This window comes from Zingiber officinale, chromosome 4A (genome assembly GCF_018446385.1).
Source record: "Zingiber officinale cultivar Zhangliang chromosome 4A, Zo_v1.1, whole genome shotgun sequence".
Classification (NCBI taxonomy): domain Eukaryota; kingdom Viridiplantae; phylum Streptophyta; class Magnoliopsida; order Zingiberales; family Zingiberaceae; genus Zingiber; species Zingiber officinale.
Genome location: NC_055992.1, coordinates 108,553,766 through 108,625,217, shown reverse-complemented (window position 1 = coordinate 108,625,217; position 71,452 = coordinate 108,553,766). Strand labels below are relative to the sequence as shown.

At 41.5% G+C, this 71,452-nt stretch overlaps 3 protein-coding genes and 3 long non-coding RNA genes across 7 annotated transcripts in view; 2 read left to right on the top strand and 4 right to left on the bottom strand.

Moving 5' to 3' along the window:
* Positions 1-21,600: 21,600 nt before the first annotated feature.
* LOC121970526 lies at positions 21,601-46,335 on the bottom strand. Its single transcript, XR_006108946.1, has 3 exons — positions 46,160-46,335; positions 22,221-22,328; positions 21,601-22,120 (listed from the first exon to the last, which is right to left on the bottom strand). It is a non-coding gene; the product is annotated as an uncharacterized LOC121970526 (long non-coding RNA).
* Positions 46,336-57,715: 11,380 nt separating this feature from the next.
* LOC121970524 lies at positions 57,716-59,243 on the top strand. The gene is made up of 3 exons (XM_042521298.1): positions 57,716-58,529; positions 58,613-58,765; positions 58,852-59,243. The coding sequence occupies exons 1-3, from the start codon at positions 57,780-57,782 to the stop codon at positions 59,119-59,121; spliced, it is 1,173 nt and encodes a 390-aa protein (XP_042377232.1). The 5' UTR covers positions 57,716-57,779; the 3' UTR covers positions 59,122-59,243.
* Positions 59,244-59,338: 95 nt separating this feature from the next.
* On the bottom strand, positions 59,339-61,684 carry LOC121970525. Its single transcript, XR_006108945.1, has 3 exons — positions 61,443-61,684; positions 59,733-61,079; positions 59,339-59,651 (listed from the first exon to the last, which is right to left on the bottom strand). It is a non-coding gene; the product is annotated as an uncharacterized LOC121970525 (long non-coding RNA).
* A 593-nt stretch (positions 61,685-62,277) lies between these two features.
* LOC121973541 (YTH domain-containing protein ECT1-like) lies at positions 62,278-65,339 on the top strand. The gene is made up of 5 exons (XM_042524950.1): positions 62,278-62,720; positions 63,696-64,640; positions 64,744-64,922; positions 64,990-65,130; positions 65,209-65,339. Exons 3-5 carry the CDS (start codon positions 64,746-64,748, stop codon positions 65,293-65,295), a joined length of 405 nt encoding a protein of 134 aa, XP_042380884.1. The 5' UTR covers positions 62,278-62,720; positions 63,696-64,640; positions 64,744-64,745; the 3' UTR covers positions 65,296-65,339.
* Positions 64,721-65,587, bottom strand: LOC121973542. Its single transcript, XR_006109652.1, has 2 exons — positions 65,231-65,587; positions 64,721-65,092 (listed from the first exon to the last, which is right to left on the bottom strand). It is a non-coding gene; the product is annotated as an uncharacterized LOC121973542 (long non-coding RNA).
* A 349-nt stretch (positions 65,588-65,936) lies between these two features.
* LOC121970523 (protein RRP6-like 2) overlaps positions 65,937-71,452 on the bottom strand; it is a 9,511-nt gene continuing 3,995 nt past the window's right edge. For both annotated transcript variants that reach the window (XM_042521296.1, XM_042521297.1), the window contains 12 exons: positions 70,754-70,912; positions 70,595-70,678; positions 70,118-70,197; positions 69,976-70,026; positions 69,750-69,849; positions 69,513-69,595; positions 69,324-69,369; positions 68,073-68,160; positions 67,822-67,991; positions 67,396-67,737; positions 67,205-67,321; positions 65,937-66,753 (listed from right to left, as the gene is read on the bottom strand). In XM_042521296.1, coding sequence (XP_042377230.1) covers positions 66,151-66,753; positions 67,205-67,321; positions 67,396-67,737; positions 67,822-67,991; positions 68,073-68,160; positions 69,324-69,369; positions 69,513-69,595; positions 69,750-69,849; positions 69,976-70,026; positions 70,118-70,197; positions 70,595-70,678; positions 70,754-70,912 — 1,923 coding nt within the window. In that variant the 3' untranslated portion in view covers positions 65,937-66,150. The remainder of the gene's footprint in view (positions 66,754-67,204; positions 67,322-67,395; positions 67,738-67,821; positions 67,992-68,072; positions 68,161-69,323; positions 69,370-69,512; positions 69,596-69,749; positions 69,850-69,975; positions 70,027-70,117; positions 70,198-70,594; positions 70,679-70,753; positions 70,913-71,452) is intronic.

Below are 71,452 nucleotides of genomic sequence, written 5' to 3'. Positions count from 1 at the left end.
TAGATTTTTGATATATTTCTAATTTGACTTTGATGAAATCTATAATACCAATTTAAACATTTATAATTTCTAAAAGTAGAAATATTTGAACCATTAGATTTTTTCAATCTTTCTATTTCTTCTTTTAGTTTTTCATTTTCAATTTTCAATTTTTCAAAATCCTCTATAAGACATGATTTTGCCAAAATTCTCTTTGTTTCTAAAATTTCATTTTCTAATTTGACATTTTTATTTTCTAATTTATACATGGATTTAGTCATAGCTTTGATACCAAAGTAAAGTTCATCAGGGGGTAAGAGGCATATCTCACTTACCATATCAGACTTAAAGCCTGAATCTCCCCCTGCTTCGCTACTTCCATCTGAGGTCGCTCCCCCTTCATCGATGCTGGGTTCTGATGTACTTTGTCCTTCGTGGCTTGCCATCAGTGCAATCCCCGCATATTCTTGAGCTTCTGATTCAGATGAAGAAGTGTCATCCCAAGTTGCTTTTAGGTTGTGTTTCTTGGGTGTCTTCATTTTGACCTTCTTGAGTTCTGGGCAGTCTTCCCTTAGGTGTCCCTCCTTCTGACACTGGTAGCACCATACCTTTCTTCTACCTTTTTGATTCTTTTTATTCTGCATTTTAAATTTATTAGATCTAAAAAACTTTTTAAAGTTTCTTACCATGTACGCTTCTTGATCGTCTTCGGAGTCTGACTCGGGTTCATCCTTGTTGGTTGCGTTCAGCGCCATAGTCTGGGTTGTGTCCTTTGATATATCTGCATATCTAGTTTCGTGTAATTCAAGGGTAGAAAACAACTCTTCTAAAGTACTTACCTCCAGGTCTTTTGAGATGTAGTAAGCATCGACGATTGATGTCCACTCCGGAGTTCTTGGAAACGCGTTGAGCGTAGCGTATAGTGTCGGTTTGTTACCGCTTTCACCAAGGTTTTCGAGACCAAGAACTAGTTCTTTTACCTTTGCATGTAGACCGGCTACTTTCTCACCTTTCTCTAGACGGATGTTCATCGGTTTGTTGCGAGGATGTCCCTTCTAGTGAGCTTCGCTTGGACGTGCCTTCAGGAGTTCCAAGAACTTCTCCCAAAGTTCTTTAGCAGATAAATAGTTTCCGATGCGGTTGACCTCTTGAGGCGGTAACACGCTCAGCAGGTGATGTTCCGCACTGTTCGCTATGGACTCATTCTGCTCCTTCTTTGTCCAATCGCTCTCTTCCTTTTCTTTTCCATTTTATCTTTTGGAGCTACAAAGCCATATTTCATAATAAACCGAATTTCAAAATATGTTTTTAGGAATACCTCCATACGACGCTTCCAATCTGCGAAGTTCCTCGAATTTTGGTGGAACAATGCTTGGTCCGACCATCTTTGTTGCTTCGATCGGTGGTTAGTCCTCCTGAAGCACCTAGCTCGATACCACTTGTTGGTCCCTTTGCAGGCCGGCAAGAGGGGAGGGTGAATTTCCTACAAAATAAAACTCGAACCTTTCTCGGATTTCAACTATATAATGAACACTTGTAATAAATAAATAAAAGAGACTAAGTAAAGAAAAGCAGACACGAGTTTTACTTGGTTTGCAATCGTGGGATTGCTAATCCAAGGAATGTAAGCGCACTATCGATTCTCCTCGGGCGGAGTAGTCTCTTTACAACGTTGACATATACAAAAGAAAAGAATAAGTGAAAGAAAAGGAATTGATTATCTTGGTTGAATGTACGGATCAAGACTTTATTTATAGTATCGGGTCCGCTGAATGGGTTCCGGCGCCCCGGGGATAAATTTTATCCCCAACGGTCACCGCGATCGACTGATTTGGTCAATATGAACCCCGGCCTGAATGGTTCCGGCGCCGACTGCAAGTCAACAAAGTTGACTCGGTCCGTGCTCCGCCCGGTTCAACTTGTCTCGGCCTCCTGCCTTGGTCCGGGTCTGCTCGGCCCGCTTAGTTTGGGTGATCTCGCTTAGGAATAGGGCTCACCCGAACCCATGTTCCGGCCTTCTCCTCGAGCAGCCTTCCTTCCCGGTTTCTCGTCCCTCGAGCATCGCGCACGCTCTTCTCGTCCACCGGTGTACTCTTCCGCGGACACCTCGCCCCTCGGACGCACCGAGCCCGTCGGCTCTTTCCCGTGCCGTCCTTCTCGCTAGCCATGTCTTCCGCTCGACTTCCTGTGTTCCTAAGCTCCTGCACACTTAGACACAAGGGTTAAACAAACGCAGGACCTAACTTAGCTTGTTTGATCACATCAAAACACCTTGGGGTTCCAACACTTCAGTTATCTATATCACTTGTTGAATACTTTTGATCTATCTTGTGTTCTTTCTGATATGGAGTGATTATGTTCAATCTTAATAGACTAGAAGTTTCGAATTTCAAAAATATTTTCAAAAATGATTATTCTCAAATTATAGGTTAAAACATATTTCATTTTCAAAACTTTCCTATTTTTAGATTTTTAAATATATTTTTAGTCTTAGACTAGTTCAAAATCCTTAGAAAGCATGTACCCATAAGACTAGTTTTGAGCATCTCACCAAAACCCTAGGCTTACCTTGCTTGTGTTTGACGAACATAGAAAGGGGTGAGATGTATAGGCCACTTGCCTAAGACTTAAGATGCTTATTTCAGTGCATCGATATAAGTCTGGGCGTTAAATACAAAATATACATTAATCAAGTTAAGGTTGAACTTAACTTGACTAACCAAGTGAAAGCAGCTATCTTCTGATAAGTCAGTCAGTAACAAACTGGTTAGACATTTGATTTAATGTCAGGTTCAGGGGGAGAAATAAAACTACTTCAGTTTTTCAAATTGAATTTTAAACTTATTTTTGAAAATCAAAGTTTAAACTCAACTTGGTTAAAAATGTGCAGATTTTTTTTGAAAATTTGATTCTGAAAAAGAATTAAATTATTTTGAAAACTCCTTTGTTTTAAAAATTATTCTACTTTAAATATTTTTAGCAAATACTTTCAACATTTTATGTTCAGGGGAAGGTATTAATTAAAATTTTTCCTTTATATTTTAAAATTTGTGGTTGAAAAATATTTTCTTAAAAAATTTCTTAAACCTATTTTTGAAAACTAACTCTTATAAAACTAAGTTGTTTTGGGTTTTACTTTTTGTTAAAAATTGATTTTAAAAATTATATCTAACTTAGTTTTGAAAATTGAATTTTTTAATTTGATTTCACTTAATTTTGACAATTTAATTTGAAAGTTAAATTTTACAAAAATTAGTTTTAAAAATTATTTTGTTACTGAAAATTGTGGAAATTATTTTTTTTTTTAGTTTACAAACTAAGCTTCTAAAAATCATTTTTCTTAATTTTAAACTATACTTGAAAAATTAGCTATTTTTCAAAGTTACTAAGTTATAAATCAGCTATTTTTCATGACTTAGTTTTTTTAAGTAAAGGTAAAACTATCTTTTAAACTCCCCTAGGTTAACTTGATATTTTTTTACCTTGTCTGTATCTATGATTACTTAACATTAGTTCTTTTGATGAATGACAAAGGGGGAGGGTTAGGTGGTTAAGTTAGCTAAACCAAACTGAAAATACAAACTAACTTAAAAACCACATAAATGCATGTTGTTTCTTGCATAGGTTTTCATTAACTTAACCAGGTTGTCATTCCATCAAAAAGGGAGAGATTGTTGGTGCGGTTAGCACTAACGATTTAACCTAGGTTTTGATGAATGACAAATCAGGTTAAGTTAGTTTGTTGTTGTCTGACACTTTGATCAAGTGTGCAGGAGAAGCCCAGACAGGTCGACGGGCTGACCGGATTTCTGGCACGAAGCTCAGCTAGGTCGACGGGCTGACCGGATAGCTGGCACGGAGTCTAGATGGGTCGACGGGCTGACCGGACGTCTGGCAGGTAAGTGAGGTAAGTCACTGGAGGGGAGTGACTGCGAGGACGCGTTCCCGGGAAGGGAACATTAGGCGTCGATCCGGCTTAGATCCATTTCGGATATCTAAGTCGAGATCGTGACTAGATTCCGGTCTCGGAAAGACGAAATCTAAGTCAAACTCTTTGCTATTACTTTGTTGAACTTTAATTGTGCTAACAATCTGTTTTATAGGATATATATTTGCCTCGGACTAACTCTATTTTGCAAGAGAAGGAGTTCCTGGAAATAGGAGGTTCGGGCGCCCGGAGGTAAGTTTTATCCAAACTCGTGCGTCGCCACGTGGAGCTTGATGGTTGGACCTGCCACGTCCCACCAGGGCGCCCGGAAGGGATCCGGGGTGCCCCGAGCCTCATATAAAAGGAAGGTCAGAGGGGAGCTTCATAACAACAATGAAAAGATAGTCTTCCACTGCTTGCTCTACTGCTCTGCGCTCCTGCGACGCTAACAAAGATCCGACAATATGCTCCTTTCCTTTTCTTTAATTCTTGTCGGTATTTACTTTATTTTCATTAGCATTCCTGTACTTTAAATTGTAATAATTTTTGAACTGCTAGTGATTGCCCAACGAAAGTACTCACGGAGTATGGGCCTTCGAGTAGGAGTCATCACAGGCTCCGAACGAAGTAAAAACCACCGTGTTCATTTGTCTAAGTTTTTCTTATTCTGCTCCGCTTAACTCTTTTTAACGCTGTCTTTTCGAATCGATATTCACCCCCCCCCCCTCTATCGACGTTTCACGATCCAACACTTAGTATTTATTTCTTTAACTTATCAATGGGTGAGATTTATTCGTTAAATCAATAGACCCGATGAGTTGAGAGATAGTATTATTTATATGATGTGTTGTTGATTATAGAAGGAATCTGTGTCCTAATTATTTAGGTTGATGATGCCCCCTTGAGGAGCTCATAAGGATTATCATGTAAACCTTGCAGGTGGACTAGTCCGAAATGATAATAAAGTTGAGTGGTACTACTCTTGGAATCAGATGTTAATTAATTGAGTTGTCAATAACTCATTTAATTAACAGACATACGATATCTTAAACACAGGGAGATTAACACACTCATGATAAGAAGGAGCCCATATTGTAATATGGGATTGGTGCGGTAGTTCAATAATAACCCTTTAGTGGTATGGGTTACAATTGATGGACTTGGGTTAAGTGTTCGAGCCGAACACAGGAAGCCCAAGCCCATCAGGAGGCCTAAATCAATTCCTCCTCTAGGTCCCTGTTGTAACCTCTATATAAAGCCTCGCATCCACGCATCCACAACTTGGTTTGGTTTAACTTAACTTGGTTTGGTTTTGTTGGTGCAATTTTCAGTAGGTCAAGGTTGACCTAGTTGACCAAGCGTAAACCTTGGTCATGGTTTCGATGTTTGACAATACATAAATACATGTAGACATGGACAATGCAGGTGCAGTTGTCCATACGGAGAGATACTGATCAAGGTATGATCAGGCTGAATGAAGAAGAGTCAAGTAGGTCAAGGTTGACCGGATACTTGACTGGGAAGTCCTAACTGGGATGTTAGGCAGAATGAAAATCCTAGTGAGTGAAGCTAGGTGACCTAGGTGGAAGCTAGGTGAAACCAGGCAGTTCGGAAAGTCCTGGTGAGTGAAGCCAGGCAGTGGGAAAGTCCTGGTGAGTGAAGCCAGGCAGTGGGAAAGTCCTGGTGAGTGAAGCCGGGCAGATTGGAAAACCTGGTGAGTGAAGCCAGGTGAAAACCCTAGTGAGTGAAGCTAGGTGAAAGTCCTGGTGAGTGAAGCCGGGCAAGGGAAAATCCAGATGGATCAAGGGTGATCAGACATCTGGTATTGTGAAGGTCAAGTAGGTCAAGGGAGTGACCGGATACTTGGCACGAAGAGAAAAGTCCAAGTGGGTCAAAGGGATTGACCGGACACTTGGTGGGAAGTCTTAGCAGGTCAAGGGAGTGACCGGATGCTAAGCATGATGTACCAATAGGTCAAGGTTGACCGGATATTGGTTTGGACTTGGTTTGGGCAAAAACCAAGACCTGGATCAGTCTGGTGATCGATCCAGTGATACTGTGGTTTCTTAATCGGTCTGGAGATCGATTAGAAAGCGATCAGTGCCTCTGTGAGCTTACTGATCGGTCTGGGGACCGATCAGCATGAAGCCTGATCGGTCCCCGGGACCGATCAGGGCACGCACAGAGAGTTGCAAACTCTCGGAGTGTGCTGATCGGTGCGGGACCGATCAAGATAGGTCCCGATCGGTCCCCAAGACCGATCAGAGGTCCGACCGATCGAGTGTGCTCGATCGGTCCAGTCCTAGTCGTTGTGACACAACGGCTAGTCTTCGCCTTCTTCGCAGTGCAAGTGCGAGTGAGTGATATAAAAGGAGTTCAAGGGCTTCTAAGTGTACTCTAACTTCTTCCTTCTTGCCCCTGCTCCTTGCTGAGCTCTCTGCTTCGTGAAGCTTCGTGTGATCTTCCCCGGCTGGTTAGTTGCTGCTGTTCTTCCATGAAGTTGCTGCTTCATCAACGGAAACCAGTCGAAGGCAAGCAAGGTGTTTTACATTCATATTGTTTGTATTTCTTGCTGTATTTCTATCTTGTTGTTGCAAGTTATTGTGGCGAGGTTTCTCCACCCACAAGGAGTATTTATTAGCCGGTTCTCCGGGGTCTCATCCACCGACGGATTGATAGGCTTCGTCCACCTTACGGGCACGCCGAGGAGTAGGAGTTTCATCTCCGAACCTCGTTACATCGCTGCGTCTAAGGTTTGATCTTCTCGTTCTCGTTTCTATTATATTATTTCCGCTGCGCTAACCTAATTTGTAGAAAGAAAAGAACGAATTTGAGTCGGCTATTCACACCCCCCCTCTCTAGCCGCGACCATCGGTCCTAACAAGTGGTATCAGAGCAAGGCCGTTCTTCGTTGGATCAACACCCGGGGGAGCACAAGAGCTAGAGAATGGATCTATTTGGAGAAGATGTCACGATTCCACCCTTCTACGATCGCGACGACTTCGCGTATTGGAAGGTAAGGATGAAGTATTTCCTTATGACTAACATTGAAAATTGGGGTTGTGTTCAATTAGGTTTCAAGCCTCCGATGGACAAGAAAGGAGAAACCCTAGAGAAGAAGGAGTGGACCAAGGAACAAGTCCACCAATCCCTAGTCAACGATGAGGTATTGAAAATTTTTGAATTCTCTTTACCTAATGACATTCTATGTAAGATAGGTGGATATAACAATGCCAAGGAGTTGTGGAACAACTTGGCCAAGTTCCATGAGGAGAGCTCCACTTCAAGCCATGAAGAGGAGCCAAGTGAGCTAAGTAGCTCACACCATGGAGGAGAGAAATTAGAAGTTGAGGGTTACTCAACATCTAAGGAAGAAGAGGAGGAGAGCACTTCTTCAAGATTGGAGCAAGAAAAAGCATCTACCTCCGGAAGGGATGAAGGAGAGAGTCTACATTCATCCTCAACCCTAGGTAACTCAAGCACTTTAATTTCAAGCAAATTACACATAATGTGTTTTGAGTGTAGGGAGCTTGGGCACTACAAGAGTAAGTGTCCAAAGAGAATTAGAAAGTCTCCACCGGCGCCAAAGGTCAAGGAAGCCAGAGTTCCGATACGCAAAGGCAAGGAGCACGTGGTGTGCTTCCAATGCAAGCGAAGGGGACACTATAGGAGCCAGTGTCCGAGGGGGAGGCAATCTCTCAAGGACAAGAGACCGAGCACATCGATAGGGGGAGCTAAGGCAAACCCTAAGGTAACCTTTAAGGCACCTTCTTGCAATTTGAATAAGACACATGTTAATAGTAGTTTTGTTGCAATTGTCAATAAAGATAGGCATGATAACAATAGGAATCAATATAGGTGCCTAGGTGCTAAACATGTTAGCTTGAATAAGGACAACTCTAGAAATGTCAACCCTAGGATTAACTCATCTAAGGTTAAGGGAAACCTAGATAGGAATCCCAAAACTACTAAACATATGCCTAGGAGTACCTCAAAGAACAATGACAAATTAAAAATTGAGGTATTAGAGAAGGAGAATCAAGTCTTGAGGTCAAAACTTGATACTTTGGAAAAGACCCTTAAAAATTTAGAGAAGTCAACTCTAGGGTCTAAGGGTCAAAAACCCAAGTCCAAGGACAAGAAAGGTTTGGGTCACAAACCTAAGTCCCAAGTGGTCAAGCCCACTTATCATAATGTTCCATTCGATTATGGAACAAAATCTAGGGCTAGGAAGAACATCACCAAGGTCACAAGGGGAGTCACCCCTAGAGTGGATTTTGATGAGTCCCAAATGACCGAGGCTTTAAAGCCTAGGAGGGTCATTAGGAGGGTTGCTAGGGAAGTCATCCCTAGTGAATATTTAGTGAACCCAATGAGCTCCAATAGGTATTGGGTTCCTAGGAGCGTGATTCCATCACGGTAGATGAATTAGGGTGTGCCAACCTTAATTGAATAGGTAGTTAACCTAATCATGGAAAAAGGTGGCACTTTAGGATTTTTCAAGGTATAATCAAGCCTTGAAAATGAAATTAAGAATTATTCCTAAGGTGATTAGAATGTGCCAATCACATTTGAGTAGTTTTCTAGAGTCAATCTAATTGGCACATAGTGATCTAAAAATATTTGATATATGATTTTAGATCTATTACACTTAGGAATATAGAACCTATGGAAAAATGATCAAAATTATCAAAAATGACAACTAAGGCTAGAATTAGGTATCTTCTAAACCTTTACATGTTATTTGCCATATATTGCTTGCCATATGTCATGTCATGACATCATATTTATTTTATGATCATTTAAAATGTCATGATAATGCTTAGGTTAGTTTAAATGTCATGCTTTATTTAAGTTTCATACTTTATGCCATAACATCATGACATTGACACATGTTTCCATTTATGATACAATTATATGTCATGTCATCATCTTGTGCATTAATGATCAATTAACTTGATTTAAGGATAAGAAACACAATTTGATATGGAGATCAAATTGTTGTTTAGAAAAATACATGAGAACTTAGAATAAGCTAACCTAAATCCATATCTCACATCAAAATTGACTTGGATGTGTTTTTGATACACCTTAGATGTGTGTGAGATATTAGGATCATGAGTTAGGATCAAGGTGCATAACTCTTGTACCTAGATGAGCCTAATTCGAAATTGGGGATCATAGGGAAAGCTTGTGTACAAGTCATGTACATTTAGCCCTAAGATTGTGGTCCCAAATTAAAGGGTTTAAAATCATTTTAAAATTGATTTGAAAAACTTTGATGAAGCTTTTCTAGTGATAGCATTCATCATTGAGCAAAGTGATACAAAGATAAGTAACTTTGAGCTATATCAAAGACTTTTGAACTTTGTATCAAGATTTAAAAATGGAACTTATTTTCATAGAAAACTATTTTTCCATGATAGTATATGTTATGAGGAGTGTATCCTCAAAATTTTATAATTTTTAGAATTTTCTGTGATTTTCTAGAGGTTTCTGAATTTCGGGAGAAGAAATCAGAAATCAGAAATCAGAGTTGTGGACCGATCAGAGGGGATTCTGATCGGTCTAGGGGTGCCTGGATTGGTCACCGTGACCAATCCAGGGAATCCCTGATCGGTCTGGTGACCGATCAGGGCGTGCCAACCTGCTGAATTTCGACTGTTTGTCCTAAATTGCAGCTCGGGAAGTGGTGTTTTAGGTTTCTAAAGGTTTGAAACTCACCAAGACATTGTTGGTGCAATGGTCAAGGGGGAGTTGACCTTTAGGGGGAGTTTTACCCATTAGTCAAGGAGGAGTTGACTTTTAGGGGGAGTTTTTACTCGTCGAAATTTTTGAGGATGAGTGATATGAGATTATCACTAAGTTAATTGTTGACCTTAGTATCAAGGGGGAAATTAAGGGTTTCAATGAAAGGTATGGGACTTTCATTAGGAAGAAACTTTTGACCTTGATTCACTCCTCTTGATGTGTGTCAAAAAGGGGAAGAATGTCTAGAGAATGTTCAAGGAAGAACATTGGAGTTAGTGGGAGATTTTGTTGATCACGACGAGTGAAGTTGTGAACAACGATAACTTACTCTTCAGAGGGAGAGTTTGTTGATGTGTGCCAATAGGGGAAGAATGAAGAGTTTAAGTTAGGCCTTCATTATCTAAGAAGGGGGTTGCCTTCTTAGAAGGAGAATGTAAGGTTGTAACTTATGTTTCATTACCTAGTGGCATGAGGAAAGTTGAGGCTATTGGATTAGTCTAACTTAAAGGTATTGTCAAACATCAAAAAAGGGGAGATTGTTGGTGCAATTTTCAGTAGGTCAAGGTTGACCTAGTTGACCAAGCGTAAACCTTGGTCATGGTTTCGATGTTTGACAATACATAAATACATGTAGACATGGACAATGCAGGTGCAGTTGTCCATACGGAGAGATACTGATCAAGGTATGATCAGGCTGAATGAAGAAGAGTCAAGTAGGTCAAGGTTGACCGGATACTTGACTGGGAAGTCCTAACTGGGATGTTAGGCAGAATGAAAATCCTAGTGAGTGAAGCTAGGTGACCTAGGTGGAAGCTAGGTGAAACCAGGCAGTTCGGAAAGTCCTGGTGAGTGAAGCCAGGCAGTGGGAAAGTCCTGGTGAGTGAAGCCAGGCAGTGGGAAAGTCCTGGTGAGTGAAGCCGGGCAGATTGGAAAACCTGGTGAGTGAAGCCAGGTGAAAACCCTAGTGAGTGAAGCTAGGTGAAAGTCCTGGTGAGTGAAGCCGGGCAAGGGAAAATCCAGATGGATCAAGGGTGATCAGACATCTGGTATTGTGAAGGTCAAGTAGGTCAAGGGAGTGACCGGATACTTGGCACGAAGAGAAAAGTCCAAGTGGGTCAAAGGGATTGACCGGACACTTGGTGGGGAGTCTTAGCAGGTCAAGGGAGTGACCGGATGCTAAGCATGATGTACCAATAGGTCAAGGTTGACCGGATATTGGTTTGGACTTGGTTTGGGCAAAAACCAAGACCTGGATCAGTCTGGTGATCGATCCAGTGATACTGTGGTTTCTTGATCGGTCTGGAGATCGATTAGAAAGCGATGAGTGCCTCTGTGAGCTTACTGATCGGTCTGGGGACCGATCAGCATGAAGCCTGATCGGTCCCCGGGACCGATCAGGGCACGCACAGAGAGTTGCACAAACTCTCTGTGAAGTGTGCTGATCGGTCTGGGGACCGATCAACATAGGTCCTGATCGGTCCCCAAGACCGATCAGAGAAGGTCTGGACCGATCAGGAGTGTGCCTGATCGGTCCAGGTCCTAGTCGTTGTGACACAACGGCTAGTCTTCTGTCTTCTGTTCTTCGCAGGTGCAGTGCAGGTTGAGTGCAGGATATAAAAGGAGTTCAAGGGCTTCTACAGTGTACTCTAACTTCTTCCTTCTTGCCCCTGCTCCTTGCTGTGCTTGAGCTTTGCTGAGCTCTCTGCTTCGTGAAGCTTCGTGTGAGCTTCCCCGGCTGGTCAGTTGCTGCTGTTCTTCCGTGAAGTTGCTGCTTCATCAACGGAAACCAGTCGAAGGCAAGCAAGGTGTTTTACATTTATATTGTTTGTATTTCTTGCTGTATTTCTATCTTGTTGTTGCAAGTTATTGTGGCGAGGTTTCTCCACCCACAAGGAGTATTTATTAGCCGGTTCTCCGGGGTCTCATCCACCGACGGATTGATAGGCTTCGTCCACCTTACGGACACGCCGAGGAGTAGGAGTTTCATCTCCGAACCTCGTTACATCGCTGCGTCTAAGGTTTGATCTTCTCGTTCTCGTTTCTATTATATTATTTCCGCTGCGCTAACCTAATTTGTAGAAAGAAAAGAACGAATTTGAGTCGGCTATTCACACCCCCCCTCTCTAGCCGCGACCATCGGTCCTAACAGGTTTAACTTAACTTGGTTTGGTTAAACTTGGTTTGGTTTAACATAGTTTGATTTAGATTTTTTCTAAATAAAATTCTGTTATTTTTCTTTCTTTGTAACCGACGGCAAACCTATAAAAAGAAGTAGGTGGTGGCTCCTAAAATCTAACTTTCTATTTTTTCACAATTTCCCTTCCTCCTTGTGGCCGACACCCCTCTTCCCTTGCTAGGGCCGGCCACGTCTCTACCTAGGGCCGGCCACATCTCTTCCTTGTGGTCGACGCCCCTCCTCCTCCACAACAAGGGCCGGTGCCCCCTTCCCCTTTGCTTAAGGCCGGCGCCCCCTTCTTCTTGCATAGGGTCGACGCCCCTTCTCCCTTAGTGGGCGGCGGCTTGAAGAAAAGGAAGGAGAGGAAGAAGAAGATTAGAAGGTGCCCCATCCTAGAGCCTCCTTTTGTAGCCGGCGGTTTAGAAACTGAGAAGAGAAGGAGGGCAGTGTTGTCTTGGTAGATCGTCGCCCACATGACATCCAAAAAGAGGAGAGGAATACGACAGAAGATCAAGAGGTCTTTAGCTACAAAGAAAGGTACAACTAGTTTTTTAATTCTGCTGCGTAACTAGTTTTGTTTTCTTCGTATCGATTTCGAATACTAACACAAGAGGCCAGCAATCTTGTACTTTGATCAAGGTGTGCTTTGATCATTCAAAAACTTGCTTGATTGATCAAATGCATGTTTGATCGAACATGCGGGTTGCTAGGAAAAGTTCCATTCTTGTATAATTTTTTTTTTTGTACAGGGAAATTAAAATAGAACAGAATTCCAGCGCCTTCAGGGGGTTACGCCGATCGCCTCCTTCAGGGTCGTGTGAAGGGGCCACAACACACTAGGGAGCTCGTCGACCCAACTACCTCCAACATGGTCGAGCCGAACACATAAAACTATGAGGATCTCTCAATTGATGACTTCGGTTTGTCCGTTGCCCTAGGGGTAGGCTACCGATGTGAAGGCCTATTGGATGTCATAGCCCTCGCACCACTCTCTAACCCTTGGCCGACGAATTGCCTCCCATTGTCGGATACGAGTCGGCATGGGATACCGAACCAGCATATGATGTTCTGCCAAACAAACTTAATGACCATCTGCTTGGTTAGTCTTACAAGCGGCTCAGCTTCCACCCACTTCGAGAAGTAGTCCACCACGACGAGCAAAAATTTTCGTTGACCGGTCACCATAGAGAATAGCCCAACGATATCCATGCTCCATTGGTTGAATGGGTAAGATACTGTGAACGCCTTCATTCCTCAGTCATTCAGTGTTGAAGGTTGTGATACTTTTAGCAAGACAAGTAGATGGCCACCATCCAAGCGACATCTTCTTGGAGGGTCGGCCACAAATATCCAGCTAGGAGTATCTTTCGATAACACACGGCCGCCCGGATGGCCTCCACAGGAACCTTGGTGCACTTCCCACAAAATGTATTTAGCATCTTCCCATCCGACGCACTTGAGTAGGGGCCTGGAGAAGGTTCTGTTATAAAGCTGGTCCCCAACCAAGGTGAACCACCCGACCCTCTTCTTTAGCAAGTGAGCTTCTTCCGGATCGGCAGATGCGGCTCCCGACCGCAAGAACTCTATCAGGGTTGTTCTCCAGTCATTGGGGAAGGTTATTCCCTCCATTCAGTCGATATGCGCCACGAGTGAGACCTGTTCAATCAGCTGCCCTATGACAATCGGCGTTAACGAGCTAGCCAATTTTACTAACTCATTTGTCGCCTGATTCTCTGATCGAGAGATTTTTTGTATAATGACCTCCTGAAAGTTGGTCTTCAGCTTCTCAAAGGCTTCCGCATAAAGCTTGAGTCAGGCATTGCTTATCTCGAACATTTCGGATAGCTGCTGAGCGGCTAAGTGAGAGTCTGAGTGGATGAGGACTTTAATGGCTCCCACATGTTAGGCTGTCTATAGTCCGGCTATCAACTCCTCATACTCTGCCTCATTATTGGTGGCGTGATAGTCAAGCCGAATGAAGAGTTGCATCCGGTCTTCTCGAGGTGAGATGAGCAATATGTCAATTCCGCTACCTTGCCAAGTGGATGAGCCATTAACATATATCTTCCATGTTGCTTCTGATTCGACATTCTGGACCTCTATGATGAAATCTGCCATGACCTGAGTCTTGATTACCTCTCAGGGTTGATATTGTATGTTGAATTCGCTTAGCTCAGTCATCCATTTGATCAGCCTTCTTGAAGCCTCGGGGTTGAGAAGAACCCACCCCAAGGAGCTGTTAGTTAACACGATGATTGAGTGTGCGAGGAAATATGGACGAAGCCTCCCAATGGCGAGAATTAAAGCGTAGACTAATTTTTCCAGACTAGTATAGCGAGACTCTGCATCCTTTAATATATAGCTTAAAAAGTATACAGGCTGCTGCTCTTGGTCGTTCTGCCTAACTAGAGCTGACCCAACCACATACTCGTTGGACAATAAATAGATCCAGAGCGGCTCACCAACAATTGGCTCAACTAATACAGGCAAGGAGTTGAGATATTCCTTAAGCTCTTCCAATGCCTGATCACACTCGGCCTCCCACTGGAATTTTGTAGCTCGGTGAAGCGCTTTGAAGAATAGTAGGTTTTGATCAAACGTCTTGGATATGAATCTGGACAGCGCCGTGATCCGACTGGTCAGCTGTTGAGCTTCCTTTAGGTTCCAAGGTGGCGTCATGTCTTGCAAAGTTTTGATTTGGCTTGGATTGGCTTCAATGCCCCACTCGGTGACGATGTAACCCAGGAAGCGACCACTCCTTGCGCTAAATAGACACTTGCCGAGGTTCAACTTTATCCCATAAGCCCTTAACGTTCAGCATGTCTCCTCAATATCTGCGCATAGGTTAGTAGCTCGGAGGGATTTTATTAATATATCGTCGATATATACCTCCATATTACGGCTGATCTGCCGTCGGAACACCTTATTCATCAGCCTCTGGTAAGCGGCTTTGGCATTCTTGAGTCCAAATGGTATGACGTTGTAGCAGTACATTCCATCGGTCGTAATGAAGCTGACCTTCTCCTAGTCCTCACGGGCGAGCAACACTTGGTGATACCCTTGGTATGCGTCGAGCATGCAGATCAGTTTGCAGCCCGCCGTTGAGTCCAATATCTGGTCTATCCTGGGTAACGGATAGAAATCTTTTGGGCATGCCTTGTTCAAATCATGGAAGTCGATGCAGACTTGCCATTTATTGACCGGCTTGGAGACTAACACGACATTGGCTAGCCAGCTCGGGAATTGAACTTCCCTAATATGGCCGACCTCCAACAACTTTTCTATCTCCGCCCGGATGATCAAATTTTACTCCGCATTGAATTCCCTCTTTCTTTGCTTCACCGGCCTAGCATCTGGTCGGACATGAAGCTTATACTGAGCCACACTCAAGGAGATATCGGGAAGCTCATGTGTCGACCAGGCGAACACATCATGATTTTGTCTAAGGCAGGCGACCAACTCTGCCTTATTCTCCACCTCTAAGTCGGCGGCAATAAAGGCGGTTGCTTCCATTCAACTGGGGTGGATCTGAACCTCCTCCTTTTCTTCGTACACCAATGTAGGAGGCTTTTCAGTGATTGTGTTCACCTCCAAGCGCATATTCTTCCAAGTGCTTCTCGCTTCGGACTTGACCATCTCGATGTAGCATCATCGAGCGGCCAGCTGATCGCCTCTGACCTCACCCACCCGGTCGTCTACCGGGAACTTGATTTTTTGGTAGTAAGTAGACACTACCGCGCGCCCGTAACTCATTGAGGGTCGGTCGGCCCAAGATGATGTTGTAGGCCGATGGTGTGTCTACCACGATGAAGTTTATGGTCTTGATTCTCCTCAGTGGCTCTTCTCCGAGCGAGATGGCCAATCAGGCTTGTCCGAGCGGTAGTACCTCGTTGCCCGTGAAACCTTAAAGAGGGGTCATCATCGACAACAACTCATTCCGATCAATTTGTAATTGATCGAATGCCTTCTTGAAGATGATGTTCACTGAACTCCCTGTATCTGTTGGTGCAAGTTGCACCAGAATCAAACTTAAGTTTTGATGTTGTCAAAGGTTCAAGTTAAGTCTTAATGTGATCTAACAAGTTGATCAAGTGTGCAGGCTATTTACTCAACAGAGAAAGACCTAGTTGGAGGCTAGGCAAGAAAACTCTTAGCAGATCGTGGAATCCAGGTGGAAAGACCAAGTGGGTCGAGAGGAACCGACACTTGGCAATGAGATCGAGAGGTCTGGGGACCACAGATCGAGAAAAAGTCCTGGTGAGCCTATCAAGGCTAAGTGAAAAGTCCAAACAGATCTAGAGGATCAAAGTTTGGCAGGTAGGTTGAGGTAAACAATTGGAGGAGCAACAGTGAGGTTGTGTTCCTAAAGGGAACAACCTAAGGTCGCTAATCTAACTGAAGAAACCGGAAAGATTTCCAAGTTGAGATCAAGACAGTTGAACTACTAATTATCATTACTCATGTATTTTATAGATTACTGTGCTAATCTCTGTTTTGCAGAAAAATATTATTTAACGTTGTTTTACAAGATTCGACCTGATCGGTCGACCGAATAGGAGGATCGGTCGACCGAATAGGAGGATCGGTCGACCAACCTAGACTAACTCAGAACAGACACAAGTTCAGACCAAGCCAGAGTGAATCCGATCAGAGCTTGATTGATCGACTGAATCCTGACGATGTGGCACAGATCAGATCGGTCAGAAACAAAGAAGGAAGCTAAGCTGATCGGTCGACTGAACTAGCAGATTGGTCGACCGAACGATACCTCATTAATGCAGCATTAAGTGCGAATCTCAGCGAACAGGGAAATTATCTATTCGATCTACTGAAAAAGGTGATCGATCAATTGAATACTTCAATGACAGTAAATGCCAAAGATCGAATCAGCGTCAGATCTCAACGAAGATGGAAGGGAGCTGATTCGGTCGACCGAACCTGGATCGGTCGACCGAACGTCGATGATTCTTATAAAAGAGAGCTCGAGGTCCAAGGCTGGGGAACTGATTTTGGTTGACTTAAATATCATCTCTGTGTAAGCTGCTTGTGTCATTGCTACTACAACACGCAAGCAACTACATCATTCAAGTGTCGATCGAGCTCCAACTTTAACATACTGTCGGTATATTTTATTATTACTTGTATTGTACTTAACTCAAGTAAGATAGTAGGTTGTTACTATCTTACTCATTGTCTTGTATGCACTGCTTCTTTCCGAGGTTTTCAGAAAGAAGAGTTTTAGTGATTTACCCATCGATGCAATCAAGGATTGCGGACCTTGGAATAGGAGTCGACCTAGGCTCTGAACCAAGTAACTGAACCTGTTCTCTACTTTTCCACTGCACGACTTTATTTTTAAATGAGTAAAAAAAAGTTTTTAAAGTGCGATATTCACTCCCCCCCCTCTATCGCACTCTTTCGATCATACAGTATCAATAAAAGTTCAATGAATAGTATAATTAACGATTACCGCCCAGATGATCAACGCGTCGTCGTGAGGGATCTCCACTCCCTCTAAGTCGCTGGGGCCGAAGCTGATCTCAGGTCCTTCGACCTTTGCCATGCTACATCCCACCGCGTGGATCTCCAGTCGTCGAGCGTACGACTTCCTGTCTCTGTTGGAGTCACTGCCAATTGGCCCTCCAGCGATCATGCCTATTTCTCCTCGGGATGCGTTGCTTCTGTTTTCTTCTTCCCGATCGGAGGGTCTATTTCGCTCAGCCGAGACTCGGGAGGGATCAGTGTCATTCCTTCGCTGGTGTTGATGGTACCGCTTGAGAGCCCTTCTTTCATCCTCTCATCGCCCAGTAGATCGATGCCTTTGTCACCGATCGGGAGAAGGAGATCGATGGCAATATCCTTTTGGAGTTGGTCAACTGACGATTGGTGTTCGACCGTGACAATCACGTGTGTTGTGGGTCGCCGACTGATGGAAAGAGCAGAATATCATCATCCATACCTTACCGTTTTGTAACGCCCCGGCCCGGGCGGGCCCCACCCGAACCGAACCGGGAACGCTACCTGAATTGCCCATCGGGTTGATGACTAGCTCCACAGACCACCGGAGGTCCTTTCAGCGTGCTTTGTCCTCACTCGCACGCACCCTGGAAAACTTCCCAGGAGGTCACCCATCCTCAGATTTCTCCAAGCCAAGCACGCTTAACTTTGGAGTTCTTTGAGTTTGGGCTTCCGAAAAGGAAGGTGCACCTTGGTGATATGGATAGTACCATCTAACCTTTTAAGTCATATTTAACCAGAATCTCAGAACCGGGGTATTACAATCACCCCCACTTAAAGACACAACGTCCTCGTTGTGTAACCACAAATCACACCACAAACAAATCCTAGAATCTCCCTCGCTAGGTGGTGCCCTGGGTGCTCCTACCACAGGCGCACTCACGGTCGCAAGGTCGCTCTGATACCATCTGTAACGCCCCGGCCCGGGCGGGCCCCACCCGAACCGAACCGGGAACGCTACCTGAATTGCCCATCGGGTTGATGACTAGCTCCACAGACCACCGGAGGTCCTTTCAGCGTGCTTTGTCCTCACTCGCACGCACCCTGGAAAACTTCCCAGGAGGTCACCCATCCTCAGATTTCTCCAAGCCAAGCACGCTTAACTTTGGAGTTCTTTGAGTTTGGGCTTCCGAAAAGGAAGGTGCACCTTGGTGATATGGATAGTACCATCTAACCTTTTAAGTCATATTTAACCAGAATCTCAGAACCGGGGTATTACCGCTTGAGAGCCCTTCTTTCATCCTCTCATCGCCCAGTAGATCGATGCCTTTGTCACCGATCGGGAGAAGGAGATCGATGGCAATATCCTTTTGGAGTTGGTCAACTGACGATTGGTGTTCGACCGCGACAATCACGTGTGTTGTGGGTCGCCGACTGATGGAAAGAGCAGAATATCATCATCCATACCTTACCGTTTACCGCCTTCTGTCGACCAGAAGCCACATGCTACACGGCATGTGTCCTAGTCTCCAGGTGTGGCCGCGCTCCTTCGACCCTCGGCCCTTTGGGCGGCTGATGGCTGCTCGACGGTTGGTGATCGGTCGTCGCCGAGGGTTCGATCGGTGCCTCTTTTCTTCTTGCTGCTTGAGCTTCTTCCACATTTATATATTCGTTGGCCTTCTTGAGCATGTGATCGAAGTCCCTGGGCGGCTTCCTGATGAGCGATCGGAAGAAATCTCCCTCGACGAGCCCCTGAGTAAAGGTGTTCATCATTGTCTCGAATCAGACCGAGGGAATATCTATGGCTACTTGATTGAAACACTGCATGTAGGCTCGGAGCGTTTCTTTCGATCATTGCTTCAGGGAAAAGAATCTGATGCTCATCTTTTGATAGCGTCGACTGCTGGCGAAATGATGTAAGAATGCAGCTCGGAAGTCCTTGAAGCTGCGTATAGATCCATCCGACAGTCTTCTGAACCAATGTTGCGCCGATCCGGAGAGAGTAGTAAGAAAGACTCGGCACTTTACCCCATCTGTATACTGGTGCAGCGTGGCTTCATTATCAAACCTATCCAGATGATCATCCAGATCAGTCGATCCATTATATGGCCCGATCGCCAGCGGGGTATAATGTCTGGGCAGAGGGTCTTGTAAGATCTCCTCGGAGAACTACCGATTGATCCGTTCAGACGACGCGTTGCTTCGAGGCGCCTTGCCATTCAGTGCATCCCGAATGGGAGCATCATTCAAAGACGATCCCCATTCTTGATTCACTGGGGCTATTTCTGAGGGGGTTTGGAACAAGGCACGATAAAAGTGATAGATCGGATGCGAGCGATAGAGGGGGGGGTGAATATCGCGTCTTTTTAAAACTTTTCTTTATCTTTTAAATCAAAGTCATGCACAGCGGAAAGTAAAAGGGAGACAGATTATTTACTTCATTCGGAGCCTAGCTCGACTCCTACTTGAAGGTCCGCGGTCCTTGATCGCACCGACGGGCAAAGCACTAAAACCCTTCTTTCCGAGAACCTCGGAAAGAAGTGGATCGTACAAGTGCAACGATGTAAGATAGTAACACTCCTACTATCTTACATGAAATTAAGTACAGTATAAATGAAATGATATACCGACAACAGTAGTAGTAAATCATAGCTCGGTCGGCACTATCGGATGAAGTCTCTTGCAGCGTTGATGAAGACTTATAGCATGAGCAGCTTGCAGAAGAGCACTTGAATCAATCAGAAAGTTCTTATGGCCTCAGACTTCGAGCCTCATTTTATAGGCCTTGGGCGTTCGATCGACCGATCCCACTATTCGGTCGACCAAACCCGCTCCCTCCTTCCTTCCTGGCCGGAGTCTGACACTGGCTCGGAAATCTGCATTAACTGATCTTTAATGGCTCGGTCGACCGAACCATATTTTCGATCTACCGAACAAGCCTTTCCCTTGTTCGATGAAATCTGCCAGATATCTTCTTTTAATGTTGTTTAATGTTGATTGGATCGGTTGACCGATCCTTGGTTTGGTTGACCGATCAAGCTTCGATCAGACTGTGCTTCGCTTTGGTCTGAACTGATCTCTGGTCTGAGTCAAGCTGGTTCGGTCGACTGATCCTCCTGTTCGGTCAACCGATTAGGCCGAATATGCAAAACAGAGTTAAACAATATTCCTGCAAAATAAAGGTTAGCACAGTAATATAATGCATGAGTAATATAGACAGTAGAATTGTCTTGATCTCAACTTAGAAACCTTCTCAGTTTCTTCAGTTGGATCAACGACCTAAGGTTGTTCCCTTTAGAAACCCGACCTCACTATCGCTCCTCCAGTTGCATACCTCAACTTACCTGCCGAACATTGGTCCTCCAGACCTGTTTGGACTTTTGCCTGCTCAGTGTTTGATCGCCCGATCCACGAAGACTTTTCATGTAATACTACATTAACCAACAACAATAATAGTAATACATAATACAATGGTAAACCTAAACCTAGATTTACCGAGATCCGCTGGTCCGGTCGATCGCGCGCGGTCGACCAGAAACCATCCGATCAACCTTGGTTGGAGTTCACTCCTCCAAGACTTCCCGTTACCTAAGGTTACCACCCCCTAGGATTTTCTCCACTTGGCTTCACTCACCATGACTCGGTATTCGGCTACCCAGAGATCAAGTCCTCCTGACCTATCCACCTGGCTTCCACGATATACTGAGATTTCCCTTACCTAGCCTACAAATAGGATTCAGTATTCGCACTACAAGAAAACATGGGTTTAGAGACAAAAAAATTCGTTTCTGAAAGTCATTTTTCTGTCTCTAAATAATATTTAAAACGAAATATTCCGTCTCAAAATTCTGTTATTGAAAGCCCCGTAGCTAATTTTGAGACGAAACTATTCCATCTCTAATTTCATAAATGGATTGAAAAATCGTTTATATATTTGTTTTTAATTTAATCAAATGAAATTAATTTTGAATACAAATTCCGTCTCTAATTTTGTTTTAAATCCGTTATTAGTCTGTCACAAATTATATATTAAATATAATTTTAATCTGTTTATAATCATGTTTAGAAATTCGTATATAAATTTTGTCTCTCATTTTGTTTTAAATATGTTATTAATCTGTTTCAAATAGCATGTCAAAAATAATTTTAATTTGTTCATAAATCTGTTTACAAAATTCATATTTAAATTTATCAATAATTTTTTATATTATATTTTTATTTTTCTCATCTATATATTATTTTAGCAAAAACAATCACACATTTCAAATAAATTAAAAATATTTGAAGCAATTAATTTTTAATCCAAAAATATCACATCATCCAAATATTCATATTATCTAACTAAATCTAATCTTTATTTCGTTTATTAAGACGCTCACGGGGATCAGATCCTCCTGGATATAAATGATTGGTATATCCAACCTCTTGAATCATCTTACGAACCATCCCCTTGAGATTTTCTTCTCTTTGTCTACCTTCCTCCATAAGTTTTTCTTCCCTTTGTCTACCTTCCTTGATAAGTTTTTCTTCCCTTTGCCGATTTTATGTGATAATGAGTTTCAATTTGTTTTTGCTTTCAATAATTTCTTTCTCCATTCTCTTGCTAGTAGCACGCATGCCTTTAATTTCTTGTGATAGTTCTTTGTTTTTTTCATTGGAGTTTATTTCGTTGGAGCTTCCATTGTATATGATCTTCTAAAGTGTTGATTGCGTCCAAATCCATACACTCTTCCCTTATATTGGCCACCCACCACATCACACCATGATTGGAGATTGAATGAAGGATTAGTAGAGTCATCATCAACATTTTGTCGTTGTCTATATTGTTCCTGTCCATATTATAATAACTTTTATTAGTTTAAGAAATATAAAAACAAACAAATGAGATGTCAATATGATATTAATAAATGATTAACTATGTTAACTTACATTAACTCGGGCCGATTTGTTATCCATAAACTCTCCAGTACCTTGCTTCTTTTTATGCATTCGTTCAAAAACTTCAAATTGATCCACTTCTCGTCCTAATTTTTTTTTCTACAATCATATATAACATATGTCAATATATACCAAATCATATGAGATACATTTAATTTAAATCTAAATATTAAATTTAATAAATGAGATGTATAAATTATTGAAATAAACATATAAAAAAGAGACATATCATCCTCTCGCGGTATGCTGCAAAAAAAATTGAACCCCCGATATGTTTGGTAATAGACTCATCCTTCATTATCATTTTAGTTTTACATGCAATATCACATTTGATCTTGTGATCTCTCATTTGATCTTGTGATGATAGATGCACTACAACATACATATAATAATAAACTGTAAAAAGTAGTAAGATAGATGCTAGAAAAAGGTTGTGTAGACTACTATGCTTTATACATAACATAAAAAAATAACGATGTAAAAGAAAGAATTCATCAACTTTCCACTAATAGGGTTTTGAATGAATCATTAATTTGCAGTTGATGTACTTCTGTCAGATCATGTTCATTTAGGAGACCATTAAACATCAATAAAAATTGAATATTTCTAGCATGCGTTGTTGTCCATACAATATAGCATTAGACAGTGTGCAGTAATCACTAGCAGTAAAATTCAGTAAACACTAGTAGCAATAACACAAACAACAGTAAGACCAATAGCAGTACATCAATACTAATAGCAGTAACATCTATAGAACAACAGTACACCAATAGAAGTAATAAATGACAGTAAATGACAGCACACCAACGAAGATCAAAATCAACACAATAGAATAAAAGTACACCAACGAAGAACAAAAACAATGGTAAAATTCAGTAAACAATAGCAAACGTGATAAATTTCTACAAATATTTTTTATTTGCAGTAAACAACATTTCTGCAGAATTCAACAAAGGCAACAGCAGTGGACAACAAATTTCTACAGTGATCAGCACTATGCAGTACGGATTATACTATGCAAAATACTATAAGTAAACACTAGCAATAAATACTATGCAGCAAACACCAATACTAACACAAACTAATAGCAGTAACACCAATAGAACAACAGTACACTAATAGAAGCAATAAATGACAGTATACCAATGAAGATCAAAATCAACATAATAGAACAGTAGTACACCAATGAAAACCATTATCATCTTCTTGACGCCACATCCAATTACGATTTGTAGACATTTTCAACATTTTTAGAAAATATACAGATATTTTTCATAAATAAAATAAAAGAACTTTATAACATTCAATTCTAAAACTATAATCTTATTGTTATCTAATCATTTACTTTTATTAAAAGACTACTTGTATTAATTCAACACCTTCAATATGTTTACAATCAATAATAATATGTAAATTTAAAGGTTCCATATATATCTCCAAATATAAAATACTAAAAGAACAATAAACATTTGAATGTTGAATGATCCGGCGGTAAGAATGGGGGACCCATAGATGGAGTCCCGTCCGAGCGGAGCCAGAGATTACCCAGCCAAAGGTTTGGGTTTCCGACGCCAAAGTAGAAGAACCGGAGCCAAGTGGCCAAGCGGAGGTGTCCGCTCGGCCGAGGACAGAATGGCCGAGCGGAGGTGTCCGCTCGGCCGGAATCATGGCGAGGGAACAGTGGTTAGCCGAGCGGCCTATTCGCTCGGCTCGGGATATGATATGTCAGCAAAGGCATGATGATTAGACTGTACGCAAGATGTCACTATTAAAGGCCCCACCATCACGTCACGGAAAGGTTGATACAGTAGCAGTATGGTCTTATGGATGCCCTCCTGACAGGCCCACACCTAGGCATGGTCGAAAACAGGTGATCGCTTCGATTGGTGTGCCCAGGCTCCTTCGAGAGGTCTATATAAGGCCTCCATTTCTTCAACCGGAGGTACACAAGTCTCCATTTTCTAAGCCACTTTCTCATTCCTTCGCCTAACTTGAGCGTCGGAGGGCCGTCGCCGGGACACTCCCCCCCCCAGCTCGGTTTTGTTGCAGGTTCGCCGGAGCACTAGAGGATACAGCAGGGAGCGCCACATCCCCAGCGTCCATTGATACTGGTTCGGACAGGATCAATTTGGCGCCGTCTGTGGGAACGCACCTGCATCCGAGCAGAGGCAATGGACGAGGCTGGAAGACTACATACCGTGGCACTCTCACAAGAAGAGTTTGACGCTATAGTCGAGGCGAGGGCAGCCAAGGCAGTGGCGCAGCAAAAGGAGAAAGCACAGGCTGAGCGAGCGCAACAGCAAACAACCTCGGCTTCAGCAGGCCGCCTGGAATATGTTTCAACAGGAGGGTTCCTCAGGCACTCTTCCGTACTCCCCAGAAATCGCGCGCTCACGGGAGCAAGGATCTTCATCCGACGAGCCTCCTGTCGGGATCATAGGAAGGGCAAGCTCCCAGCGAACGCACCACCCGAGCGGTGTTCACCGACAGCCTCGAAGCCATACATCGGATCCGCTTAAAATACTATACACCACCGATCGAGCTATAATGGGACGATCGATCCCGACGATCACTGGGAAGTTCGACAAGACGCCACCTTGCATCAAGATTCGATGGCGTAAGTGCCGTGTATTTCTCACCACCTATCTAATCGCACATAGGTGGTTTCGAGGTCACGGACATTTATCACTAGTTTCCTGAGTTCCAAAGGCATTTCTTCATCACTATGAAAGCATGACGTTATCAAAGGACAAGCGCCACTGTTCACCATCAAACAAGAACCAAGAGAATCTCTCCGGGCGTATATACAACGATTTAATCAGGTAGCGATGGACATCCCCACAGCCACCTCGGAGACAATGGTAAACGCCTTCACGCAAGGCCTCGCGGAAGGGGACTTCTTCCGCACGTCATTCGCAAACCGCCCAGAGACTACGACCACATGCTACACCGGCGAATGAGTATATAAATGTGAAGAGGCGGAGGCTGCCCGACGGAAGGAAACTCATGCCGAACGTCCGGCCCATGCCGAACGGAAGCAGCCCACTGCCCATCACCACCAAGAGGACCAAGAGTTGAGGCATCCCGCACATCATGCGAAGTCCCGGTGGTCCAAGAGGTAGCGGCCGAGCGGCCAAAGAAAAGAAAAAGGTATGGACCCCAATGTTTTGCTCTTTCCATAATATCGACTCCCACAACACCCGCGATCGCCGGGCTCGCCGATCACCCATCCCAGACGACGGGTGGCCTCGCCGATCGCTTTCACCCGACCGCCGATGCATCAAGAGTCCGGTCGGCGAACATATAGAAGATCTCCCGAACAGTGTTTCCCTCCAAGGCATGAAGATCGCTCTCGAAGGTCCAATGAGCGACCTAGGCAGTCCGCTCGGGAGGAGGCGAACAGAAACAACACCTCCCGGGGAGAAATCAATATTATTGCGGGTGGGCCGACCGGAGGAGATTCACACAGGGCGAGAAAGGCAAGCGCCCGGCAGCTCAGAATCCATGAGGTGGGTTGCAGCCAAGAAAAGGCGAGCGGACCCGAGATCAGTTTCGGGCCCAAGGATCTTGAGGGAGTTGAAGTGCTGCATGATGATGCCCTCATCATCAAAGCAGTGATAGCCAACTACACCATCCACCGTATCTTCATTGACACTGGCAGCTCGGTCAACATCATCTTCAGAAAGACCTTTGATCAACTACAAATCGATCAAGCCGAGCTGCTGCCCATGACAACCCCCCTCTACGGGTTTACGGGCAATGAGGTTCTTCCGGTCGGACAGGTAAGACTGGCTATCTCCTTAGGGGAAGAACCGCTCCGGAGAACGAGGACAACAAACTTTGTGGTGGTCGACTCCCCTTCATCCTACAACGTGATACTGGGGCGACCGGCGTTAAGCGAATTCCGAGCTGTTGTGTCGACGTTCTATCAGAAGATCAAATTCCCGGTCGAGGACAAAATCGGTGAAGTACGAGGAGATCAGTTAGCCGCTCGGAAATGCTATGTGGAAATGGTCCGAGCCGAATCCAGCGCCGCGCGAAAGGCTCCACGGATCGAGGTACACGCCATAACCGAGAAACCTCCTGCTTTAATTTATGATGAAAAGGAGGAGGTTCAGATCCATCCGAGCATATCGGAGGCTACAACCTTTATTGCCGCCGACCTGGAGGACGAACTGAAAGAAGAAGTGGTCAAATGCCTCCAGATGAATCATGACGTCTTCGCTTGGTCGACGCATGAGCTGCCCGTGTCTCCCCTAGCATAGCCCAACATAAGTTTCACGTCCGCCGGACGCCGGCAAGTAAAACAAAGGAGAAGAGATTTCAGCGCCGAGCAGAATATTATCACACGGGAGGATAAGCTCTTAGACGAAGCCATCATTCGGGGTGGGATCGGCAAATGTGGTGCTCGCTCCAAGCCGCAACACAACAAGGATGGTGGATCGAGGATCAGCACATCGGCCAAGGTTCTACCCTCCTGCTTAATCCGATTCTCCTTCATGCGGCTCTCTCGGTCCTTCATCTACGCTAATAAATCGTAATCGAATGTTACCGACCTCATGAATGGCGTCACGTATTGCTATACGGTGATGCCGTTCGGACTGAAGAATGCCGGAGCAACATATCAAAGATTGATGAATAGGGTCTTCCGCGAGCAAATCGGACACAACCTGGAGGTCTATGTAGATGACATCCTCATCAAATCCTTCCGAGCGGCCACTTTATGCAAAGATATGGAAGAAACCTTCCGTACACTCAGAAAATATGGGGTCAAGCTAAATCCTCATAAGTGTTTGTTCGGCGCCAAAGGAGGACGTTTCTTGGGCTATATTGTGACCGAACGGGGTATTGAAGCTAATCCTAGCAAGGTGAAGGCTCTTCAGGACATGCCACCGCCCAGAAACATGAGGGAAGTACAGAGGCTGACCGGTCGGATTACAGCGCTATCACGCTTCATCTCCAAGACTGCCGACCGGAGCCTTCCGTTCTTCAAAATCCTCCGCAAAGCTACAAAGTTCCAATGGAATGAAGACCGCGATCGGGCCTGAAGAACTGAAGACGTACTTAAATTCCCTACCTGTGCTGGCCAAGCCAGCTGTCGGCGAACCGTTGCACATTTATTTATCCTCAACCGAGCAGGCTGTGGGATCAGCGTTAGTCCGGTCGGGAGGTGAGGAGCAACCTGTATATTTCCTTAGTCATATCTTGAAAGATGTTGAAACCCGCTACACCGGACTCGAGAAGTTGGCCTTTGCTCTGATCCTGGCCGCTCGGAGACTTCGTCCTTATTTCCTGGCGCACACGATTATCGTCAAGACCAATAGCCCGTTGGGACGAGTGCTTTTAAATCCAGAAGCTTCCGGACGGCTCATCAAATGGACAACCGAGCTAAGCGAATTTGATATCCAATATCAACCCCGTTCGGCTATCAAAGCACAAGCCTTAGCCGATTTCGTGATAGAGGTGCAGGACCCGAAACCCGAAGCTGTGTGGAAAGTGTTCGTGGATGGATCGCCCACTAGACACGGGAGCGGAATTGGCATAGTTTTGCTGTCCCCACAAGGAGAGCGGATGCAGCTCTCCGTCCGGCTAGATTACCGAGCGACCAACAATGAAGCAGAATATGAAGCCCTTATTGCTGGATTGCATGCCGCTCGGCACGTTGGAGCCGTCCGGGTCATCCTCTATTCAGATTCCCAGTTGGCTGCTCAGCAAATCTCAGGGATTTTCGAGATAAATAGTACAAGGCTCAAGCTCTACGTGGAGGCTATTGAAAAACTTAAGCTCAACTTTAGGGAGGTGATTATTCAGAAGATCCCCTGGGCGGAGAATCAAGCGGGCAAGTGCGTTATCCCGGTCGGCTCTCGAAGCCGATCGAGCAAGTATCTTTAGTAGCACATGTCGATCGGAGGAGGGCATCACATACCCGAGCGATGGAGGACAATTATTGTGGAGTTTTTGCGCTCGGGAGCTTCCCCCTCCGACCGGGAAGAAGCTCATTTACTAAAGAGAAGGGCTAGTCGGTTCACCCTCGTAGGAGATCAACTCTACAAGAAGGTCTTCTCCCGTCCGCTCCTAAAATGCGTCACTGCGAAGATGCCGAGTACATCCTTCGAGAAGTGCACCAAGGTTCGTGCGGTGGACATCCAGCGGACAATCGTTAACCAGGAAAATTTTGCTAGCCGGGTATTTTGGCCAACACTTCAAAAGGATGCTGCCCGGACCGTTGTAAATTGTCTATCCCGTCGAAGTATCACAGATGTCCCACCGACCGCAGATGAGATGAAAGATCAATCAGTGGCCCGCCTGCTCACCAATGGGGATGGACATCGGGACCCTTCCCCATGGCTACCGGGCAGTGGAAGTTCTTATTGGTGGCGGTCTTCTCAAAATGGGTAGAAGCTGAGCCACTTGCAAAAATATCCGAAGATGGTTAAAAGTTCATATGGCAAAATATCATCTGCCGCTTTGGCATCCCGAGATGACTCGTCTCCGACAACGGACGCCAATTCACCGGAATCGGGAAGTGGTGCGAAAGTTATGGCATCGAGCAAGACTTCACATCGATGGCATACCCCAGAGTAACGGTCAGCCGAGGTAACCAACCGAGAGATTCTCGAATTTTACGGGCTCGGCTCGACCATGAAGGAGGCAATTGGGCAGACGAGCTCCCTATGGGCTCTGCGACAAAGGAGGGAACGGGCGCACTCCATTTCACTTGGTATATGGAGGCGGCAATCATCCCGATTGAAGTTGGGGTGGAGTCCGTCGGTACAAAATTATGATGAAGATAACGCCGAACGAGGAGCATGGAGCTAGACTTGGTCAAGAGGAAAGAGCTAAAGCGTCCGTCCGGTGATGGCGTCAACGATGAAATGTAACTACAACCGGCGCGTGATCCCCAGAGCCTTTCAAGTAGGCGACCTAGTCCGGAAGAAAGTCAAGTCGGCCTGAGATGTCAAGTTGGAAGCTCCTCGGGACCCTTCAAGTGGTCGAGAAGCTCCATTCGGGCGCTTATTACCTCAAGGATGCGGAAGGTCGGATACTGGATCGGCCATGGAGTGCAAATCACCTTTAGCTATATAGAGCTGGGTGATAGGTGCGCTTTTGCTCTATTTTGTGTAAATTCAAAATAGCTGTACTCCTTTTATCGCAGGAAACAAATTATTCCCAAGGCATTCTGTGTTCATAGCCGAACGGTTGGTTATCCGAAGGCCCCGTGCCGTTCGGCCGGTGGTAAATTATCCGAGCCAAAGGCTCGAGTATCGAAGGCCCCGAGCCGTTCGGCCGGAGGTAAATTATTCGAGTAAAATGCTCAAGGACGAAGGCCCAAGCCGTTCGGCCGGGCGTGCGATATACTTGCATTGGCATAAAAAACCGAAGGCCCCGTACCGTTCGGACGGAGGTATATTAGCCGAGCCAAAGTCTCGAGGATCGAAGGCCCCGAGCCGTTCGGCCGGAGGTAAATTATTCGAGCAAAATGCTTAAGTCCGAAGGCCCCGTGCCGCTCGGCCGGAGGTAAATTATCGGAGCCAAACACTCGACGACGAAGGCCCCGAGCTGCTCAGCCGGAGGTATATTGTACGAGCCAAAGGCTCAATTCCAAAGACCCTGTGCCGTTCGGCCAGGAAAACGTTGTCCAAATTAGGCTTAAAAGCCCGACGAGCTCCGTCGTTAAAGATCGAGAGCCGCGCCGACCGGCTATAAATATCCGCGCCGACGAGCTCCGTCGTTAAATATCGAGAGCCGCACCGACCGGCTATAAATATCCGCGCCAACGAGCTCCGTCGTTAAAGATCGAGAGTCGCGCCGACCGGCTATAAATATCCGCGCCGACGAGCTCCGTCGTTAAAGATCGAGAGTCGCGCCGACCGGCTATAAATATCCGCGCCGACGAGCTCCGTCGTTAAAGATCGAGAGCCGCGCCGACCAGCTATAAATATCCGCGCCGACGAGCTCCGTCGTTAAAGATCGAGAGCCGTGCCGACCGGCTATAAATATCCGCGCCGACAAGCTCCAACGTTAAAAATCGAGAGACGAGCCGGCATCTATAAATCCCCGAGCGGAAGACCGACGAGCTCCGTCGTTAAAGATCGAGAGCCGCGCCGACCGGCTATAAATATCCGCGCCGACGAGCTCCGTCGTTAAAGATCGAGAGCCGCGCCGACCGGCTATAAATATCCGCGCCGACGAGCCCCGTCGTTAAAGATTGAGAGCCGCTCCGACCGCTATAAATATCCGCGCCGCCGAGCCCGACGTTAAAAATCGAGACGAGCCGGCGTCTAAAACCCTCGAAGCGGAAGACCGACGAGCTCCGTCGTTAAAGATCGAGAGCCGCTACCGACCGGCTATAAATATCCGCGCCGACGAGCCCGTCGTTAAAGATCGAGAGCTACCGACCGGCTATAAATATCCGCTACCGACGAGCTCCGTCAAAGATTGAGAGCCGCGCCGACCGGCTATAATATCCACGCCGCCGAGCTCCGACGTTAAAAATCGAGAGCGAGCCGGCCTATAAATCCGAGCGGAAGACCGACGAGCTCCGTCGTTAAAGATCGAGAGCCGCGCCGACCGGCTATAAATATCCGCGCCGACGAGCTCCGTCGTTAAAGATCGAGAGCCGCGCCGACCGGCTATAAATATCCGCGCCGACGAGCTTCGTCGTTAAAGATCGAGAGCCACACCGACCAGTTATAAATATTCGCGCCGACGAGCTCCGTCGTTAAAGATCGAGAGCCGCGCCGACCGGCTATAAATATCCGCGCCGACGAGCTCCGTCGTTAAAGATCAAGAAACGAGCCGGCGTCTATAAAAACCGAGCGGAAAACCGACGAGCACCATCGTTAAAAATCGAGAGTCGGTCCGGCGACTATAAATACCCCGGGCGGACGAACGAATATCAGAGAATAAGAAACCGCGGAAACCACAAGTATTAAAACATTTAGGCCCGCTCGGGCGTTGGTCCTTCGATACTTGGCGTTTGTCGACTTCACACTGACTAGATACGTGCAGAGCGAGTAGGCCATCCCGCTCGGACTTTGTTTTATGGGTTAAGCTGATCGGCCGCGTGACGGAGAACACTTAGAGCATGATTAACTCTAAGCATAAACGTTAAGCAAACAGAAGAATATTATGGATAAGGATCAGGAAGACGCAAGCAAAGACATAATTGCATTAAAGGGAAAGCATGCCGGACGGCAAGTACAAAAAGTTGCGCTGGGCGTAAGAAATGCAAAAACAAGATAGAGACGAGGAACACTCTTCACTCGGGGTCTTCGAAGTTGAAGAAACCGTCCGGAATGTCGTCTATCATGGCCGCCAGATCGGAAGCGGGAATGTGCATTCCCGCAGGAAGGTGGCCACCCTTCTTCAAGTAGGCCATAGTGACCTTAACGGCCTCGGCAAAGGTTGAAGAGACGCTGCCGCCAAATTTCGTGCCGAACCTCTCCGAGCGGAGGTAATCTTGACGTGCAGCAGCCAGACGACTCGGCTCCCCTTCCTTGTACTTTCTGAGCGCCGCCCGGGAGGCAATTAGTGAATCTTGAAGAACTTTCTGGTCCACCTCCGCTTTAGTGCGTTCAGATGAGCGCCCATCCCGTTCGGTAGTTAGTTGGGCTTCCAGCTCCTTAGATCGCTGATCTAGGGCTCGGACTTCAACTTTCATCTTGTCCAGATCAGCGATCGCCCGCTTCTTCCGGCTACTGGCGCGCTTCACGTCTTCGTTGCGTTTCTTCACCAAGCCTTCAAGTCGAGCCACCTCTGTAGCCAGGTCGGCGGCCTTCTTCTGCTCGGCTTCTCCCGCTCTACCGATGGACCCCGAGACTTGGAGCTTTTCCATAAGATCCTCCACTCCCACCGATGGCTAGTGGCGATTTGCTCGCCCAATCTCGTAAGGGAAATAATAAAATCAGAAACCAAACAGTAGCATGGCACGTGAAGAAAATGAACCTACCGAGTGGCTGCTGCATGTGGTTATCGCCGAGCTGCTTGGGCGTCATGAGGGCCACCCGAATCTGGGCGTCCTCGAAAAGTTTGGCGAGCGGACCCGTTAAGGTTATTTCATAAACGGGGCTTGATGGCCGATCGGCAGACAATAAATATTCCTCCTACGGGAATCGAAGGGTAGTCTTGATGGTCGGGTGGCCGGCCGGCACTTCCTCAGCCGCAGTCGCCTGGCCCGAGGACTCCCCTATGGTTGAAGTTTCGCCCAACCGTCGTAAGCAACGACGAGTCCGTGGAGGAGAGCCAGAGGGCTGTGTGGTGGGCGAGGCCACGGGGTGTTGGTGCGGGAAGCATCCGACGATCGAACCTAAGTTTTGATAATGGCAAAGGATTCAAAGTTAAGGTGCTTTGTTTTCTGACAGCGTTTGCTGAGTGTTTCAGGAAAGCCCTAACTGCGGTTAGGCAAGGTAAAACCCTAGGGGGTGGTAACCCTAGGTCATAGGGGGTGGTAACCCTATGCGGAAAGCCTTGGCAGGTCGATGGCGGGCAAAGTCCTAGGGGTGGTAACCCTAGGTGGAAAGTCCCGTGTCGCGAACTGTGAAAGTCCGAATCGGGCGGATGTTCAACAGAAGTCCGGAGCATCGAAAGTCCGAGCAAAAGTCCAATGATCCGGAGGATCGATCGGCAATGTAAATCTCCGAGTGGAGTAGGTGAGGACGCGTGCCCCGTAGAGGAACAGAGGCGTCGGGTCGACCTAGGGTTTCCGCAGAACCGTCGACTTGACATCCCGAGATCCGCCATAATTTCATATTCATACTATTATTTTGTGTTAACTTTGTGTTGCAGGTATTTTGGATTAACATACTTGCAGGTACCAAAACACAAAGAAGAACTCGGATGAACAGGAGGCGCCCCCATGGAGCTTGAGGCGCCTCGTAGCCAGAAAAGGCCAACAGAAGATCGTTGAGGCGCTGAATGGAGTTCAAGGCGCTGACCGGAGGTCAAGGCGCCTTGGATAGGCTGAAGGCGCCTTGAACCAGATAGAGTTCGACCAGGTCCGTGCTGATCCACGCGGGTGACTCGGCTCGTTCAAGGCTCCTTGATGAACAGTTAAGGCGCCTTGAACACCCTTTATAAGAGGTCTCGAGCAGTAGCACCAGAACAACAACTTCCAAGCTTCCATTCTGCTGTGTTCTGCTCAAGTGCTGCTTCCGAAGTGCTGTTGCAACATTCCGACGACCCGAAGCTCAGATTCCCTTTCTACTACTGTTGTCGGTATAATTCTAATTGCAGTTACATTTTTGTAATTAATCTGTAATATTCATAAGAAATTATAGTTGTTGCCTACGGAAAGCGATCAAGGATCGCGGGCCTTCGAGTAGGAGTCGACCTAGGCTCCGAACGAAGTAAACCACTGTGTTCTTATGTTTGTTTCCTTTATTCCGCTGCTTTAATTACTCTACGAACGTTTTACGATTCCGATAATCGAACGAAATAGCCGCGAGCGCTATTCACCCCCCCTCTAGCGCGTCTCGATCCAACAATTGGTATCAGAGCGGGGTCGTTTTGAATTGGTGCAACCACCTTTCAAAACAAATTTTTTCGCAGTTTTTTTTCGTTTTCGGAGTCGAATTAGAATTTAGCCTTATAGCTATATTCTAATTTTTGTTTCCCTCGAATCGACTTTTGCTCGAAGTAGGTGCAACACCACTCGAGTTCGTTTTTATTATTCTTTATTCCAGCACTACTAATCCAAGACTTAGTCTTGGAACATATTCTGTTATCTTCTGTTGTTGCATATTATAAATGGCCCAACAAGAGGGCTTCAGCACTGTACGTCCCCCGCTATTCTCCGGAGAAGATTTTGGCTACTGGAAGGGAAGAATGGAAACGTATCTAAAGATACAATTCGAAACGTGGATGATCATAAAGACGGGACTTCAGCTACCATCCGATGACGACGGCAAACCGACTCCCTGCGAGAAGTGGGATGCCTCTCTAATCAAAAAGGTGGAAGCCGACGCCAAAGCTACCTGCACCCTCCAGTGCGGCCTTACCAAGGAAGAGCTCAACAGGGTCGGCCCGTTCTCCTCTGCAAATGAGCTCTGGGAAAAGCTCATCGAACTCCATGAAGGCACTGACGACACCAAGGTAAGCAAAAGAGATCTTTTGCTTAATAAATTATATAATCTAAAAATGCAGGAAGGCGAAACAGCGAGCTCTCTTCACGCGAGAATACAAGATATCCTTAACTCTCTTCACGGAATTGGCCAAAAGATAGAAAATCGGGACGTGATAAGGTATGTCCTAAACTCGTTTCCAAGGAATACATTGTGGGCATCAATGGTAGATGCCTACAAAGTTTCCAAGGATTTATCTTCTTTAAAACTAGATGAACTTTTTAATGAATTTGAACTTCATGAGCAGACTAATATACAGCCTACCGAGAAAGGTATTGCGTTGGTTGCAGGTACAACCCGGGAACCAAGACCACGACGGAGAATCGAACCAGATCGGGTGAACCAGATTCTGACGATGAAGAAGGTGACATTACAACCGAGATGGTAAACCTCGTGAAGAAGCTCTACAAGACGAAAGGATTCGACAAAAGAGATCTAAAGAAGGCAAAAAATCAAAAGAAGGCCCACAAAATACAAAGATGAAGTTTGGTTACGGGTGTAACCAAAAGGGCACATCAAGACCAACTGCCCTAACTCAAGGAGGTCAAAAGCAAAGAAGGAAAAAGGTCTTTAAGGCAACATGGGACGAATCTTCATCGGAGGACGACGACGAGCTCGAACAAACGAGTCTACTTGCATTAATGGCCCGGACCAAGTCGTCGAATACGGATGCGAGAGCGAGTCCGAGGCCGAGTCCGAGCAAAGCCACGGATCCGTATCCGCTTCAGAGGACCCAACTCCTGTAAGTATCTCCCGGTTGAATACTTTAGTTAGCTATTTATTGCGCAAATTAGCTAAGTCAAACCTGAAAGTTAAGTCACTTCTAAAGGAAGTAAGTGTCCTTAAAGAAGTGGCTAACACCAAACCTTTACCTGACCAGAGTCAGACTGAATTACCAACTCAAGTTCAAAAACTTGAGAAAGAAAATTCAAGTCTAACAAATCAGGTTAAAAATTTAGAAAATACCTTAGAACGATTTACTTTGGGCTCCAAGAATTTGGACTTGATTCTTGGGACACAAAGAGCCGTCTACAACAGAACTGGGCTGGGATACAAAAGTAAATATAGATCTTATTTATCATTAATAAACAAACAAAGTGTTAAATCAGTCCAAGCATGGGTCTCCAAGTCTAACTTGGTCAATCAAGTTGGACTTGGCCAATACTGGGTTCCGAAGGATCAAATATATTACCTCGATAGACCATATCGAGGCCATGATCCAGGGGAAGCAAGAAGAAAAACAATCCTAAAAATTTAAAAATTCAAAATTCGAAATTAAAATTAAATTCAAATTAAAATTAAAATTAAATTCAAAATTAAAATTAAAATTAAATTCAAAATTAAAATTCAAATTCAAATTCAAATTAAGATTAAAATTAAATTCAAAATTAAAATTAAATTCAAAATTAAAATTAAAATTCAAATTAAATTCAAATTAAATTCAAAATTCGAAATTAAAATTAAATTCAAATTAAAATTAAATTCAAAATTTGAAATTAAAACTCAATATGGAGGATCCAGACTCGCTGGCACCCCCAACTAAATTACCCGGCAGGGTAGCTGAACCTAATCTATCCGAAATGGGTAAAACAAGAGTAGATCACCCGGCAGGGTAATTAAGGTTAGATTAAAACGGACTAAGGTTAACTTGAACCACAGTACTGGTGAAGTTTTTGGATGATAGTACGTTAGGGAAGCTTAGGCATCGCATGTCTAGGAAGATATGGCTTCGACCTGGTGTATTTGGCCAAGTGGAACTGACCGAAGCTACCCTTAAATGGATCCTAACTAGTTAGATCAAGGTTTAGTACTAAGCTCAATGGGTAGGACTATTTGGAAAACCTCGAAGGCATGGTTACTTTAATGAGTTCCTTGTGACTCACCATAGCCCAGAAGTTTATCCAAAGAATGCTTACTTATTGAACCCAAAGCTAAACCTGAATCTAACACAAAGTTAACCCAAACCTTAAAATTGAATTATAATTCATCTCACAACTATTATAGGATTCCCTGATTGAAAATCTAGGTCGGGTGAGATGATTAAGAAATTTAAAATTAAAATTCAAAATTATTTTAAACTTAAAATTCAAAATTATTTTAAACTTAAATTTCAAAATTATTTTAAACTTAAATTTCAAAATTATTTTAAAAACTTAAATTTCAAAATTATTTTAAAAAACTTAAATTTCAAAATTATTTTAAACTTAAATTTCAAAATTATTTTAAACTTAAATTTCAAAATTATTTTAAAAAACTTAAATTTCAAAATTATTTTAAACTTAAATTTCAAAATTATTTTAAAAACCTTAAATTTCAAAATTATTTTAAAAACTTAAATTTCAAAATTATTTTAAACTTAAATTTCAAAATTATTTTAAAAACCTTAAATTTCAAAATTATTTTAAAAAACTTAAATTTTAAAATTATTTTAAAAACTTAAATTTCAAAATTATTTTAAAAAACTTAAATTTTAAAATTATTTTAAAAACTTAAATTTCAAAATTATTTTAAACTTAAATTTCAAAATTATTTTAAACTTAAAATTATTTTAAAAACTTAAATTTCAAAATTATTTTTTCAAAATTATTTTAAAAAATTATTTTAAAAACTTAAAATTATTTTAAACTTAAATTTTGAAATTATTTTGAAAAACTTAAATTTCAAAATTATTTTAAAACTAAATCTCGAAATTATTTTAAAAAACTTAAATTTCAAAATTATTTTTTTCAAAATTATTTTAAAAATTATTTCAAAAACTTAAAATTCAAAATTATTTTAAACTTAAATTTCAAAACTTAAATTTCAAAATTATTTTAAAAACTTAAATTTCAAAATTATTTTAAAACTAAATCTCGAAATTAAACTAAATTTCAAAATTATTCAAAACTCTTTCAAAAATTTACCTCTAACAAGTTTACTTCAATTTAACTATCATGAAATCCATTAAAACAATTCAACCACTTACTATGTAGGAATTGGATCAATGGATGCTGGATAGTGGCTGCTCCAGACACATGACTGGAGATAAATTGAAGTTTACTAAACTAACGTACAAGAACTTAGGATCAGTTGCATTCGGTAACGAAGGTCAACTTAAGATAACCGGAAGAGGTAATATTGAACTCAACTCCGATTTTATTATTCGAAAAGTCCTGTTAGTTGAAAATTTCAAGTTTAATTTATTAAGTATAAGTCAATTGTGTGATAGCAGATACTTAGTAACTTTTGACAAAACCAGGTGTTTAGTTAAAAACATTGAAAATCCTGAAATCTTACTTAAGGGACTTAGGATAAATAATATGTATTCAATTAATCTACCGACATCCTCAAAAAAGTGTTTTCTAACACAAGAAGAGGAAACTGATTTGTGGCACAGAAGATTGTGTCACACTCACACTAGACTCATTTCAAAAATGAGTCATAATGGTTTGGTTAAAGGTTTACCAAAACTAAAATTTATTGAAAATTCTATCTGTAATACGTGTCAACAGGGAAAACAAACTAAGTCAACACACAAATCAACAAATCTTGAAAGAACCAGCTCCTTACTTGAGCTCCTTCACCTTGACCTATTTGATTCACATAGAGCTAAGTCACTAAGCAAAAATCAGTATTGCTTAGTAATAATCGATGACTACTCTAGATTTTCATGGGTAAAATTCCTAAAAACTAAAGATGAAACCTATAAAATATTTAGTAACTTTTGTAAATTAATAGAAAATGAAAAAGATACTAAAATTAAAAGAATAAGAAGTGATCACGGAGGGGAATTTGAAAATCATAAATTTACCCAATTTTGTAAAATAAATGGATATCAACATGAATTTTCATGTCCTAGAACCCCCCAACAAAATGGTCTGGTGGAACGTAAAAATAGAACTCTACAAGAAGCCGCAAGAACCATGTTAAATGAATATAATTTTGAGCAGAAGCAATAAATACTGCAAATCATATTCAAAATCAAATCTTGATCAACAAATTTCACAAGAAAACCCCTTATGAACTATATTATCATAAAATTCCTAACTTAAATTATTTAAAAGTATTTGGATGTAAAGTTCACATTTTAAATACTAAAGATTATTTAAGAAAATTCACACCCAAATCTAACAAAGGAATATTTTTAGGATACTCTCAAACAATGAGCCTATAGAGTCTACAATCAAAACACCCTAAAAGTTGAAGAAACAACTAATTTAATATTTGATGAAGAATATAATCTACCAAATATAAATGAGAATGTTGAAGTTGACCCAAGAAATATAGAAGATGATGAAATTCAACCAAATCTTAATATACCAGAGGAACCAGCCCCTGACCCACTTACAGGACCAACTAGGGTCAGCACCTCTCACCCATCCGATCAAATTTTGGGTGATCCAAATCTAGGAGTAAGAACTAGATCCTCCTATAGAATCCACAGTCAGATTGCCCTAATTTCTAAAATCGAACCAAAAACAATAGAAGAAGCACTACCTGACCCGGACTGGATCATAGCTATGCAGGAAGAGTTAGCCCAATTTGAGAGAAATCAAGTCTGGGAACTTGTATCTAAACCCTCAAATAAGTCAATAATCGATACAAAATGGGTATTTAGAAACAAGCTAGATGATCAAGGCGAAATAATTAGAAATAAGGCTAGGCTTGTAGCTAAAGGATTCAGCCAAGTTGAAGGTTTGGACTATGATGAAACCTATGCCCCAGTAGCTAGACTCGAATCCATTAGAATGTTGTTAGCCTATGCAGCAAACAAAGGATTTAAACTATACCAAATGGATGTCAAGTCAACATTCTTAAATGGATTTATTAAGGAGGAAGTATATGTAAGCCAACCTCCAGGATTTGAGGACTTAGGATATCCTAATCATGTATTTAGGTTAAAAAAGGCCTTGTACGGACTTAAACAAGCCCCTAGGGCATGGTATGAACGATTGTCAAATCACTTAATATCCAAAGGTTTCAACCAAGGTCAAATAGATCCAACTCTATTTGTAAAAACTGTAGACAAAGACATCTTCATAGCTCAAATCTATGTTGATGATATAATTTTTGGATCAAATAACTCTAAATTTTTAAAAGAATTTACAAAATTAATGGAAAATGAATTCGAAATGAGTATGGTTGGTGAACTTAATTTTTTCTTAGGCTTACAAATAAAACAAACTAAAGATGGAATATATATTTATCAAACTAAATATGCAAAGGAATTAATTAAAAAATTCTGCATGAAAAATTCAAAAATAATAAATACACCAATGGCAACCAACATTAACATAGACTCTGACCCTGAAGGAAAACCAGTAGATCAAAAGTACTATAGAAGTGCCATAGGAAGCCTGCTTTACCTAACTGCAAGCCGACCCGACATATTATTTGCAGTTGGTATGTGCGCAAGATACCAATCTAGTGCAAAAGAGTCACATTTAACCTATGTTAAAAGAATACTTAGGTACATTAAAGGTACTCTAAATATAGGACTCTGGTACCCTAGAACTTGCACCTTTGACCTCCTTGGCTATTCTGACTCAGATTACGCCGGATGCAAGTTAGATAGAAAAAGCACAAGTGGTAGTTGTCAATTTCTAGGACAATGCCTAGTAAGTTGGTCAAGTAGAAAGCAACATTGTGTTGCTCTATCTACCACTGAAGCTGAATATATAGCCTTAGGTGAATGCACATCTCAATTGCTTTGGATGATGCACACTCTTAAAGACTATCAACTGAACTATCATAACACAAAAATCTCAATTGATAATATAAGTTCCATAAATTTAACAAAAAACTCAATTCATCACTCAAGAACTAAACATATAGAAGTGAAGCACCATTTTGTAAGGGATCATGTAGCTAAGGGTGATATTATACTCAACTATGTTGAGTCAAAATCAAATCTAGCTGACATCTTCACAAAACCCTTACCTGAACTTGAGTTCAGCTCACTTAGAAGACAAATAGGAATGTGTTGGGTAGAATAGACAATGTTTTTTGCTTTTAAAATTTCTAGGAAAATACTTATTTCAAAATCCCAATTTCTTAGAATTTTCAAAAAATTCGGATTACGCCTAGGTTTTCCCCTAGATATCATGTACCCCTAGATTAAAGCCAGAGCATCTCACAATCACCTAGGTATACCTTGCTTGTGTCTTGAAAAACTTAGAAGGCGTGAGATGCATAGGGTATTGCCTGGACTCAAGAATGCTTATATCTGTGCATCAATATGAGTCTGGGCGTTAAATATGCAATAAACATTAATCAAGTTAAGTTCTCCAGCTCTAGTCAAGTCTACCTGGATCAAATTAACTCAACTTGACTAACCATGTGAAAGCTACTGCCCTCTAGGCAATCAGCAAGTAGCTAAAGGTTAGACAATTGGGAAAAGTGTGTTTCAATTTTTTTAAGCATGATTGTACTTTAAGGTTCTAATCAAATTACTTTACCTGATTATTTCAAGGCTCTGATACTAAATCAAATTAAACTCAGTAATTTAATTTGACTCATGCTTGGACTAGAAAACAAACTACTACTACTCCCTTTAATATCAAAGTTTTTTAATATCAAAGTTTCTTCAAAATGCATATTCAAAACTTAATTACAGTTTTTTTAAAACTTGCCCATGTAAGTAAGTATTCAAATATTTTCAAAACTAGTCAACCTTTCATAACGTTTTAAAGTTTTCAAGTGACCTCATATCTTACAACTTCTAAGCAAATTCCTTTATTGAAAATTCAAATACTCATATTTTCAAACTCAGTTAATTTTAAAGACTATTTTAACTAGACTCAGTTAGATTGTACTCTAAACTTAGCTATTTGGCAAAATATTTTCTCAATACAAATCATTTCGAAGCTAAATATATAGCTAAGTATTTTCAAATTTGGCAATCTAAGAAGAAAATTCATTGTTATCCCTCTTTGAAAATATTCCTTCAGAAAAAATACAAATCTACTTTTCAAACTGGTTTATTTTTGATATATGGCAAAGGGGGAGAGTAGGTAAATTAACGTTAAAAGAAAATTCAAAATATTTAATAAAAGGAGGGCTTTTATTAAGGGGGAGTCTAATATTACCAAGTTAAAAGTTTCCAGCTTAACTGTTATTGCATTTGAAGTTTATTTACTTAAGCTTGGTTAACTTTATGCATATGTTATTTTTTTTCTCTTAACTTTGAATTACGTATTGCCATAATCAAAAAGGGGGAGATTGTTGGTGCGGGAAGCATCCGACGATCGAACCTAAGTTTTGATAATGGCAAAGGATTCAAAGTTAAGGTGCTTTGTTTTCTGACAGCGTTTGCTGAGTGTTTCAGGAAAGCCCTAACTGCGGTTAGGCAAGGTAAAACCCTAGGGGGTGGTAACCCTAGGTCATAGGGGGTGGTAACCCTATGCGGAAAGCCTTGGCAGGTCGATGGCTTCAGGCAAAAGTCCTAGGGGGTGGTAACCCTAGGTGGAAAGTCCCGTGTCGCGAACTGTGTGAAAGTCCGAATCGGCCGGAAGCGGATGTTCACAGAAAGTCCGGAGCATCGAGTCCGAGCAAAAGTCCAATGATCCGGAGGATCGTCGGCAACAGTAAATCTCCGAGTGGAGTAGGTGAGGACGCTTCCCCGTAGAGGAACAGAGGGTCGGAAATCTGAACTCAGACCCGGACAGTCCGGAGACCGCCATAATTTCATATTCATACTATTATTTTGTGTTAACTTTGTGTTGCAGGTATTTTTGGATTAACATACTTGCAGGTACCAAAAACACAAAGAAGAACTCGGATGAACAGTGTCCAGGCGCCCATGGAGCTTGAGGCGCCTCGGGTGCAAAAGCGCAGCAGACTGGAGGCGCCTGAATGGAGTTCAAGGCGCTGACCGAGGTCAAGGCGCCTGATAGGTCAAGGCGCCAACCGATAGAGTTCGACCAGTCCGTGCCGATCCACGCGGTGATTCGACTGCTCAAGGCGCCTGATGAGCAGCTAAGGCGCCTTGAACACCCTTTATAAGAGGTCTCGAGCAGTAGCACCAGAACAACAACTTCCAAGCTTCCATTCTGCTGTGTTCTGCTCAAGTGCTGCTTCCGAAGTGCTGTTGCAACATTCCGACGACCCGAAGCTCAGATTCCCTTTCTACTACTGTTGTCGGTATAATTCTAATTGCAGTTACATTTTTGTAATTAATCTGTAATATTCATACGAAATTATAGTTGTTGCCCACGGAAAGCGATCAAGGATCGCGGGCCTTCGAGTAGGAGTCGACCTAGGCTCCGAACGAAGTAAACCACTGTGTTCTTGTGTTTGTTTCCTTTATTCCGCTGCTTTAATTACTCTACGAACGTTTTACGATTCCGATAATCGAACGAAATAGCCGCGAGCGCTATTCACCCCCCCCCCCTCTAGCGCGTCTCGATCCAACACGGGGGTCCTGATCTGCGAAGGCGTGCGATCTGGAGAAGCGATCTCGATCGGCGCCTGCGGTTCGCCCTCTGGGGTCGGCGGAAGGCTGGACTCTCTTCGACGTTTCCGCCGAACTTCCAGTGGCGAATCCCCAGCCTGGGGGACTCCCAGCTCGGCTGGAGCAGAGGAAACAGGATCCGCCTCAACCTCCGTGGAAGCGGGTTGGGTGACTTGCTTGGCCCCCCCTCTCCCCATCCGCCAGGGGATAAGACCATGTAGTTCTTTTCGTAGCACCTCACTTTCCACCTTCAATTTGATGATCGAGCCTTGGAGCCACATGACTTCAATGAATGGAAGAAATTAAAATCGCTTAGACAATAAAGGCGAAGGGAGTAAAGAGTCCTTACCCATGCGGTAGGGGATTGGCCCGAACGGGAGATAATCCAAAATGTACAACACCCCTTGAGAAGCAATCGTCGATTTTGTATCACTGACCGGACAAGCAATTTGCCGCATGAAGGTAGCCGGATTGCTTTGCCGAGCTCACTGGGTCGGCACTGGTCCGCCATTTAGTCCTGAATCGGCCGCTCGAAGTCGATATAGAAGAAAACTCCTCCAAAGGCTTGTTGGAGGCTCATGTTCTCAAAAATTTGAAGCCTATTCTACTGGAAAATAAAAGTACCCAACTCGGATTGTTTGGGGTAGAAGAAGTAGTGGAATATTTTGGGGTCAAGTGGGATACTGTGCAGCCTAAAGAGAACCTCAGCAGTCTAAAGGAATTCGGCACAAGTTGGCCGAGCGAGATGCGGAAATAATTACAAACTTCCAAAATAAATGGATGAGTAGGAAATCTGAGGCCGCCCTGGAATTGGTCCAGAAAAAAATAAATAGTACCGATCGGCAGGTTATTGGGCCGGTCGGTCGGGCCGGCTACAACTATTTCATGGTCGTGCGGGATCCCGTAGGTCCTAACAACGCGCCGGGCGTGCTCCTCATCTAACCTACTCTCCATACTCATATACCACGGACCGTGAACCTCGGTAGCGGGTGCAGAAGTAAGGGAAGGAAGCCCAGCAATACTCAGAAACAAGGGGACGAGAGAAGAGAAGAGGCTTACTGAGGGAAGATCAAAGGAAAGAAGCCCAGGAACTCGAAAACCACCGGAAAGCAAGCACGGGGAGTCGCCGGAGTAAGCTAGCAGCAGGCAGCTTCGGCAGAGGACACGCGATGAAACAGAGAGTGCGACGTAAAGGCCAGAACGAGGGCTTTATACAAACGAGACCGCTCAGCCTCGTCCGTCGGATGAAGGGCACAAGAGACGAGGTCATCATCTAACCGTTCATTTCAAAACAAATGGCGTCCCATCGTACGGAGCGTCACCGCCACTAGAGACAAGCCACGTGGCGCTCTGTCACCAAGCGCAATTAATGCGCCCATACCGCGCATGCTTCGGCTTAATGAAAAAGACTTGCGCGATTTTCAAGAGGATTTAGACAAGCAAACATCCACGTTGGGCGCCAAGGCATACAAAGCGAAGAGCCAAGCGGATAAATTTGGCATGAGGGCCGAACGGCTCAAGGGATATCAGCAGCAGCGATAAGGCGACGACCGCCCACTCGGACACACAGTCCAGTCAGTCGGACTCACTAGGCAAGTGATCCGGCGGTAAGAATGGGGGACCCACAGATGGAGTCCCGTCCGAGCGGAGCCAGAGATTACCCAGCCAAAGGTTTGGGTTTCCGACGCCAAAGCAGAAGAACCGGAGCCAAGTGGCCGAGCGGAGGTGTCCGCTCGGCCGAGGACAGAATGGCCGAGCGGAGGTGTCCGCTCGGCTGGAATCGTGGCGAGGGAACAGTGGTTAGCCGAGCGGCCTATTCGCTCGGCTCGGGATATGATATGTCAGCAAAGGCATGATGATTAGACTGTACGCAAGATGGCACTATTAAAGGCCCCACCATCACGTCACGGAAAGGTTGATACAATAGCAGTATGGTCTTATGGATGCCCTCCTGACAGGCTCACACCTAGGCATGGTCGAAAGCAGGTGATCGCTTCGATTGGTGTGTCCAGGCTCCTTCGAGAGGTCTATATAAGGTCTCCATTTCTTCAACCGGAGGTACACAAGTCTCCATTTTCTAAGCCACTTTCTCATTCCTTCGCCTAACTTGAGCGTCGGAGGGTCGTCGCCGGGACACCCCCCCAGCTCGGTTTTGTTGCAGGTTCGCCGGAGCACTCGAGGATACAGCAGGGAGCGCCACATCCCCAGCGTCCATTGATACTGGTTCGGACAGGATCATTGAATATTAGAACTTGATATGCATTGCTAGAATAATATTCACAATGAATAATTTTATTAATAAAATAGTAAATATCAAAAAACATTAAATTAACAACTCAGGATGCAATATGAGTGTTCTACCCATTTATCCATTATCAATAATCTTGAGTTACAGGTTGAGTTATTGGAGAAAGAACTTTAGAAACAAACTGGAGTGATTGAATTAGATCTACCAACTATCACATTAGCTAAAGTTGAATAAGAGAAACGAGCCAAGGTAGCAAAGAGACATTGAGAAATACTAAATGGACCATTTCTAAGAGTGTCGAGTGGCTTCGAGAGGAACTCAGGAATCTTTCTACACATACGTCATCTACATTTCAAACTACTAAGAAGATAGTCACGCAAGCAATTAAAGAAAATGCCAAGTTACAATCACAAAAAGGCAACATGGGAAGAATTTTGGAGAAATCTAATAAAGATATAGTGTTATTACAGGGGAAATACCAAGTGAAACTCAAGCAGCTAGTAGGTCAAATAGGTATCAGGTCAAGAGATGTAGAAAGGTTGAGCTTGGAACTAAAATATAGAGAGCAAAGAATTAGACAACCATAAGTTATCTAAGGAAGCATTGCAAAAAGACTTCATAAGAGAAGTGTAGTAACTCAATCTGAAGTGTCAACCTTCCAAGCAGAGAAATCTTTTTGGCTTGGAACAGAATGGAGAAAAGGAAATATTGCTAGTTGAGATAGAGCTACTAAGAAATAAGTTCATAGAAAGTGAGCTATCTTTGCAAAGACAGAAATCTGGAAATTGATTTTCTTAAGAAAGATATAGAAGCTTTAAAAGAGGAAATTTGTAAATCATTGGTGAACATAAATCATTGTAGGCATACAAAAGGTGGAGATGTTATTCTGGATTCTATGAAAGTAACATGATTTCTTCTCTTTGCAAAGGTAACAGGAACAGGAACATAAGTCATCTGCCTCTTTTCCCTAAACAACAGCAATCTCACAAATTTCTGTGATTTAGTCTCTCGGGCATCAACGTGGTTTCCACGCGCACGCGCCTGCGGCAGTGGTCGTCGACAAAATCAAGGGCGTGCGGCGTGGCAACTCACACTGCAAGAAGAAGAAGAAGAAGAAATTAGGGGTTACCTTTTGAGAGAGCAGCAGCAGAGTCGGCGAGATACGAGCAGCAGGGTTGGTCAGATACACGACGCCGTCGAGATACAAGAAGAAGAGTCGGGGAGAAAGTCGGTGAGAAGGTGAGAAAGTCGGCGAGAAAGCAGTCGGCAGAAAGCTGAGTCGGCGAGGAAGATGTAGCGAGGGAGACGAACGAAAGTATTAAATAAGATGTAGCATAGGGTTTATTAAAAATAAAATAAAATAAAATAAAATAAAAAATTTAATACACTTCTTTTATAATTGAATATAAATTAAAAACCAAATTTATTTCCGTTTAAAATTATATAAACAGATTTATTGACAAATAAAATTTCCTATCAAATTCTATTTTAAATCTGTATTTATTTTTGTTTATAAATATTTATTTTATAAATTCATTTTTGGTTCGTTTTAAATTTCGTCTCAAATAGTTTTTTGTATATTATATTTTATTTAAATATAATTGATTAGTAATTCCGTATTAAATTTGTTTTTGATTTACTAAAAATTAAAACAGATTTTAATTCCGTTTTAAAAATCTGTTACTGAAGCCCTGTTTTCTTGTAGTGTCGGCTACCTAGGGATCAAGTCCTTCAGACCTATCCACCTGGCTTCCACGATATACCGAGATTTCTCTCCTTGCCTAGCCTCCAACTAGGACTTCCCTTGCCTAGCCTACAACTAGGACTTCCCTAGAACAAGCTCCATACTTAAACATATTTGTCTGACATTAAAACCTTGGAGGTCGATTGCACCAACAATCTCCCCCTTTTTGATGTTTGACAAATATGTTTAAGTTAGGTCAATTCAAAAAGATTTAGATTTCTAACTTAAACCCTTCTTCTCCCCCTTTTGTCATACAACAAAAAGAACTCTTCATAAATGGCTTTAATTGCTAAGGATCCCTAAGTTTTGCACCAACAATGATGGAATACTTTTAAATATTTTCAAGATATGCCTAAGATATTCCCTCACCCATTTAATGTATAATAGAGTTTTCAAAAATGATTCATAGAGATTTTGAAAAAGCCTCATTCCGTGAAAAAATTGAATAAATTTACAGTATCTTTTTCAAAATAATTTTGAAGAATGCACTAAGTAAAATCTCTCAAGAATATGTTTCAAAAAGTATTTCAAGACTTAAAGTATTTTTGCAAAACCATGATATAGAAGACTTAATGCTTGCAAAATTTCTTTGAAAGATATGTTTATAGAAAACTTTTCAAAAATATTTGTAAAGAGTTTTTATCAAGCATCCTTGTTAAAGTTGAGTTCAAAAAATATTTTCAAGTAATTTTCAAGAAAATTCTCTAAGTAAAATTTTATTTTCAAGGAATTTTCAAAAAGTTTGAAGAATATGATTTTGAAAAGATAATGCTTGAGCTAGGTTTAAAAGATAGTATTTTGAGTTTTGTAAGCAATTTTTCAAAAATATTTTTTAAGTTAATTTCAAAATCAGATTTCTTTAAATAAGTATGTAAAGATAATTTTCAAAAAGTATTTGATTAAGAGATTTTAAAGATAATTTTCAAAAAGATTTGTGAAGAAGTTTTATCAAGCAATTTTTTTTAAAAAAAAATGTTTTGAAACATTTATTCAAAATATGTTTTCAAGAGCAAGATTTTGAATGATATATAAAAAATATATCCTTCAGTCAAGTCTCTTCCTCTTAATCAGACACTCCTTTTAGATATCCTTGTTACCCACAAGGAAGACTTTTCTATGTGTATCTAAGGATGACAATTGACTTAAGGTTCGAAAGACTTAGGCGATGAACAATAATAATTTATATATATAATACACTCAATTAATCATCAATCAAAATAAAATCTTTTAAATTTTAATTTTCTTAGCATCTCACCCATTCTAAATTTTCAAGTATGGTAATCCTATAATTGTGTGAGATGACTTTATTGATTTTGAATTTGTTAAAACTTAAATTAAATTTTAGTTAAACTTTGATTATTATAAGTTAAATAGATGGTAACATTTATTTTGTGAATTAATTGAATTAATATTTAGTTTAGAAATTGTAAAGTTATTAAGTGGATTTGGTTAAGAATTGTTTTTAATAGCTATGGTTATGGTTTCAATTTAATTTAGTATTATTATTAATTAGGTTAAGAATTAATTTTAATTGTTGATTAAAGTTTCATCATTAATAGTTACGAATTAATTGATTATGAATTATTATTAATTTCTTAGGAATTAATTAGGTAAAGATTTTTGGATTAGTTATAAAAATTTAATTTTGTTTAAGGTTAAAGTACTTTATTTGTTGATTAAAGTTAAGATTTCAAGTTGAGATTTATTAAGAATTAATTAAGTGTATTAAGTTAATTTAATTAAGTTAAACTAGTTAATGATTAGGGTTAATTAATTAATTTAGTTTATTAAGTTTTAAAATAATTTAAGTTTTAAAATAATTTAAGTTTTAAAATAATTTAAGTTTTAAATAATATTAATTAAGTTTTTTTTAAATAATTAATTTTTAAATTAAATTTTAAAATAATTTTAATTAAGTTTTAAAATAATTTTAAATTAAGTTTTAAAATAATTTTAATTAAGTTTTTAAAATTAATTAGGTTTGGAATTTAATTAAGTTTGCAATTTAATTAGGGTTGGAATTTATTAGGTTTTTAATTTAGATTTGAAATTAATTGAGTTTGAAAAAGGTTATTGAACCCATGTTAGATTCAAATTTAGCTTTGGGTTAATCAAACAGGCTTTCTAAGGATAAGCTTTCAGTTCAGTGGCGAAGCTTATGATCTTCTTGTGTATCAATGGTGGACCACTTGCTAAAGACTTTCCAAACTGTTCCCGCTCAAAGAACTTAATACTAAATTTTGGTCTAACTAGCCCATGTTTGACTGTGTTAGCTTCGGTCAGATCCACTTAGTCTAGTGCACCAGGTAGAATTCCATATTCAGCCTAGACATGCCTTCGACAAAGTTTCCTTGATGTACTTGTTGGGGTTGCAAGGTTGCAAACATAGTCCCATATTGAAAACACATGGAAAAGATCATGGGTTTATAAGAGAAAGATATCTCCATTGGCATGAGGCCTTTTGGGGAGAGCCCAAGAGCAAAACCATGAGGGCTTAGGCCCAAAGTGGACAATATCATGCTATTGTGGAGATATCTAAATTCTTTTCGATCCTACAATGGTCACCTATGACCTGTTGGTACATCATGCGTAGCATCCGGTCATCCTTGACCTGCTAGAACTCGCTCACCAAGTGTCCGGTTATCCCTTTGACCAAGGACTGTAGCAGGAAGTCCTAGTAGGTCGGGTGGACCGAGGGGCAGGAAGTCCTAGTTGCGGCTAGGCAAGGAAGTCCTAGTAGGTCGGGTGGACCGAGGGGCAGGAAGTCCTAGTAGGTCGGGTGGACCGAGGGGCAGGAAGACCTGGTGGGTCAAGGATCGGACGTGGGAAGCCCATGGTCCTTTGTTTGAGGGAGGGATTGTTGGGGTTGCAAGGTTGCAAACATAGTCCCATATTGAAAACACATGGAAAAGATCATGGGTTTATAAGAGAAAGATATCTCCATTGGCATGAGGCCTTTTGGGGAGAGCCCAAGAGCAAAACCATGAGGGCTTAGGCCCAAAGTGCACAATATCATGTTATTGTGGAGATATCTAAATTCTTTTCGATCCTACAGTACTATCATCCCAATCCATTCCGGTGCTATGTTGTTAGGGTTTGGTAAACTTTTTTAATCTAACCATTCTAAATTAAGAAAAGATGCATAACATGTTATACAACAGTTAAGTATACATGATCATGACAATTCAAATAATTCAAATAAGTCATGCATAATACAAATTGTTTGTGTTGTTGATGTTGTTATTGTTGTATATTTAATATTATTGTTTTATTATTATTTGTTTTAATATTATTGTTTTATTATTATTTTATTGTTGTTGTTATTGTTTTATATTATTGTTTTTATTATTGCCCATTAATGATGGTTGTTGCTTTGTTTAGAATTGTTTTGTTAATATTATAGTTATTATTATTTAGTATTGTTATTATTATTATTATTATTATTATTATTATTATTATTACTATTATTATTATTATTATTATTATTATTATTATTATTATTTAGTTATTGTTATTATTATTATTATTATTTAGTTATTGTTATTGTTATTATTATTATCAATATTGATTAGTTTCGTAATTAAAGGGTACATGATTATAATGAAAGTTTTGTTTTAGATTTGGTTTTGATTTATAACTTAAATCTAGATTTTGTGAGTTGATAAAATTATTAATAATATTTTCTAATTTATCAATTTTATTTTTCAAAATATTATTTTGTTTTTCTAGTTTTCTAAAATTTGATTTTGTATTTAATTCATAGTTTTGTTTCTTATTTTTATTTTCTAAATTTTTAGTTAGGTTCTGTTTATTGTTAGTTAATTTTAGATAATTGTTATTTTGATTTAAATTCAAAATATCTTGAATAAATAAGTTTTGATTAACTAGATCTAGGTCTTGATTAAGGTTTGAGTCGAATTGATCAATTTTGGTTATATTTAAATTTTTATTAATTAAATTGGTTTTGTTAAGTAATGTAGGATTTTCATGATTTTTTAAATTCTTAGCACAATTCAAACAAGAAGAATCTAAAGCATGCAAATTTTCATATAAATTAAATTTATTTACCATATTTGCTCCCCCTGAATCCTTGGGTCTTTTCTCCATACATTGAAATTTGTAGTGTCCCATCTTTTTGCACTTGAAACATTCGATGTGATCCTTCCTTTTCCGGACTCTAGGCATCAGTTCCTCCTTTGCCTCTGGTTGTGCAGATCAACTCATCGGGCATTTATTTTTGTAGTGTCCTTTTTCTCTGCACTTGAAACATGTTATGTGTTCTTTAAATTTTGAATTTACAATATTACCTTCTGAATCCTTATTAGGATTCTCCCCCTTGACCATTGCCACTTCGGATTCAGGCTCGAACATTTGGTCGGGCTTGGGTTCAGGTTTGGACACTTGTTCTGACTCGAGTTCGGGTCCATCAGCCTCCTCCTTAGCCACCAGTACGATGAAGCTGATTTCGTCTTATTCTTCTAGATCTGATTCTGAGGATTGCTCTCTGAATTTGGACTCATATTCGAACTCACTTTCGCCATGATCTTCTAGCCTTGACGGAGTCTCGTGAAGCTCAATCAATTTGGTCCACATCTCGAAAGCATTCTTGTAATTTTCTAATTGACACAAAATTTTGTTAGGCAAAACACTAATTAATATATCTATTAACTTTGTGTTTGCTTGTGGGTTCCGAGAAGATTGTCTCAGTGCGATCCAATTGTCAAAACTCTCACTTCCGATGAAAGATTCCATCATTCGTCTCCAGATATTGAAATAAACTTGATCGTACAGTGGAGGTTCGTAGATGCTTCTTCCTTCTTGATAGGATGTCAACATTCTTGCAAGAAAAAAATAAAAACAAATTTCCAAGACTTGCGTCTTGGGATTAGCAGTGCGAGATAAATAGAGATAAGAAAAATATTCTAAAAGAAAAGAAAAAGTTTTAAAAATACTTTGAAAATCGGTTAAGAACTTTCAGAGCTAACGAGGCTCTGATACCAATTAATAGATCGGATGCGAGCGATAGAGGGGGGGTGAATATCGCGTCTTTTTAAAACTTTTCTTTATCTTTTAAATCAAAGTCATGCACAGCGGAAAGTAAAAGGGAGACAGATTATTTACTTCGTTCGGAGCCTAGCTCGACTCCTACTCGAAGGCCCGCGGTCCTTGACCGCACCGATGGGCAAAGCACTAAAACCCTTCTTTTCGAGAACCTCGGAAAGAAGTGGATCGTACAAGTACAACGATGTAAGATAGTAACACTCCTACTATCTTACAGGAAATTAAGTATAGTATAAATGAAATGATATACCGACAATAGTAGTAGTAAATCGTAGCTCGGTCGGCACTATCGGATGAAGTCTCTTGCAGCGTTCATGAAGACTTGTAGCGTAAGCAGCTTGCAAAAGAGCACTTGAATCAATCAGAAAGTTCTTATGGCCTCAGACTTCGAGCCTCATTTTATAGGCCTTGGGCATTCGGTCGACTGATCCCACTGTTCGGTCGATCGAACCCGCTCCCTCCTTCCTTCTTGGCCGGAGTCTGGCGCTGGCTCAGAAATTTGCATTAACTGATCTTTAATAGTTTGGTTGACCGAACCATCTTTTCGGTCGACCGAACAAGCCTTTTCCTTGTTCGATGAAATCAGCCAGATATCTTCTTTTAATGCTGTTTAATGTTGATTGGATCGGTTGACCGATCCCTGGTTCGGTCGACCGATCAAGCTTCGATCGGACTGTGCTTCGCTCTGGTCTGAACTGATCTCTGGTCTGAGTTAAGCTGGTTCGGTTGACTGATCCTCCTGTTTGATCGACCGATTAGGCCGAATATGCAAAACAGAGTTAAACAATATTCCTGCAAAACAAAGGTTAGCACAGTAATATAATGCATGAGTAATATAGACAGTAGAACTGTCTTGATCTCAACTTAGAACTGTCTTGATCTCAATATGCAAAACAGAGTTAAACAATATTCCTGAAACACTGTATGTAGGCTCGGAGCGTTTCTTTCGATCATTGCTTCAGGGAAAAGAATCTGATGCTCATCTTTTGATAGCGTCGACTGCTGGCGAAATGATGTAAGAATGCAGCTCGGAAGTCCTTGAAGCTGCGTATAGATCCATCCGACAGTCTTCTGAACCAATGTTGCGCCGATCTGGAGAGAGTAGTAAGAAAGACTCGGCACTTTACCCCATCTGTATACTGGTGCAGCGTGGCTTCATTATCAAACCTATCCAGATGATCATCCAGATCAGTCGATCCATTATATGGCCCGATCGCCAGCGGGGTATAATGTCTGGGCAGAGGGTCTTGTAAGATCTCCTCGGAGAACTACCGATTGATCCGTTCAGACGACGCGTTGCTTCGAGGCGCCTTGCCATTCAGTGCATCCCGAATGGGAGCATCATTCAAAGACGATCCCCATTCTTAATTCACTGGGGCTATTTTTGAGGGGGTTTGGAACAAGGCACGATAAAAGTGATAGATCGGATGCGAGCGATAGAGGGGGAGGGTGAATATCGCGTCTTTTTAAAACTTTTCTTTATCTTTTAAATCAAAATCATGCACAGCGGAAAGTAAAAGGGAGACAGATTATTTACTTCATTCGGAGCCTAGCTCGACTCCTACTTGAAGGCCCGCGGTCCTTGATCGCACCGACGGGCAAAGCACTAAAACCCTTCTTTCCGAGAACCTCGGAAAGAAGTGGATCGTACAAGTGCAACGATGTAAGATAGTAACACTCCTACTATCTTACATGAAATTAAGTACAGTATAAATGAAATGATATACCGACAACAGTAGTAGTAAATCATAGCTCGGTCGACACTATCGGATGAAGTCTCTTGCAGCGTTGATGAAGACTTATAGCATGAGCAGCTTGCAGAAGAGCACTTGAATCAATCAGAAAGTTCTTATGGCCTCAGACTTCGAGCCTCATTTTATAGGCCTTGGGCGTTCGATCGACCGATCCCACTATTCGGTCGACCAAACCCGCTCCCTCCTTCCTTCCTGGCCGGAGTCTGACACTGGCTCAGAAATCTGCATTAACTGATCTTTAATGGCTCGGTCGACCGAACCATATTTTCGATCTACCGAACAAGCCTTTCCCTTGTTCGATGAAATCTGCCAGATATCTTCTTTTAATGTTGTTTAATGTTGATTGGATCGGTTGACCGATCCTTGGTTTGGTTGACCGATCAAGCTTCGATCAGACTGTGCTTCGCTTTGGTCTGAACTGATCTCTGGTCTGAGTCAAGCTGGTTCGGTCGACTGATCCTCCTGTTCGGTCAACCGATTAGGCCGAATATGCAAAACAGAGTTAAACAATATTCCTGCAAAATAAAGGTTAGCACAGTAATATAATGCATGAGTAATATAGACAGTAGAACTGTCTTGATCTCAACTTAGAAACCTTCTCAGTTTCTTCAGTTGGATCAACGACCTAAGGTTGTTCCCTTTAGAAACCCGACCTCACTATCGCTCCTCCAGTTGCATACCTCAACTTACCTGCCGAACATTGGTCCTCCAGACCTGTTTGGACTTTTGCCTGCTCAGTGTTTGATCGCCCGATCCACGAAGACTTTTCATGTAATACTACATTAACCAACAACAATAATAGTAATACATAATACAATGGTAAACCTAAACCTAGATTTACCGAGATCCGCTGGTCCGGTCGATCGCGCGCGGTCGACCAGAAACCATCCGATCAACCTTGGTTGGAGTTCACTCCTCCAAGACTTCCCGTTACCTAAGGTTACCACCCCCTAGGATTTTCTCCACTTGGCTTCACTCACCATGACTCGGTATTCGGCTACCCAGAGATCAAGTCCTCCAGACCTATCCACCTGGCTTCCACGATATACTGAGATTTCCCTTACCTAGCCTACAACTAGGATTCAGTATTCGGCTACCCAGGGATCAAGTCCTTCAGACCTATCCACCTGGCTTCCACGATATACCGAGATTTCTCTCCTTGCCTAGCCTCCAACTAGGACTTCCCTTGCCTAGCCTACAACTAGGACTTCCCTAGAACAAGCTCCATACTTAAACATACTTAAACATATTTGTCTGAAATTAAAACTTTGGAGGTCGATTGCACCAACAAAAAGGGGATCGGTGCAGGCAGCGCTTCCCCCTGTGTGCTGGTCGACCTTCTATTCTGCCCCCATACGGAGATTTACTCCATCCAGTTTTCCTGCCCCGCTCATCTCCTGGCTATAGATGTTGTAGGCTGCTGCGCTTACCAATTGGCTAACGCTTTTTGTTGCTGCTGCTCGATCATCTTTGTCTCTCGGGCTTGCACGAGCTTGTCGAGCACTTCTTGAGTGAGTGTTATGATGATGAGTCGTCCAACGTCCTTCATCTTCTCGATTCGGATGCAGGTTAAGTTCCCACAGATGGCGCCAAATATGATCCTGTCAAAAAGTCGAAAAGATGGAAAACTAGGGATATGGCGCTCCCGCTGGCCGCCTGTAGACTCCGCTCTGACCTACAACACAGATGACGTCAGTGCCGAGCCAGGGAAGGAGTCCCCCACGTTGGCCCTCCAACGCTCAAGTCAGTCACCAGCGATGAAGTATAAGGCGGAGCAACAAGAAAACTGTAGCGCAAATAGTGAATATCGCATACCTCCGTCGATGCTTGAACCTCCTTTATATAAAGCTCCTATAGTGCGCGTGCACTCTCTCCAAGGTGAGTATGCTTCCCAAAGTTTTCTATAAAAAGACTTGTCGGTAAAGTATCCCTGATACAATATCGCAACGGGCCGAGCATATCTCTGAAATAATAGTGGAAGTTTACGTCATACGATCTTCTGGTTGTCCATGCCAGGTGTCAGCGACACTAACTCCCAAAAGGATGTCGATGGATACCAGAGAGAGTATGCTGTTAGGTCGAGCAGTTAGCCGCTCGGCCGGAGCTTCGCTGTTCCTGTGCCTTGTCCTCTCAGCGGGCCTCCACTGTGTTTAGTCAGCTCGACAGCAATTCCGCCGTTCCTGTGCCTCATCCGCTCAGCCAGAATTCCACTGTGCTTGTGTCACGTCCGCTCGGCCGAAGTTATGCTCTGCCAATGTCGAGTCTTGCTGCCTGGCCGAGCGGGGTAGCCGCTCGGCCCGGCTTCTGCACATCGCTCCTCCGTCCGGCGTTCGATACTCCATTGAGCGTCGATCGTTTGACTCCTCCCCGTGTCGAAGGCGGTGGCGGATCAGGACCTTCTCCCTCCGATCGTGGCATGGTCGCCCGACCGACCGAGGATATCTGAGCGTTGACCGCCTTGACTTTGACCTCCACCGTGACAGCAATCTTCCGCGGGGTGGGGGCCCCTCCTCATCACCGCATCACTCACTAATGTCGCCGGAAGCTTCAAGGATCTGCTGGTCATCGGAAAAAACTGCTGTCGGCAGAACCCTTTCAAAACATGCCCTCCTGTCGGCCAATGAGCACCATGGCAACACCAAACCATTGTCCTTCACACCTGTTCTTCGCAACCACAGCAGGACCTCCGGTGAACTGGCCGGCAGGCGCCCTCCTTGATGTATGCCAAGAAACAATCCTTTGTGATTGTCGGCACAAACCTCGCTACCATTGGCTAATTTGTAACGAAGGGTACTCCTCGCTGTTCACCTTATCGCTGCTTGCCCCCTTTGGTCCCTAGCTCCAAGACCTTCAGCCATTGTAGCTTGCCTCCACTTCAAGCCAAGTCTTCCGATCATGCCCTAAGATGACTCCGGTTGGTGGTGGTGTGGGGCGGTAGTGTCCTTGCACGACCGGAGGAGGTCGGACCCAAGAACCTCCCCCTCCTTTTCACCGGTGAAGAGCCTTTGGCAGTGGTCTTCAAAGCTCCTCTTGCTCTCCTTCTTGAGTGGCAGGAGAACCTCGCCGGAGCCCTCTCGACATCAATGGGTGATGATCCACCGTCGATGAGGGAGGGGAAGATCCCCTCCCCCACCACCCCTTGGGTTGCTTGACTTGGAGCCTGTCTTCGGCAATGAACAACCACTCCCTTCCCAGAGAGAAGGGAGAGCTTCTCTCTTTAGGAAGTGGAGGAGAAGAATCCACTGAGAGCTCTTTCACTATCATATGATTGATTTTGTATCAGTTAACGGAGGAGTTGACGGTAGGGATATATTTAGGATAATTTATAAAACATGAGAGATATAAATGACTTAGAATAAACATATATAATTAGGACTAAATTGAAACATTAAAGATATTTTTATAAATTATCCCAAGAGTTTCATTGATAAACTGATCATGTAACCCTGCGACGACACTTTCATGGAACAAATCATTACACAACTAAAGAGACACAGCCCTCCAAAATCTAAATACGACCCTATCTACAGTCGTAAATCCGCCCACCTGTGAATTTGCATCTTCCACGCGCAGATTATATCATTAATATTTTTTTCACATGCATTCTCAATATTAATAATTAATATTTTTTTATTTGATAAATAATTACCATCTACAATCCTAAATCCACCCTCATGTGAATTTGCATCTTCCACGCGCAGATTATATCATTAATATTTTTTTCACATTCTCAATATTAATAATTAATATTTTTTTATTTGATAAATAATTACCATCTACAATCCTAAATCCACCCTCATGTGAATTTGCATCTTCCAAGCGCAAATTATATCATCAATATTTTGTTCATATGCATTCTCAATATTAATAATTAACATTTTTTTATTTGATGAATAAATTATTTAAGTTTTACAATAAATTGTTTTGAACAAAACATCAATCCAAAAAACTGACATGAATAGATGAATGGACCTAGTGCCGTGGTTCATATCTGCCACTAAATCTGGGTCCAAAATCTAATCAAGATTTTCGAATCGTTGTACACATCTCAAAGATTTACGCCGTTTTTTTTAAAAAAAATATATATCTAATATTCTGACATTCTGTGATAAATAGCAAGCGAAAAGGGAGTAGATCATATTATAGCCGTTTAGGGTTCATTCGAAGAGTTCAAATTTCAAATCGATCGGATGACGAAATCCCCCTTTTCTCTCTCTTTCTCCGCCTCCTTCCGATTAGAAGACGAAGACAAAAGAAGAGAGTTCGAGAGAGGGAGAGCCGCGATGAACACTCCGGCGACGGCGTCCTCGAGGACCCGATCTGCTACGACCTCCACCCGCGACCGCCGGGATGCCCGCAGCGGTGGCGACAGCTGCTACTTCCCCGGCTGCCGGAAAGACACCAACTGCCACTGCGAGATCTGCCTCGCTAGCATCCACGCCACCCGCGATCTCCTCCCCTCCGCAGTATCCTCCCTCCACCAGTCCTTCCTCACCAAGCTGTTTGATCCCCGGTCCAGTAAGGCATCGCTGGCGCCGGTCCCTTACGGCGACGAAAGCCCTCCTTCCACCCGCGAGTCCGCCGATTCCACCGTCACCCCTCCCTCTACGCCGCCACCCCGATATCCGGTTAAATCTAGGGCCGTGGAGGAGAAATCCGTCCAAAAGAAACATTCTTGGCCGCTTTTCTCCTTCCCCGTAAAGGTTCTCGTCGGGTTTCTTTTACTGTGGGCGGCGGACTCGGGCTTCTCGGCGCTGCTGTCCAAAGATTTCGGCCCCAAGCTGACGCCGGATGTGGTTTCCCGATTTGGCGAGGAATGCCGAGTCCTCAGAAACGATCTGAAGGGCATGTTGGAGCTGCTGCAGAAAAGACTGGAAGGTGTACTAGATGGGAAGGTTGCAAATTGCAGTTCGATCGATTCCAATTGGAAAATGAATCAGGTTCTCCTCTCCTCTCTCCATAATTATCTAACATCTCCTTCCAAAATCCATAAAGATGCTGCAATGAGAAACAATTGCTGCAGGATGATCAATTCTTGCTCCAGTGGAGGTGTGTGCTGCACAATTCGGTTGCAGAAAGAGTGAGCATTTGGGGAAGTCCCCTGAAAACAACAGGCCTGCTCGCCACAGGTCCTTCTCCTCCATCCATGACGCTATTATCCGGAAAGATCAAAGAAGTAACAATTCTAAACCATCAAAGAACTCTCCTTTATTAAATTTTCTTTCATCATTGCTTAAGCTTATTCTCAATCTGCGGTCTCAGTGGACAGATGGGAATCTGCAATCCACGACCAGAACGATCAACGGCAGCTCATGGATGTATGAGAGCTGCAGTTCCGCCGCGCTACATCTGAACGCCGAGACGTGGGTTTTACAGTACGAGCAGAGCGGCCTGTTTCATTTGCGAGGACTGATTCCCGTGGCTTGGGAGGCGCTGAGGCTGAAAACACTGAAGAAATTGAAAGGGCGAGTCTTTCGCATGCTGAGGCAATGCTGCAGTCTGGAACAGCATCAAGTAGCATTTCCAACATAGGAAGAAAGTACATGTTTGATTTGATGATCTCTATCAAATGTCATGGTGGTTAGTGACTTGAATTGAAATGTATGTAATGCTGACGGTAGCCTAACTTGAAAGTATTTCAAAGCGAATTTCAATGAAGAGAGCCATCAAGGAAAAAGGACCATTTTAAAAAACCTTTATTGAACAATAAAGTGATATAATAATTCCCATCCCATTCTAGTCAGTTCCAAAAGCATCAAAAGTTGGATACATGAGTTTCATTTCATCGAGTCACTAATGCTAATATTACATTGTTAGCGATATTCAAAGTATATCACTAAGACATGGAAATATAAGAAGCGATAGCGTCAAATTCTAAGTTCATGATACAAGGATTTGTTTAAAACCCCAGTGCTTCCAAGAGTTATACAAGCTCAGAAGCATCATCAACAGCTAAATATATTGACTTACTATCACCAAGAGCAAACACCATTAACACACATTTTTCACATGCTGTATCACCAATTACTAGGCTTCTGTGCCGATCACCAACAGAAGCAGCCCTGCAGCAAAAAATGTAGTTAAAAGATTGCCTGAAACATGAAACAAAGACAAAATAATTTAAACCAAGATGCCATGTGTACCTTAATGCCACATCTTAATCATTTAGTGACAGTGGGAAACGTGGCTTCCTAGAGTAGGAACTGAAGATGAGACCAAATGTGAAGTAGAACTAGAGAGAACGAAAGATAAAATCAACTACGGCTAATATGCATGAAGATAGACAAGCAAAAAGAGAGATATATGAAGTCCACTACACCTCACTTCTTCCTACCAAAAATCTGGAAGAAGGGACAAGGTTAGATCTTACTAACTTCTGAAGATTAAAACGAGTTTGAGGAATGAAAGCTAAGAAAAAAGGAGGAATTATCACAAACATGCATACAAAGCAAGGAGAAAATGAGGGGCATGCTTCTGAATTGCATATTCCGAGGGATAAGAATGCAGTTCCTAATTATTTCATGTTTCCCCCCCTTACCATGTGGACAAGGATATACAGAATAGATAACTTACAAAGGACTAGTCCCCATAGATCTTGCTCTACCTTGGAACAGCGGAATAAAAGTCATATACTTGACTAAGCTCAACACATGTTTCAACGGTTTATCCTACAATGGATTCTACTTATAAACAACCACTAAACTACTGCCACTTAATCAACTTCATCAAATCCCATCACAAGCTCTAATGACCCCAACAAACAATATAGGACATTACTTCTACCTGATTGCTTCTAGTAACACTTGCTTAATCTAATGCTAGAAAACTCAAGAAAGGATACACATACTTATGACAAACTACATACATAAGTACTCTAACGAACTTAAAGAGGGGCTCCCTCAATCATCTGCAATATCCAACTGGAGAATCCGTCTCAAGTTCTCCGTAGCAATGGTAGTGTTGAATTGGAAGTTGCTGGCAGATGAAGGGGATTCTCTAGTAGGGGAAGTTGGTGCAGATTTTGAGAGAGAGTGAAGTATAACATCAGATATCGGAATTTGAAGTTCTAGAGAAACACTACGCTTCTGGCGAAGGGAAAATGTAGGGATGGGCAAAGAACTGGGAGGAGGTGAGTTTGAGTAGGTAGGACCTGCCCACCGTTCAGAACAAGATGTCTTTTCTGTGAAGGCGTCTCCTTTAGGAGAAGGCGGGTTGTTCTGCGAAATGGTTTTCCTCTTCCTTCTTTGTTTTTGCTGTTGGTCTGAGTAAAAGCTGGGAGATTTCAGCTCACTAAGGCCATAGCAATAGCACAATCGAGAGGAGCGCGATGGCAGAACTCGAGTAGCAGACTCGAAGGTGCGGCAGCTAAACCCTCCAAAATCTCTCGACGGCTGTGACTTGCCTCTGCTGTAATATTTACTCCGATGCGATCCAACTACAACCACAGTTTCCATCCCCACAGATTGAATTTTTACCTCAAAACTGCTCACCTTCAGATTGACAGAAAAACATAGAAAAATCAGGAGATTTGCAAAACTTCAAGGATATGCGCAAATCGCGCCAGCAACAAAGAAACACGACTCATCTCAATACTTAAGAAAAACTCAAAACCTCTGCGTTCGATGTTATACCCGACAAGATAGAGTGTACAACAAAGAAACCACAGCCCATTCGATAAACAAGCCGATCAAACTTCCGTGGATCGAAAAAACTACTCAAATCAAAAACCAGGATCTCCAAAGAAAATTTTTCCGCAGACTAATCAACCAACCAAGGAAAAATGTAAATCCCTAAACCCAGATGGAAGCACATAAAACACATAGAAGAAGTACGGGATACAGTAAAGGACTCACGAGTTACCAGAAGCAGACGGCCAGAGCACCCGGATTTACCCACCCGAACGACCACAATGCCCACAGTCTAAGAGATCGAGGAATGACAGAGAAGGACTCGCAATCCCAAATCAGATCTCGATCATCTGAGCTCCGAGACGATTTCGTCTCGCTTCGCTGCCGTCGGAGACCCTTCCACGGACGTGAAGCTAGACTCAAAGCTGGATTTGAAATTCAATGAAGTCCAAGCGGAGTCGCACAAATTCTGCTATTCAGGCTCACTCGTAGGAAAGTTCCATGTGAGAAACAATCATGACCATTCACCGGGTCAGGAGAGCTCATCATCCAACGGGCACGGGTAAAGCAGCGGCTTTATTCGGACATAAAAGAAGAAAATAAAAATTCTGGAAATTAAAAAGAAATAAAAGTTCAGGCACGAAATAAGTCATCGTCGCTGCTTTATTGAGTAAAACGTAAATAAACTCCGAGTAAAAGTTTTTATTTTCTAGCCGTAGAAAATAAAGGGGGAAAAAATATAAAAATAAGGTGAAAATTTAAAGAGCGCTTCATATTATATTAATAGAATGATCTAAAAAGTTAAATAAAGAAATTAGATTATGGAATGAAAAAGTAAATATTATTTAAATAGAGAAAAATAATAATAATTAAAAAAGAAGAAAATAATAATAATAATGAAAATTTTAAGATAAAAAATAATGATTTGAATTTAATAAAATAAATAATTTATTTTAAATTTTAATTGATATTATACAAAAATTGATGGGCATTCCGTGGCGACTCTCTAATCCATCACCTCTCCATCGTGCCCCTCCTCTTCCCCGGAGGTCCTCCACGATTGCATTGGCAAAAGACCGTATCCTTCCTTCCTTCTCTCTGTCGCTTCTCACGGTCACCCCAAAGTCCAAACGTTTAGTTTGTTTGGAAGGGTTTAAGTCGCAAGATACAGCTAGAATGGTTTTTTTTGCTTCATTCTGTTCTATATTTCATGTTTTGCTTCATACTGTTCTATATTTAGTGTTTCTTTTATCCCTGGTTGAAGTTCTAGAGCAAGCTGATTTCAGAAAGAGTTTATTTGTGTATCAAATATTTGTCTAGTGTTTGTTAACGGGGTTACTATACTCACTGTAGTCTTTTTACTTTAGCTCTCATCTTAATAAGATTGTTTTGTTTGGTTGGTTTTGTCCTTAACATTACGTTGCAGAAGCTTCAAATTTACCGTAGAAGCTATCTTTGGATTCTCCACCGAAGTCTAAAGATGATGTTGAAGCCAATAAGCAGGTGATGATTTTATTCATTTTAGTTGTTTTTTGCAGAAGCTATCTCTGGATGCTCGAACATAGCTCGTGTTAGTAAATAGTTGTTTCTGAAATTTAGGTTGCTCCCGTCCATATTGAATCAAGTAATACTAATGCATCAAAGGTGTTGGTTCCTTCATTGTGTTTGCCTATTGTTTTGAGTTCATGGATGGTTGCAAATACTGTGTCCGCTTGTTGTGCACCCCTAGCCTATTTTTATGGAAGTGGTGAATTATGTTTAATATTACTTAGTTACTGTGCTTATCTACTAACTTTTTGTTCCTATCTATATGATTGTTATTTGTGTTGCATTTTTTAGGATATGATCATGCTTTCAAAGAGTGGAATGGTTACTCTACGTACATGAATCAATATACAAGTGTGACATATAACTTACACTAAAATATGCATAATGTCAATATACTTCATAACTGATATATGCAAATGTTGTAAATCAAATTAACTTATTCAAAAACATTAGTTTATTCTTCCAACTTTGTAAATTACTTTTTGTTTAGATTTCTAGAATCAATTTTGGAGTCATCCTCTGTGAAAGTTTTTTTTAAGCTCTTCCATAGAGTATTTTGGATGTTATGCTTGATAGCGTTAACAAATGGTTCTCATATGTAATAGTTTATAGTAAATTGGTTCTTTTATTTACATTGCGCTTCACTAATCAAATTGTTTTTCTCATGTATTGGAAGCGAGTTAATTTTTCAATATTTATGCTCGAGCTCCTAGTAAAGCAAACATATCCTATTGCTGTTAGACACTAAGTGTGTCTGTCCTCATGCATTATAAATAATTATTTCCCTATTGATAATAGGAAGTCTATAGAGACGTGCATCAAAGTTATGGATATTCTGCATATAGTGCTTATTCTTCTAATGGGACAATGGGACATGGTAGAAAAGTTTATGACCAGCAGCAGTATTGATATCCATTTACTCTTTTCTAGGCGATATCAATGGAAATGGGCTAAGAACCACGAGATCTAGCCACCAAAATTTACAAAATGTCTCACAAGGGAATGGAGGTTATCAGGACTCTGGGTATAATTCTGACAAAATTTGGTCAACTAAATTATGGTATGATGCTACATACTTCAACGGGCAGCATAGTCCAGCAAAGTTTAGATCTTCCTCTTACAGTTCATGGTGTAATGCTAACAACTCATCTGTAAGAATCCAGGGACAACAACTTATTCATATCATCGTATATAGCTTAAACGGTAATCGTTGTTTATGTAATTTCAAAATCTGCCTGCTTTACATGCAACCGTTTGCTGGTCATATATTGGATGACTTTCATAATCATCATGTGCTTCCTTTTTAGAGTATTTACATTTATGCTATATTTCTTTGTTAGCTAAGGTTAACAATTATATTACAAATGCTTGTATTGTATTTACTGTTTATTCATATATTTCCCAAGGAATGAATGCCCCATGGCCAACATCTAGAATGCGTCCAATTATACCTTTGGTTACTAGCAGAACGTGTGGATTTGGATATGGACATTCAAGTATGTTTATGGATGGAATTATCACCCTTGAGGTCATAGTAATGATCATGAATTCAACGAGTTAAACAGAGGACCAAGGGCAGTCCGCTCGAAGAATCAGAAGGTTGCTGGGCTTAATCCAGTGATTTCTAGTGAGAGTCAGAAGCTATCTTCATTTGGGAATGAGAACTCCGGAGTGCCTCTAGATAGGGAACAGTACAACCGGCTAGACTTCCCTGATAAATACTCTAATGCAAAGTTTTTTTATCATAAAATCATACAGTGAGGATGATACTTCACGAAAGTATGAAGTACAGTCCAGCACCCTAATGGGAATAAGAAGCTGGATGCCGGATATCTGGAAGCTCAGGAAAAAACCAGGGGATGCCCTATCTTTTTTGTGAGTATGAGGATCATGTATCAGAAATTGTCTTTGCATTTCTCAGAAAATTACCTTAGCAAGATGTATCATTGATTCAGGTAACAATTTATCGGTATCGCAGAGATGGTTGGTCGTGTAAATTTCAACAAGACTGCGGACTTTTGGCAGCAAAATAAGTGGATTGGCTGCTTCCCAGTCAAGTGGCATATTATTAAGGATGCCCCAAATAGCATTCTGAAGTATATCACGCTAGAGAACAACGAGAACAAACCTGTTACCAACAGTCGAGACACTCAGGAGGTATGTCAGATTATGACATGTATCAGCACATAAAATACAATTGATTTTTGCTAATCATATCACGCAGGTGGAGTTAGAGAAGGGCCTCCAGATGCTCAAGATTTTCAAGGAGCATATAAACAACACATCTGTTCTTGATAATTTTGCCTTTTATGAACATCGCCAGCGGTCTATGCAAGAAAAAAGGGCAAAGCAGCAAGAGAAGCAGGCAAGTTGGAATTTAGTGTAGTGTAGACAAATAATAATAATAATAATAATAATATAGCTAACTATCAATATGTTTCAGGACTGGGATGGAATGATCTCACCTGATGCTGGTGATTCAATGAAAACCACCAAAGGTGCAGCAAATGGTGATGCCAATGGCGTCTGAGTTGTTACCCCCTTTTTAGCCACCGCTGCAAGGCTTGATTGTCGATGCATTCTCTTAGTCAATGCTTTCGAATGATTGGCAGCAACTGGAATCCAGATGAGATAACTGAAAGAAGATTTGATAGTGGAGACAAGATTTTGCCGATAGATGAGAAAACAGGAATCCAGCCAACAGCTGCTTTGCTGTACTTGGCTAGTTTTGGTCTGTTGTCCTGTAAATTGAGATAGATTTGCTCTTATGACCAAGATAGGCTTCTAGTTTTGGTATAGCTGCCTCCTCCTGCACGTTGAAGCCAAACCATATCTATGGAATTGCGATTGGCATCCTCTTTACAATTTTTATATATATTTTTTTTTGTTTTGCAAAATAAATGGAAGAAAATATCCCAAAAAATTGTTCTTTCCTATGCACGGCGCTCCTTTCTGCTGGAATACAAACCCTAACAATCACCCTTGAAAAAAGAAAAAAAAAAATCATCAGAATCTAACTATATGCAACATGCATCGCTAGAAAATTGCATTTCTGATTCATCTTTGACTTTATTTTGCAAACTTTCCAAACTCTGTTCTTAGTTAACTGCCAGGTAATTTTATAGTCGTATCATACTCCTAAAGCAAAATATATTTTAGAGCTCTACATGGTTAAGTATCCAAACACGTCAACCATAATGTGTTTAATGTATACAAAGCAAAACCCAACGATTTTGATCTTGGCAATTCAGCCAAAAGGTTGCCAGCATACAAAACTGGTATTAAGATAAATTTTGATGATGCACCGTTGCCAGCAAAAGGTGATCTAAATGAATCCACTGTTGCAATTGCCTTTAAAATGAAGGAACAAATGCATTCAATAACGTCAATGATATGTCATGCTTCTGTTGCCCTTAGGAGGGAAACCTTGACGACGCGGTTGAGAACTTCTTGATCTTCCTTCAACTTTGCCATTGTCTTCAGTTTCATCTTTATCACCCTCCCCAATCTTATCGAAATTAAAATATCCCCTTGTAGCCGAATAATCAAATGGTAGCACGCTAGGATTATTTGCAGGCTTTCGTGATGTTCTAGGATTCAGTTGGTTTTGAGAGTTCCTTCTCTCATGGATCGACTTAAAGCACTTGTCAAAGTTTATGATAATGTCGACTGGATCATTAGTAGCACTAGATCCAGGTTGATCTTCTCCACCACCGCCAGTGTCGGGATGAGCAGAACATTCCACATGATCCATGACATTGTCTCTTGCTGAACTATCAATAAGAGTCTGCTCACGGTCACTTTTCGTATCCAGTGGTATGACCTCCTCAGCATGCATTTTTGGAGGATCTATGTCCTTGACATGCAAATCTGAAGGCTCCTTGTGCTCCACGACATGAAAATCTGAAGGTGTGTCCCCACCAGAAAAATGATAGAATGGGAGAGCTACACTGGATTTAATGTGCTCGACTTTACTAACATTCTTACCCTGGAGGATGAAAACAAAAACATTATACAAAGATAAGATGAATTTACTATTGATATGGCAGGGGAAGTTACTAACTTCACAACTGATGTTGCTGATTTACAAACGAAAAAAATAGCAACCATAAAGGAAAACAGTGTCATGAATTTTATTAGTGAAGTAATATTGTAAATTTGACTAGCCAAATAGTCCAAATAAACACTGAAGAATCCTGGTTTAACTCCAAAGTTCAGCGACTCTCAAGTTTCACTTTCTTAATGACAGTGATCCTGAATCTGTAGCAAGTATAACTTCTTCATAACTGTTGCTTATCTGAGCCTTGGAAAAGTATCTCATGTAGCTTGTCAAGTTATGTGATTAATCCATGTACTCATAGATAAATTCTCTCTTATACGATAGTAAAATAATTGCCAAGCTACAACATTTCAACTGATTATGAAGTCACAAAGAATACCTGTCTAAGGTGACCCACTTTATCAGAGGTAAGCACTTTTCTAGAGGAAGAATTTCCAAATAAGGCTCCAAAAGCACAAGTAGGTTTATCCAATAATTGGACGGCGGCAATTTCACCCTATAAAGATATCCAGAGAAATCAATCAACTTGATTATCAGTAAAAAGACAGAAACAGCTGGAAAGAAACACACTTGTTTTTGTGGAAGATGTTCAATGTTTTTCTTATCCCTCGTTTCCTTCTTTATTTTTTCAGTTATCTCAGGTTGCATCAATGAGCACTGAATTTCAAACAATGGCAAAGCATTATTTTCTTGCTCCATCATAGTAGCCGGCGTGTTCCCACTTCTTGGCCTTGAGATAGATTGTTTGGGGCAGTCTTCTACAACATCTGTAACATGTCCAACTGTTTTAACAGTTTCAACACTTGTTTCCGTAGCAATGCTGCTACTCTGATCAACATGTTCAGAACTTGTAGATTCCATACGTTCATCAGTAGCTGGGATTGATCCAGTGTTTCGGTTATCTTCCATATGCTGCAGTATCAGTGTATGCAGTATTAAAGAAAGGTAAATATTTGGAACTATAATTTTGATATCTTGAGAATGCCCATAACTTACTGCTTCTAGCCGCCTCTCCTTTAGCTCTTCAGCTATCCCCTCGAAAGAAGAAGAACTGGCAATTGAACGCTTAATAATTTCAATTACAGAAAGCAGATGGCGCTCAATAAAAGGGTGCTTTGACTTCACCAGCCGTCGTAATTTTACAGAAGTAGTAGGCATCAGCCTTGCTTTTCAATCAAACAAGATAATCATAATGAATAAGTTCTGATGTAAGATCTGGAAGATCAGCAAAAATATTCAAATTTTACCAATCTCAAGTAGAGTTTTATTAGGTAATATATATCCAGTACTCTCATCCTCTGCACGTGCAATACTATCTCTCCACTGACAAAGACCCTGTTTAAGATGCATGATTGCCATTTAACTCATAGAAAAGGATTGGTCATGCAAAAAAAAAAGTAAATAATGAATAGTAGGGTATTCTAAGAAATCGTCAATAACTGCAAATTTTGATTAACAGTTGCGGAGTTTTTTTTTTTTTCCAATCCTATGGATTTCTAGAAACCTCATGAAATTGATATTTGGTTATCTTCTTTTACAAGAGAATTCATGTGAATTGGAAGGATTTGAACCCGAGGGTAGAGAGGGGGTAAAAAAACTCAAACAAAAAGATGCGTCTATATCACTTAGCTTCTCCATGAACATTACTAATATACCATCTATTCTAATGAACCATAGGTTACGTTGCAATGAAAGAAAACTGTTTTTTAAATCTTGTTGCAACTGGGTTCTCCTTTGACAATATGAAAGCTTATGCTTCTATAGTTATCGAACTTATGATTAATAATAAAAAGTATCGCATGCTTGAATTTTTATCCTACATCCCACACTGATGCAAAGATATGGATTGCATTATTTCTAGTTAATATTATTAATCTTATGCATAATATATTAGGAATATTAATGTACAAGACTAATTATCCCCTCAAATCTCAATATGATAATCCAACTTTCCTCTGCATTGATATACCATGCCACAGACTTCTGGAGCTAATTCTCCTATTAATATATTTCTAAGATGTGAACTCGAATACCAAATATAATCTGAGAGAAATAACAGGTATAATATGTTAACATGTGTCTCTGTCCCAATATCAGATGAATCGATGTGCTGTTTCTAGCTACAACAGATAAATACTTAATTAAAGCTATTTCAGCATATCATCTAAGTACTTGAATGATAAGATCTAACACCTCCTACTCCCCAGCCAACTTAGTGGACAGCTATAAGTTAACCCCGTGATTTATCTCCCTTCATATAACCTAGGGATGGACTGTGAGGGGCGCCTGGGGTGAGCATAATTACCTTTTGCTACAATTGAATGATAAGATCTAAAGAATTAATAGGCGCATAAATCATGCTTTTATCTGAGAAATAATATGCCAACCGTGTATTAGTGTCAAAAGCACACCAAGAATACCTATCATGCTCAATCTCACATTTATTTCAATTGGAAAGCAGATCAGTGATATATAAGTAAAATGTCAAATATACTTACAGCTGCAACTGCAAGTTGCTCTGAATTTAAATCAATGTATGATAACCTGTTGACGATGTCAAAAGAGAAAAAGGGTAAGAAGAAGAGGGGAACTTTATAAAAAGGATTTGTAGCAAATTAACGTAGACGAGAAAGCTGGACTTCATTTGAACAGCAACTACAAATTAAAGAATGGTAGGAATGACAAACCCATAGATGTTAAGATATGATGTATCTGTATAAAGTTCTTTCTCATAAAGTTGCATGCAGATTTCACCAGTGCGCTTGTAGACCTGAAAATAGTCACAGTGAATAGAATTATGTTACACAGAGAATCAAATAAGAATTGTCTTACACAGAACAGAAAAGATACTGCATAAATAATATTCATTTTGTGCTTAGACTAAGTGGTTGTTTTCAATTTATAAATGACTACAACAAATTCACCTCCAATAAAAGATCGTTGTCATCTGATGATTCTGCTAGCAATCTTCTCTTCATCTGATCATATATAAAAAACAGGTAATGTGTATCTTCTCTGGCATACCTATAAGAAGCGACTATAGTCAGAATCTTATAATAGTGGGTAAATACAATAAAATGAAGTATTTATGTTTCAACATAGATGAATAAAAAAAAACTATATGGAAAGATTAAATATTTTGCACTCTACTTTAGCATTTCATCTGGAATAGGGCGCAATCTCCAATCTGCATTCTGGTACCTGCATCAATTGACTTATTAGCTCAAAAAAAAAAAATAGAAATATAATAATAAATTATTTAATAGAAGAATGATAAATTTCAGAGAGCTACTCTTTGTTAGCATTTACTCCACAAAAATGATTCAGAAGATACTCCAGACTGTTCCTTTCCAATTGCAATACCCTTGATGCCTGTATAAAGAAAAATAGATAATACCAAGTTTCTGAGAACAAGAACTCAATGTACCTAAACATAAGCATATCTAAACTGCAAGCAAGACAAATCAAGGAAAAAGAATTGCAGAACCCTGGCTATTTTACTACCCTACCACATTGAGCATGTCACATTACTGGGGTCACCATTATTGGAGATTTTGAATCCTGAATGTACCACTAGACAATCATAACCAGTAGCCCTTTAGCTGACTAGGGTAATTAGATCTTCAATTGCAATGGATAACAGCTGAAAATAGTACATATTTCTAACACTTAAAATGTTGAAAATTCTTTCGAAAAAAGTCTGGTAGGACTCATCTATTCTAGAATTTACAAAAGTTAAACCCATAAAGAAACTGGTGGAAATGTTTACCTGTCCAGTGTCAAAAAGGTTGCACACATATATGCCAAAATCACATTGCAGCCAAATGATATCACGATCAGCCCCATGCATTATCTAGAGTAGAAGGTCAACATAACAAAAAAATTAAGTTATAAATTTTAATCAGTTTTGAAAGGAAATATAAACTACCTTTCTCTTGGAATGATCTTTAAAAACTTCTCTCAGGTGTGGTCCAATATGTATTCTTAACTTGAGGGTGTCAATCACAAAATCTTCAGCTCTCGTAGATATTTGCATCAAACAGGTGAGCCCCTGGAATGACCGGTACTGGTTGTGTTCCAAATCCACCTGGAATGGAAAATTTTAACCATCAAACATATACAAAACCAGTAATAAATTTCAGTTTTTAAAGGAACATATTTTCCGATCTTTGTATCAATATATTTCCTTACAAGTATGAGATGAGCCAATATAATGAGTGTATGGTTTTGCCAATAAACATGTATTCGAAGTAGAAGCAACAAACATTCTTCACATTTTATACCCTGACAACTGAGTAGAATACAGTTCTACAATAAACTTTTCTTAGTAATTATTTTCACAAAAACGATGGAAAAATAAAAGAGTGGTGGAAGATGAGGTTTTTTCATCAACTTTTTAATGAAGGTTTAGGTAATTTAAGTAGATCAAATGAATATAGAAATTTAAATTTTTATCGTAGAATTCAAACTTCAGAAATAGAACAAGCTTTAAATGAAATGCACAATGAAAAGTTGTTGGATCAGATGATATTCCGATAGAGGTATAAAGTGCTTAGGGAAACAAGGTATTAAATGACTTACAAAATTATTTAACATGATATTGAAAACAAAAAAAAATGTCAGATCA

Bases quoted from the DNA above. Each gene is read 5' to 3' on its own strand.
- LOC121970524 (XM_042521298.1), top strand. From the start codon at position 57,780: ATGACGAAATCCCCCTTTTCTCTCTCTTTCTCCGCCTCCTTCCGATTA. The intron at 58,530-58,612 runs GTTCTCCTCTCC...CAATTGCTGCAG, and splicing joins CCAATTGGAAAATGAATCAG to GATGATCAATTCTTGCTCCA. The intron at 58,766-58,851 runs GTAACAATTCTA...CTGCGGTCTCAG, and splicing joins TATCCGGAAAGATCAAAGAA to TGGACAGATGGGAATCTGCA.
- LOC121973541 (XM_042524950.1), top strand. From the start codon at position 64,746: ATGGTTGGTCGTGTAAATTTCAACAAGACTGCGGACTTTTGGCAGCAA. The intron at 64,923-64,989 runs GTATGTCAGATT...CATATCACGCAG, and splicing joins ACAGTCGAGACACTCAGGAG to GTGGAGTTAGAGAAGGGCCT. The intron at 65,131-65,208 runs GCAAGTTGGAAT...AATATGTTTCAG, and splicing joins CAAAGCAGCAAGAGAAGCAG to GACTGGGATGGAATGATCTC.